The sequence below is a fragment of the Saccopteryx bilineata genome, chromosome 12 (assembly GCF_036850765.1).
Source record: "Saccopteryx bilineata isolate mSacBil1 chromosome 12, mSacBil1_pri_phased_curated, whole genome shotgun sequence".
NCBI classification, from domain to species: Eukaryota; Metazoa; Chordata; class Mammalia; order Chiroptera; family Emballonuridae; genus Saccopteryx; species Saccopteryx bilineata.
The window spans coordinates 28,522,838-28,585,987 of record NC_089501.1 but is presented as its reverse complement, the minus strand read 5'-3'; the positions used below and the strand labels follow the sequence as shown (position 1 = coordinate 28,585,987).

General features: G+C 41.0%; 2 protein-coding genes and 1 pseudogene across 17 annotated transcripts; all 3 read right to left on the bottom strand.

The window, feature by feature from the left end:
* Positions 1-2,763: 2,763 nt before the first annotated feature.
* Positions 2,764-13,346, bottom strand: LOC136316320 (vascular non-inflammatory molecule 3-like). Of its 2 annotated transcripts, XM_066248322.1 has the most exons (7): positions 13,134-13,346; positions 12,892-13,022; positions 8,525-8,717; positions 7,008-7,299; positions 5,343-5,716; positions 4,062-4,235; positions 2,764-3,381 (listed from the first exon to the last, which is right to left on the bottom strand). In XM_066248322.1, exons 1-7 carry the CDS (start codon positions 13,344-13,346, stop codon positions 3,178-3,180), a joined length of 1,581 nt encoding a protein of 526 aa, XP_066104419.1. In that variant the 3' UTR covers positions 2,764-3,177. The 2 variants fall into 2 exon arrangements, with proteins under 2 accessions (XP_066104419.1, XP_066104420.1); XM_066248323.1 differs by lacking the exons at positions 5,343-5,716; positions 7,008-7,299.
* Positions 13,347-30,535: 17,189 nt separating this feature from the next.
* LOC136316051 (dual specificity mitogen-activated protein kinase kinase 1 pseudogene) lies at positions 30,536-34,249 on the bottom strand (annotated as a pseudogene).
* On the bottom strand, positions 33,936-54,030 carry LOC136316321 (uncharacterized). 15 transcript variants are annotated; one of them, XM_066248328.1, is made up of 6 exons: positions 53,470-53,521; positions 53,313-53,385; positions 51,188-52,716; positions 36,949-37,122; positions 36,436-36,503; positions 33,948-36,117 (listed from the first exon to the last, which is right to left on the bottom strand). In XM_066248328.1, exons 5-6 carry the CDS (start codon positions 36,441-36,443, stop codon positions 35,589-35,591), a joined length of 537 nt encoding a protein of 178 aa, XP_066104425.1. In that variant the 5' UTR covers positions 36,444-36,503; positions 36,949-37,122; positions 51,188-52,716; positions 53,313-53,385; positions 53,470-53,521; the 3' UTR covers positions 33,948-35,588. The 15 variants fall into 15 exon arrangements, 13 of the variants coding, with proteins under 13 accessions (XP_066104425.1, XP_066104427.1, XP_066104428.1 ...); XR_010727684.1 differs by lacking the exons at positions 51,188-52,716; positions 53,313-53,385 and having other exon boundaries at positions 33,936-34,048; positions 34,601-36,117; positions 53,470-54,030; XR_010727685.1 differs by lacking the exons at positions 51,188-52,716; positions 53,313-53,385 and having other exon boundaries at positions 33,948-34,810; positions 34,981-36,117; positions 53,470-54,030.
* Positions 54,031-63,150: the final 9,120 nt, after the last annotated feature.

Genomic DNA, 63,150 nt, shown 5'->3' with positions numbered 1-63,150 from the left:
AGTAGCCACGGCCACCATCACAGCCGCCTGGCCCATGCAGGTTCACATCTGATTCAGACAGACGGTAATGAAACAATGGATCCAAGAACTGATGGGCCCTTAGCTTTAATCCTAGCTTGCACCTGGTAAGCAAGAAATATACACAGTGGGAAAACACTTCCCTTTCCATTCAGGGCTCCCAAAGCCACTGACTTATCCGAGTTTCCTAGAATCAAAGGTTTGTACCTCACCAGCCTTATTCACCTCTGTTCCCCATCTCCTTGCACAAACTGAACTGGCTTATCCTTCAGCACTCCTCCATCTTGACTGCATCTCCTCTCCTCCATGTGGCTTTTCTCTGTTCTGCAGCATGGGCTCCTCTGCCCCATGTTATAGTGTAGAAATCAAAACCTTTAGTCCAATATACAAACAAGGAAGTCTCTGACACAAAGTCACTTATCTGCGGCATAATGGGATTCCTCATGAGAATGCACCACCCCACATCATGCAACAGTCAAGGATGTGAGAAAAAGCTTAGTTTTGAAAAGATCTTAGTATTAAAAGGGTGGGAAAGACTTAGTATTAGAACTAAGCCTTAGGCTATAATGGCCATGCCAGCTTAGAGCCTGTTCCACATGCTCAATGCAAACTATAAGCAAGCAAACATATACATCATATTTGCAAACTTATTTGACCCACACTGCCTCAGTAACAATAGTCAGAAAAACTTTGAAAAAGGCAAGTTTTTCATTCCCATCATAAGAATATATATTTTTTGTCATAAGACTCAATAAAATTATTTTTATTTTGTTTTGTTTTTAATATAACCTCAAATCATTTTGATGCAGACTAAACTAAGTCATAAATTATTTATTTATTTATTTATTTATTTTGTATTTTTCTGAAGCTGGAAATGGGGAGAGACAGTCAGACAGACTCCCGCATGCGCCCGACCGGGATCCACCCGGCATGCCCACCAGGGGGCAACGCTCTGCCCACCAGGGGGCGATGCTCTGCCCCTCCGGGGCGTCACTTTGTCGCGACCAGAGCCATTCTAGCACCTGGGGCAGAGGCCAAGGAGCCATCCCCAGCGCCCGGGCCATCTTTGCTCCAATGGAGTCTCGCTGCAGGAGGGGAACAGAGAGACAGAGAGGAAGGAGAGGGGGAGGGGTGGAGAAGCAGATGGGCACTTCTCCTGTGTGCCCTGGCCGGGAATCGAACCTGGGACTTCTGCACACCAGGCCGACGCTCTACCACTGAGCCAACCAGCCAGGGCTATTTATTTATTTTTGCTTACCAGTACAATACACTCTGGTGCCTCAGAATTACCAGTTGAAGCTGTTAGAATCGCTTAATTTTCAAAGAAAGAACATAGATTTTTAAAAGATACAACTGTGAAGACTGAGTCTAGAAGATGTCCTGATTTATAAGTGTTAAAAGAAAGAAAGAACAGGCCCCAAATAGAGTCATTTGCCCTCAGTGCAACAACTAAAACTTAATGGCAGTGTTTACCTAACCCAACAGTATGACCTTTAAAGATTAATTGGAAATTTCCTGATTAGCATCCCCTTCATCCTGAAAGAAGTTCTGGGATAAAACAGTATAGTCTGTCTGTATTCCTTCCTTCCTTCCTTCCTTCCTTCCTTCCTTCCTTCCTTCCTTCCTTCCTTCCTTCCTTCCTTCCTTCCTTCCTTTTCTTTCTCTCTCTCTCTCTCTTTCTTTGTATCTTTCTTTGTTTCTTTCTTTCTTTCTTTTTCTAATTACCTTCTTGTCCTGCCCAATTTCTGCTTATAAATCACTTCCATTTTACATAACTCAAAGCACCCTAGTGTTACTAGATTTGTGAATAATTTAATAAAACAAATTTAATTTTCAGATTTGCTAAATGGAATTTTGTTTTTAACACAAACCATGGTAAATGAAATAAGAGTTGAGGGGAGAGGGGAGAGAGGCAAAAGAGGGCAAAGAAGTTGAAAACATGGGACATTACAAGGGAAAGGGCAAAACCACTTTCAGAAGAGCAGCCATGTCAATGAGTTATGGTGAGTAAACGCTGAGAATGCCCATTGTATTCGGTGATTCCACAGTTCCCTCTACGAAACAGAGGGGACAGAGGCTAGCTCACACCAGGTGCAGAGGATCAGGGGTGGTGAAGAAGGTAGGTCACCAGAACTAATGCTGCCTCCAGACAACTGTCTAGGAGAGAGAGAAAAGATGCCTTGAAGGAGTCAGCACGAGCCCATCAGGAGGAAGTCACGGGCACAGTGACAATCCTAAGATTCTAGTGTCACAGTCCCTGGAGAAAGACCTAACAATGATAGAAACAAAGACCAAGGGTGTTTCCTGCTGCCCAGAATTTCTCCAGCTTCCTAGAACCAGAGTGAATTAAATTAAGTGGAAATAAACACCTAGGAAAACCTAAGAAAGCAAGCAATTGTCACACCTTTTTATGAAAAAAGGGCTGTTTCCAAACTCAGAATGAGCCTGAATCAGTCCCACATATCCCAAAGAGTCCCCCTGTTCTCATGTGTGTCTCTTTCTTGAGTTCAACGGTGACCAACCAGAAAAAGGACTCAGGAATTAGGGCTTATAGACCAAGGGGGGAAATGACATGGTGACACTTTCTATGGCAGTTCTCAGTCTAGCACAGTCTGCAACAGATCCCTGAGTCTTGAGGGAACTTAATCCAATTAGATAGATTTTAGGATAGAATGATTTCAGAAGGAAACAGCTATGGTCTGAAGGAGATTATTTATTTTTTGCTTTCATTCTCAGTATCAGATTTCCATGCAAATACATCATTAGAGTAGAATAAAGAGTTAATTGAATAATTTTAGTTAGTTAAAAAGTTGTTCAAACTACTTAAAAGATGCCCTTATTTTTTACTTTCCTGTCTCTTAAATGACTGAGATCAAAACCCCTGTATATACAGTATTCACCCTATGTATTTACAAATGGCAAAAACATTTGCATACATTAGAGCAATTACCACAGAAGAATTTTTCTAGGTTACCCCTCCCATTTAAGTGTATGTTCTACTGTACATATGCATACTCACACAGACTCAGATGCATCTACATGAAAGATCAATGAAGCTCCCATACATGAGTGTGTACTAGAGCAAGTAGAAAAATGTAAAATTTGTGCACACATCTATTGACACTAAAGGTTTTTGTTTGTTTGCTTGTTTGTTTTCTCTCACTCTCCTTGCGAGGCTAAATCTGAAAGGGTGCGGATGAAAGGATCACTGTGTTTCCCTGGTCCCTGTCTTAAGCGCGGAGGGTCCCTCTCATACATTCTCCCATGCGGAGGGTCCCTCTCATACATTCTCCCATACAGGGTTGTAGCTAAGATCGGCAAAGGAGTTCCACTTCTGCTCTTCAGACGTCCATCTCTCGAAACCTGATCAAAGAAAGCAAGGGATTAACTCCTGTGAACAGCTCAGTTTCCAGCCCACAGGCCTTCTCTGTCAACATCATTGTAAAAGCAGCATAAAATAGTCAAAAACACACAGAATTTGGTGTCAGAAGACCCATGTTTCAGATCCAAAGGTCTAATAGCAAAGGGATATTGGGTGAAAATGCAGCAAATAAATCTATTGTGCAGGGGTTAAAAAAGATATGTATAAAAAAGAGTTAACTCTTGAAGCACTATAGAGAGTATTCAGTATCACTATCATTATTATAACTTCTTAAAATAACACACCCATGAAATAAGTTGTGGATGCCTTATTTAATCTGTTTAACTTAGATCTTCTATACCATACAAGTAAGGAAAACATTAGTTGCCTGCCACCACCTGCAATCAATATTTCTATTTTAATTTCCCCATAACCTTACGGTGGCTTTGGATTTCAAAATCATACTAATGTAGAAAAATGAACATCAAATTTTCCATTACAATTTACAGGCAGTCAAGAACCACACTTGTCTTCCATATCATAGCTTCCACATGTCTTTAAAGTGTTGCTAGGGTAATATGAGCCACAACATTGCAACACTGACTCATTATTTTAAATATTTTTCATTATGCCCGTCTACCTCATCTGTTCAAAGAAATTCATTATCCTGAAAACCTCCTACCTCATAATAGCTTTCAGGGGCAAGCTGACTCCCACTGAGAATGAGCTGTGGGAAAACATAACTCGTTCCAAATGTGCCACTGAGGGAGAATTCTTCAAACTTGGTAGAAGCTGACCCTATAGGCTTCCCACAAGTTCTCAGGTCAGTGGTTCGACACTTCACTAATGTGCATGTCTATGTAGGCAAAGAAAGGAAAAGTGGTTAGAAATCTTGGAATTGTTTTCTCAGCAAAAAACACAATTTCAAGGAATAGAGAAATGTGTATTAGGTTGCCTCTTAAGCAGAGTTTTTTGAATTGCAGGTCATAACCTATTAGTGAATCCTAAAATCAATTCAATGGGTTAGAATTACCCCCCCCCTTTTAACAAGAGGGAGAGACAGATAGACAAGGACAGACAGACAGGAAAGGAGAGAGATGAGAAACATCAATTCTTTGTTGCAGCTCCTTAGTCGTTCATTGATTGCTTTCTCATACGTGCCTTGACCAGGAGACTCCAGCCGAGCCAGTGACCCCTTGCTCAAGCCAGCGACCTTGGGCTCAAGCCAGTAACACTGGGCTTCAAGCCAGCAACTTTTGGGCTCAAATAAGAGACCATGGGGTCACGTCTATGATCCCACAGTTAAGCCAGCTCAAGCTGGTGAGCCCATGCTCAAGCTGGATAAATCCACACTCAAGCCAGTAACCTCGGGGTTTCAAACCAGGTTTCTCTGCATCCCAGGCTGATGCTCTATCCACTGCACCCCTGCATCGTCAGGCTATTTTTCAATTAAGCAAAATGAAATAAACTAGAATATTAAAAATAGGAGGGTACAGCACGCAATTATTATATCATGAATGTTTGTTTGATTGAATATCTCTTGTAACTCAGTCACACATCTTGACTGCACTGGGTCATGATGTAAAATGGATTTGTCACTCTGGGATCTAGTTGACAGTTTTGAAAAACACTGCTCTAAAGTAACCTGACCAAAAAAAAAAAAAAGAAACAAAGAAAGAAAAAAAAGAAAGAATGCATGGAAGTTGCACTTTTTAAAACTTGAACCCGGTTTGTTGAGAACTAATCAATCTGCTTTATGTTTTTACCTTGCAACCAAGAAAACTAATTCTGTTCTTACTAAGACTGAACAAATAAAGTGTTATCAGCGGTGGGGCTGAAATTCAGTGATAAATGTAACATTATTCCTATTAACAGAATCCGATACACTTTTTTAAAAAATGCAATGGTGGCCTAGAAGAAAAATTTATAAAGAAGCCATTCTAACAAATTAAAGCATTTCTACCTGTAAATAAAATGGACGAACTACGGTGTACAGTCCATTAAAAACTCCTAGTGCATACACCTCATCTGTTCGCTTCTCACACATCTTGTAAGTTAAGTGACAACACAGGTCTTTCTGGCAAACTGTGTAACTTCCTGCATTTCTCTTTAGCTCGATGAAGGTGAACTCGTCAAAAGTAATTATCTCTGAAAACTCTGACTGCTCAGATGAGAATGGCTTGATACTTTTGGCATAAGCACTCCAGTCAACAGGTGCAGGGTAGGTGGGTTCACTCCGAGGCCTGGCCTTCAACTCTGAGAGCATCAGCTGGCCACTCTCTGTTTCCATGTCATAGTGATACGTCTTGATTCCTTCGGGTGTGTAGATTCCACTCCCTATGAGCAAAAGAAAGAAACACAATCTTGGGTTCAAATTTTGCATAGTGACAAACTAATAAAACCTTTCCAATAAGAAATTAAATATAAAAGTTATGGAAGCAAAAAAAATTTCAAGATGGGTAAGGAGATGGCTTTTATGTTGGCATATGTTCCAGTTTGAGTCTGTTGACTCTGCTTGTACTAAAATTACTTGACTTGAATGACTTTCCTTTTTTTTTTTTTTTTTTTTACTTAAGCTACTTCCTCCCCTTTATAAATGAACTTAAAAACAAACTGGAAAATTCACCATACACGAAGAATAATTTTAGCTCCTCCCTGATCTAACTTATTTGTTTGAGATTCTTCTGGATCAATGAATAAGAAAGCTGTCAAGAGGAGCCCTGGCTGGTTGGCTCAGTGGTAGAGCATCAGCCTGGCATGTGAAAGTCCTGGGTTCGATTCCCAGTCAGGGCACACAAGAGAAACACTTATCTGCTTCTCCACACTTCCCACTCTCTTTTATCTCCCTCTCTTTCCTTCTCACAGCCAAGGCACCATTGGAGCAAAGTTGGCCTGGGCACTGAGGTTGGCTCCATGGCCTCCACCTCAGGCACTAGAATGGCTCTGGTTGCAACAGTGCCATGCCCCAAATGGGCAGAGCATCACTCCCTGGTGGGCATGCTGGGTGGATCCCAGTCAGACACATGTGGGAGTCTGCTACCCTGCTTCTCACTTCAGGAAAAATATAAAAAAAGAAAAAGAATAAAAAAGAAAGGTGTTAAGAGGGAAGTCTTCACTACCTTGAGTGAAGAAACTATAGCATGGGACAAAAGTAGGTTTACAGTTTTTAGTATGCAATACAGAGTTTATTCTTGTATTATTATTTATTGACTGTTTTCCATGTGAACAATTATAAACCTATTTTTGCTCCACACTGTATAAAGAATGCACTCTAAAAACCTGGTCAAGTCTAAAGTGATTTTGATACCTCAACAAGATTTATTTCAATATTACTAATAGATGTTGGCTGTAAAGTTCTTTAGATCTGGCTTGTTTTCCTTATGTGGCTTGACTAATTTTTACCTCCAATTTCCCCCTCAGATAAAATTTCAATGATAATGTTTACACCCTTCTTTACTCAAAGAGACAATGTTCCATTTAAAGAATATTGGTACAGAAACCTATGTAATTATTAATTTTGTGACTTTAGAGTTAATTAAATAATCATTAAAGGGAAATGTGGCTTGAAAGTCAATGTAGACTTCCTGAGACTGCCACTGCCACTTGGTTCATGACAAGTGTGAGTTACCTGTCCTATGCATGCTGGTGTTGTGGCCATTCGCTGCAAGCAGGTTGACTCTCATGGTCCTAGCCCAGGCCGAGTGGAAGGGCACAGCTGAGATGAAGGGCAGCAAGTTATACCAGGCTGTGGGGAAGAGAACACTGTCAACTTGAAACTTGTCCACCAACATCACAGCCGGCTTGTAAAATAAAATGTCAAAGCAAGTGAAAATGCCGAACTTCCCGAAAGGAGTGTTTAGAGTCACAAATTCTGGATCCTTGGGGAAATCAAAGCGAGTTTCCAGTGCAAAGAGATTGTACTGTTAACAAAAAGCAAAGAAGGAGAAAATTAGTAACAAAACTCTCAAACAGAGGTTATCAGTATTCATAAAATGTTTCTCTCATGCATACTATGTACACATTTAAAATTGTCACACACACAAATATGTTTAAATTCTACCAAGTATACCACTGTCCATGAGTTTTCTCACTGTGACATTAACAATCAAAAACCCATTTTTCTGCAACCAACCAATCAACCAATGAGATTACATCTGTAAATTATATTTATTAAGTGATTATTTCTGTCCTAAAATCATAGGTTGAATTTTGAATATGACAAATTTCAGAGTGTTTCCCATTATACTCCTTAAATACCAACAGCGCTGCTCATGCAAAGTCTGACACATGTTAACAAAATGAATGTTGTCCTGCTCCCCCTATGATACTTCTAGGTTCATGTAAGTTAGCACCCTGTGTTCCTGCACCGTCCCCGTGCAACAGCCTGTCCCTCATCCCACAGGGATCAGCTCAGGGAAGGCATGTGGCCTAATCAGAGTCAAGGCACATGAAGTTTCTGCAGGATTTCTCAATTGAAAAAATACACTCTTCCTCTGGGTTTTCCTGCTGTAAGAATGTGGGATTCATGCTGAGCAGCCATGTAGCTTCTAAAAAGATGGTTAACCCAAAGGAAAAAACAAATATGTAACAAAGACTAAGAGAGCTGGAAAGATAGATGACATTTTTTGAGCCTCTGAGGCACAGACTAAATCTGAAAAGAGACCTACCCTTTCTATGATTTCTGCTTTTTCAGGGACACAAGCAAGGAAATTCAATTTTTTTTGAGAGAGTGGTTAATCCACTTTCAGTTGGAGTTCATTATTATTGCAACAAAAAGCAAAAGGTTATAATGGCATGAATAACTAAAGCTAATACAAAATGTTATTAAATTGGCCCTAAAAACGAACTCTGGTATTAAGTCCTGGATAAAACAGAGCATTTCCGCTTTGTCAGAGAATATTAAAAACTTTGTGACACAATTATTACTGTTTTAATATTTTGCTATATCTTATTTTGTGACTGATTTAAACTCAGACTCCATATGTGAAACCAAAGTAAGTCAAATCCTTTTTCAACTGAAATGTAATCAATAAGAAAAGTGTCCATTGCAAAAGTTCTCCCACCAACATCCAACAGACAAGTACACATACATCCCACAAACGAAAGAAGTGAAGCAAGTTTAGCTAAGACACAAATGATTCTCACCTTATGGTAGCGTGCCACCAACCTACCCTCAGAATCAAACACCACGTTAGTGTTGTATTGGTAACGGCCGTCAGGAGGACACTGGGGGTCACTGGCATTGCATGGCTTCTTATCCCCCATGTTTGCCACGACGTAGATAGCGTTGTCCCTGGCCATGCAACTGAGTCTTTCTTGCACTGGAGCATAGCCAAACCTAAATCAATAAATGTTGCTTTAAATCTCCTATATTTTAGTGATTTCTGAACTTTCTAAGTGATACTTTATTTGCCTGTTACTTATTACACAACAGAAAAAATTTAAATCAACAAAGGACTTTTATAACTCCCATGCAATGGAATCTTTATCTTTATGAAAGCTAAGCTACGTTTTGTATCAGACTCCAGGTTGCAGTGAAAGACAGAAGCACAAAGACAATGGAGGAGGAAGAGAAAGATGAGAAGCACACTTTCTCTTATAAAGAATTCCCAGGAAGGCAAACGAGGGGCTTGAAGTTTAACAGACTCTTGTAGTGGAGAGGACCTTCCCTACAGCTTAAGCCATAGTCTTACTAGGAGCCAGTAAATAATTGGCCCTCTATAAATCATCTTCTATAAAGAAAACAATGTAGTAGTATCTACTAAATATATATTTTTTAAAGAAAATAAGAAAAAAAAGACAAGGAAAAAATATGCACTTTACTCTTTTGGCTCAGTTTCTTCATCGGTCAATGCAACATAATAGCTTCCTTTCTACCTGAGAGAGTCCTGGGGGGAAACTTGAACATAAATAGACTATAAAATTGCTTTTCAAAGTAGTGCCAAATTCACATTAGCTTTAAATATCTAGGATATTTACTAGAAAATAGGAAAAGATTGAGATGATGAAATAGGCCGAATGATAGCTGACTTGAAGTACGTGGAAGGCTCTAATTTGAAGATTAGCTGTGGATACTAACATAGAGTGGATATTAACATAATGTGGATATAACAAAGATGAAAGAAAGTTGTGGAGAGATTTCAGCAGAAAATAAGACACAATTTGTTTTTAACATCTAGAACACCCTGTCAGAGAAGTAGCGTCACTAGTCCCTGGAAAATGTAAATATGTTGTGGGACCTTCAGGCGCTCAGAGGATATCCGGCCAGCACGGCTCAATGGAAGAGGCTGCGCTGAATTCCAGCCGTGCTAATTTCCGGTTCTGAGCCTAAAGCCTCCTTCTATCCTTATATTTACAATGGGAATAGTTATCCCTCCTACATAAATTGAACGAGATAATGTGCATAGTGTACCAGGTCCAATTCCTGGGACCAAATAGGCGTTCAATAAATAATGGGCATTATGGATTTGGCAGTTGCAAGAGGACAGCCTGGGAAACTGATGACATCATTGCTTTAGTTCATTCAGGCTGTCCCCAGGGTCGCTCAGCCCCTCCGCGATTAACACTGAGCTAACCTTTGAATAGGAAGAACAGCTTTATAACTATTGTTTTAGATCATTTATTTTCAGAAAAAATAAGGCATGTTGTCCACATTTATGTTCATTAGGACTTTAAATAAATATTATGTAATTTGTTTAATTTTTCTTTTCTTGAGTAAATAATTAAGGTATTTTAATATTGCCTATTAGCTCCCTGTGTAATTATTATGTAATTTGTTTAATTTTTCTTTTCTTGGCTAAATAATTAGGACACTTAAATATTTCCTATTAGCTCCTCATAAGGAAAGTGCAAATAAGCATGAGACACGTCAGTATTCTAAAGCGGCAGTATTTAAACATGAGGTAAATGATCCATGGTCCTTCTATTATCTCTTTTAGGGATATATTGATATATTACTAGGGAAGATTTTTTAAAAATCAATATTACCATTATATTAAATACTGTATTTTTTCTTTTTCTTTTTTCTTTTTTATTCAGTGAGAGAAGGGGAGACAAAGAGACTCCTGCATGCACCCTGACCAGGATTTACCTAGAAAGTCTACTAGGTGCAATGCTTTGCTCCATTGCCCAGCAACCAAGCTCTTCTTAACACCTGAGACAGAACCTATTGAGGCATCCTCAGAGCCTAGTGTCAACTTGCTCCAATCAGTCCATGGCTGCAGGAGGGGAAGTGGAGAGAGGGATGGAGAAGCAGATGAGTACTTCTCCTGTGTGCCCTGACCAGAAATCAAACCCAGGACATCCACACACTGGGCTGATGCTCTACCACTGAGCCAGGCAAGCAGGGCCTATATTTCTTCTTTTCATAAATGAGAGCTGAAAACTTGTCTAAGTGCCCATCAGTAGATGAGTGGATAAAGGCTGTGATATATTTACACAATGGAAAACCACATGGCCGTAAAAGTTAAGGCAGTCTTACCTTTTGCAGAAGGACAAATACCATATAATCCCACTTATATGTGGAAATCTGATGAACAAAATAAACTGATGAACAAAATAGAAACAGAAGCATGGACAGAGGGATCAGACAGATAACTGTCAGGGGAGAGAAGCCTGGATGAAAGGTGAAGGGATTAGCCAAAAAACATATGTACAACACATAGACAGTGTGGTTACGCTTTTGGTTACAGTGTGGTTAACGTTTGGTTATAGTGTGCACTACTTTTTAATGCATTGGTAGTGTCGTTTCAATGAATTATGCATGCACTATTTTACAAAGTGTGGTTACAGACAGAGTGAAAGGAGGGGTAGGGGCCAAGTGGAGGGGGGCAGAGGGAACAAAACTAAGGACAGAAAGGGATTTTGCTTGAGGCCCTGGGCGCATCATGATGCAGTATGCAGATCCTTGAAATATGTGTGGTTTTGTGAATCAATGTCATCCCAATAAATTCAATTAATAATAAAAAAAATAATTTTAAAGTTTCATCAGTCACCTATCTTCCAAACTTAAAAATAATTTGTTAGATACTAATTAGGCTTCCAGACATTTTTCTCTTGGGAAAGTCAGTTTTATCAGCTCAGGCAGATAGGTGTATTTTGGTGTAAGGCTCCTAAATGACTGCAAATAATGAATCCTTCCTATTCTGGAAAAAGCCCCCAAGTCAAGTGAACATTGAGTCATGGTTACATGGTGCCTGTAAACACAGACTTCAAAACACTCAGAGAATATTTTTCCAAAAGTGAAGGTCTCAGGGCGAAATTTGACTCACATAGTTGAGTTCCTACATTGCAGCATTCTGCCATTCCTATCTATTTCCAATAGTCAAAATTATTTAACTTCCTCTTTTTCTGCAATAGATATAGTTCCAAACAGATGCATGTAAATTTAATATTAATGAGTTAAATTACTTTTTAATGCATTGGTAGTGTTGTGTCAATGAATTATGCATGCACTATTTTAGAAAGTAAATATGCCTAAAATAATCTATTTCATAAATCTTTCTATTTCATACAGTTTTTTAAAAGAAAGTTATACCTAACCTACAGCTATAAATAATTAGTACAATTTCACAAAGTAAAAGAAAACAAAGAAGGTTAGATCCAGTTCCTTCTGTTGAAAATGTAATAGTGGTAACTAACATTGGAGAGGGCACAAAAGTGTACAGATTCTTTTTTTTTTTTTTTTGAGATTTTAGTTATTCACTTTTAGAGAAAGAGAGAGAGAGAAGGGGGAGGAGCAGGAAGCATCAACTCCCATATGTGCCTTGACCAGTCAAGCCTAGGGTTTTTTTGAATCGTTGACCTCAGCTTTCCAGGTCGACGTTTTATCCACTGCGCCATCACAGGTCAGGAAAAGTGTACAGATTCTATGTGTGTTTCTTCACTTGACCCTCTTGTCTACTCTGTAAGGGAAATAGGAGAGGAAATCTTATCCATGTCTTACAGACAAAGAAGCAGAAGTGTCTACGTGTAGGTTCTCCACCTCACATCACTCAGCTACGAAGCGGTAGAAAGTGGTCTCAGAAAAAGTACTTAGTTTTTCAAGTCTTATAAAATTTCCACTCATTATACTAAATACATGGCTAGTGATAACAATATCAAAGCTCTTTAAAAACATAGCTCATTCATCTTTTTACCATTCTTATAAAGGAGACATGTGATCACGGGTTAACCAACTTACTTAAATTTGGAAACATAAGTCTTAGATACCACAAATTCTCACTTTGTTGAAACTCAATTAAGCATAGCTATTCTAAAAACCATGCATATACATCCTATATTACTCAATAAAGAAAACTACAATAAAAAACCAACGGATCACTATCATCTCAAGTCATTTACAGGAATCACATGCCAGATAGCACATATTATGAAGCACTAGAGGTATCTAAGCACAACGTCGTAGATTTTCTATGTGTCAAGCAAGAATACTAGTCAAGTTACTGCATTTGCTATTGGTATTTCACAATATCACAAACTTTTCTTCAAAAGTCAAAGGATAATGACATTACCTCTGAGGGTCTTTACACGGAGTCCAGTTCACTTCTGGGTCTGGAATATCTTCTAGATAAGGGTAAATGGCTTCCCTTGTGAAGATCCAGCCGTAAATTGCATCTTCTGGGGTCACAATAATATGGGCACCCTACCCAAACAAGTGGGAATAAAGAAGTTTTTCATAAATTCTCAGCACTCACACTTTATCAAGTTTCAAATTTCCTTTACAATATCCCAGCCAGTATGAAAAGGGCAATACCTGGGTGGCTGCCTGTTTAACTGCTTCCTCAAAAGCATTTATATTCTTGTTCATCTGTAGCAGAGCTTCTTCTTTTGAAACAGGTATTTTAGTTTCGTTTGGTATAATAACAGCATGCTCATACACGGCAGCAATAAAAGTGTCCAGGGCACCAACACTCAGGAAGAGGAGGGAAAAAATAGCCACATAATGTGGAAAATGTGATGTGATCATAGCTGCGATTCAGTATCCTTTGATAAACTCAGATGCTTATATTTTGTATCACTGGAGAAACTTGCGTGTTAAAGCGTTGCCAGCTGCCAGCTATGTATATTTTCTGACAAATACATTACACAACTGCACAGAATTCATTTCACATCATTGTGAAAGGATGATGTGCAAGAAAACTGACAGCCAGGATTGCATAATTGGATTGACTCAAGCATACAGTGCCGTTATTGACACTGTTCAGAGGGCCATCAAACTCTAAAGGAGGAATTAAGGAGCCTACTGGATGAGATCACCCAATCTAAAGCACACTGGCTATTGAACTCTTTCCTTTTAATAAAATATAATTCCCTGGTAGTTCAGTGTTTCCATCAATAGGACCAACATTTGGCCCTGGCTTGGTAACTCGATTAGATTGTCATCCCGATACACCAAAGTGGGAATTAGATACCTAGTCAGAGCACATACAACAACAAACCAATTAATGTGTAAGTGGGTGAAACAACAAATTGAAATTTCTCTCTCTCTCTCTCTGCTTTCCTCTCTCTCTCTCTATGAAATGAATAATATATATATTAATATATATATAGAGTCAATATTGGACCATTGTAGAAGGCTGACATCATAACAACAGTTATGTTGAAAATTTATGTACATTATTGTGACAAACAGAACAGTGTACAAAGCAAGTCTCAGTTTTAACAGAGCTCGCAAAATGGCAAGGAAGAACAGTTATATACATGCTAATGAATAGGCTCACTGGATCTTGATCAGTGGCCCTGAATTTTTGCACGATAAGAGAATGTCAGCAGAAGCCACAGTTGCCAGCCTCTCTTGGAAAGACTGCATAATAATCTGAAATAGTGGAACATTATTTGAACACAGTGTAAAATGTAGATAGATAATAACATGGTCAATGATGGTGAGTGCCCCCTGTGCTGATTCTCAGGGCTTCTCTGGACCCTAGTTGATGCTATGCAGTTCATGAGCAGAAAACTATGGAGCTGGGCTCAGGTTCATACAATTTCTTCATCTTGATAAAATCTGCTCATTTTTCAAGTGAAGCCCTCTTCCTTAAATACTTGTACTAGTACATCACAGAATAGTTAATTTTCAGGAAGGGGTGTCCGTAGGCCTCCAAAAGCTAAATATTTAAAAGATATTAGATAGAATTGTTATTCATTTAAACTGCCTTTCTGACATTTCTTCTTCCTCTGCTCCCATACCCAATTCATCATAAAATTTCTTTTAAACATTTTTTGTAGTGTTTTATATTAAAACAGATGTCTGCTTTAAAATTTTTATATACTTATTTATTTTGGGAGGATGGGAGAGGGAGAGAGAGAGATCAGTTTGTTGTTCTACTTATTTATGCATTCATTGGTTGATTCTTGTCTGTGCCCTGACCAGAGGACTAACCTGCAATCTTGGTATATGAGGATAACGCTCTAACCAACTGAAATATGCAGTTAGGGCCAGATGTTTGCTTTTTATGACCCTATTTCCCATACAGCCGAAGTTGTTCATTTTACATATAGCCACCCGATGAATTTTCTCTGAAATATAGCTGCTTTTATGTCGCTTAGATGCCAAAAAAGTCAGTAGTTCTTATTTACAGTAGTTCCCCTTATGCAGGGAGACATGTTCCAAGACCTTCAGTGAATGTCTAAAAACTGTGGTTAGTACAACTCCTAAATATGCTATGTTTTTTTTTTCTTATACATGCACACCTAAAGTGTAATTTTTAGATAAGCACAGTAGAATGTTTACAATAATAACTAATAATAAAATAGAATAATTATAATGATTATTGTACTATAATAAAAGTTACATGAATGTGGTCTCTCTTTCTCTAAATATTTTACTGTACTACACCCACCTTTGTTCTTCTAATGCTGATATGAGATGATAAAATTCCTATGTGATGAGACAAATTGAGGTGAATGAAGTAGTGTCAAGCTACTATTGGCTTTCTGACAATACATAACAAGCACAACATGGCTTCTCCATGGCATATCTGACAGCATATCTGACAGCATCACTACTTTTGCACTTTGGGGGTTATTATTAGGTAAAATAAGGGTTACTTGACCACAAGCACTGCAATACCTTGTCAGTTGATCTGATAAGTTATGTGGCTACTAAGTAACTAATGAGTGAGGAATATATATAGTATGCACATGCTGGACAAAGTGATTAATAATGTGTCCAGAAAGACAGAGAGAGAGAGACAGTGTGAGATTTTATCATGTTACTCAAAATAGCATGCAACTTAAAATTTATGAATTGTTTATTTTGGGAGTTTTTTATTTAACATTTTTGGACCATGTTAAGTTCTGTGTAAATGAAACCTTAGAAAGCAATACTGTGGATAATAATTTTTTTTATAATGAATATTTAAAACACTAATTCCCGGGGGACCTGAAGATGGCAGTAGAGTAGGCAGACTAATAGGCTCTCAGCTCACACTACCGAACTGAATTACAAACTAATTTATGAACAATCAGTGTGAAACACCAACTCTGGACTACAAAAACATCTCTCAAAAACCAAGGAGCAAAGAAGAAGCCACAACAAACCTGATATGGAGCACCTGAATCTCCCCTGCTTACAGGAACCGGGGGGGGGGGGTAAGGCTAAAGGAAAAGAGCAGAAAATACTGCTACAGCCACTTGCCTGGCAACCAGGGAATGAGGTATGTTGAAAGGGCCAGCTTCTATTCCAAAAAGAAAGGGGAGAGAGAGAGAGAGAGAGACGATGAGGGGCAGAGGAATGCAGGGGACGACCTGAGAAGCTGACTCATCCAGTGCTGGAGGCGGCCATAGCCGGGGGGGGGGGCCGTTCCTTCCACAAAACAAAAGACTAAAGTGTTTCCGGGTCACAGATTTCCAGACATCTCTCCAACTCCAATCAGCACAAGAAGAAGTGGGGAGGAGGGACAGTAACTCAAGTCTCCATGGAGGTCTGAGATACACCTCCCCCTACTAAAGCTGAGAAAAGACCCTGCCCCCAGAGAGAGTAACTGGTAGAAGAGGTGTTCAGAGTCTCAGGTTACACACATGTCATCCCCGGATACAGATTCAAATAAGCCCCCTGCTGTGATCAGTAGACAGGACTATCACCTGTTAAGAAAACAAACAAATCAAGACTTCAAAGCGGCCCAAATCCAAAAGTGGATTACCAATAATAGCTGATGCCAACCCAAGAAGACCTATATATAACACAATTGAAAACTGGAGGCAAAAAAACCCCCAAAAAACAAAACAACAACAAAAAAAAGAAAACTGGAGGCAGACAACACCAAGCCTAGACTCAACCAGCTCTACAAACAAAACACCCAAACACACAGTCATAATGAGAAGACAGAGAATTGCAATCCAAATGAAACCACAAGAAAAACCTCCAGGAAATGAACTGAGTGATATGGAAATAACCAACCTTCCAGATGCAAAGTTCAAAATAATGATTGTAAGGATGCTTAGGAATCTTAGAACAACAATGGATTGTCATTACAAACACCTAAATAAAGAAATAGCAAGTATAAAAAAGGATATTGAAATAGTAAAAAAGAATCAGTCAGAGATGACAAATACAATATCAGAAATGAAGACCACAATGGAAGGAATGAAAAACAGGGTGGATAGAGATGAGGATTGAATCAGCAAGTTGAAGAACAAGTTGAATGAAGGCATGAAAGCAGAGAAGAAAAAAGAAGAGACTCAAAAACTCTGAGGAAACTCTTAGAGAGCTCTGTGACAACATGAAGACAAATAACATCCACATCATAGGGGTTTCTGAAGAAGAAGAGAAAAACCAAGGGATAGAGACTTTGTTCAATCATATCATAGCTGAAAACTCCCCTAAATTAATGCAGGAGAAACTCTCACAAGTTCAAGAAGCACAGAGAACTCCATTAAAGAGAAACCCAAAGAAAACTACACCAAGACACATCATAATTAAAATACCAAAGCTAAGTGATAAAGAGAAAATATTAAAAGCTGCTAGAGAAAAAAAGGCTATCACCTACAAAGGAGCCCCCATAAGGATAACATTAGACTTCTCAACAGAAACACTTGAGGCCAGAAGGGAATGGCAAGAAATATTCAAAGTAATGCAGAACAAGAACCTACAACCAAGACTACTTTATACAGCATGGCTATCATTTGAAATTGAAGGAGAAATAAAAAGCTTCCCAAACAAACAAAAAAAAAAACCTCAAGGAATTCATTACAACCAAACCAATGCTGCAGGAAATGTTAAGGGGCCTATTGTAAACAGATCAAAGTGGGAAAAAAATATAGCAAGAGAGGAATACAGCTTTAAAGAATAAAATGGCAATAAACAACTACATATCAATAATAACCTTAAATGTAAATGAATTTAATGATCCAATCAAAAGACAGGGTAGCTGCATGGATAAGATACCAGGACCCATACATATGCTGTCTACAAGAGACACACCTTAAAACAAAAGATGCACATAGACTGAAGGTAAAAGGATAAAAAAAAATATTTCATGCAAATGGAAATGAAAAAAAAGCTGGGGTAGCAATACTTATATCACACAAAATGAACTTTAAAACAAAGGATATAGTAAGAGATAAATAAGGCCACTACATAATGATAAAGGGAGCAATCCAACAGGAAGATATAACTATTATAAATATCGACGCACCTAATATAGGAGCACCTAAATATATAAAGCAGACTTTGATGAATATAAAGAGCAAGATCAATAGCAATACTATAACAGTAGGGGATTTCATTACCCCACTAACATCACTAGATAGATCCTCAAGAAAGAAAATTAACAAAGAAAAGCAGACTTAAAGGACACACTAGATCAACTCAATTTAATAGATATCTTCACAACCTTTCACCCTAAAGCAGCAGAATATACATTCTTTTCAAGTGCTCATGGTACATTCTCTAGGATAGACCACATGTCAGGGCACAAAAGTGGTCTCAACAAATTTAAGAAGATTGAAATCATATCAAGCACTTTCTCTGATCACAATGGCATGAAACTAGAAATCAACCACAAAAGAAAAAATTTTCAAACACATGGAGACCAAATAGCAGGCTGTTAAATAATGAATGGATTAAGAATGAGATCAAAAAAGAAATCAAAAAAATTCCTAGAAACGAATGATATTGAGCATACAACAACTCAAAATTTATGAGACACAGCAAAAGCAGTACTGAGAGGGAAGTTGACAGCACTACAGGCACACTTTAAGAAGCTAGAAAAAGCTCAAATAAACATATTAAGCCTGTATCTAAAAGACCTAGAAAAAGAAGAACAATTAAAGCCCAAATGTAGTAGAAGGAAGGAAATAATAAAGATCAGAGCAGGGCCCTGGCCAGTTGGCTCAGCGGTGGAGCGTTGGCCTGGCGTGTGGGAGTCCCGGGTTCGATTCCCAGCCAGGGCACACAGGAGAAGCACCCATCTGCTTCTTCACCCCTCCCCCTCTCCTTCCTCTCTGTCTCTTTCTTCCCCTCCTGCAGCCCAGGATCCGTTGGAGCAGGGATGTTCCAGGAGCTAGGGATGGCTCTGTGACTTCTGCCTCAGGCGCTAGAATAGCTCAGATTGGGGCAGAGTGATGCCTCAGATGGTCAGGGCATCGCCCCCTGGTGGCCGTGCCAGGTGGATCCCAGTCAGGCGCATGCTGGAGTCTGTCTGACTGCCTCCCCATTTCCAGCTTCGAAAAAATGAAAAAAAAAAAAAAAAAGATCGGAGCGGAAATAAATGACATAGAGACTAAAGAAACAATACAGAGGATCAATAAAACTTGGAGCTGGTTCTTTGAAAAGTTAAACAAGATTGATGAACCTTTAACTAGACTCACCAAGAAAAAAAAAGAGAGAACTCAAATAAATAAAATTAGAAATGAGAGTGGAGAAATAACAACTGACACAACAGAAATACAAAATATTGTAAGAAAATACTATGAAGAACTGTATGCCAAAAAACTAGACAACCTAGATGAATGGACAAATTCCTTGAAACATACAATCTTCCAAAAATCAATCTGGAAGAATCAGAAAACCTAAACAGACCAATTACTCCAAATGAGATTGAAACAGTTATCAAAAAACTTCGAACATAGAAAAGTCCAAGGCCTGGTGGCTTCACAAGTGAATTCTACCAAATATTCAAAGAAAAACTAACTCCTAATCTTCTCAAACTATTTCAAAAAATTTAAGAGGAAGAAAGACTTTCAAGCTCCTTTTATGAGGCGAGCATAATTCTGATTCCAAAACCAGGCAAAGACAACACAAAGAAAGAAAATTATAGGCCAATATTTCTGATAAATATAGATGCTAAAATCCTCAACAAAATATTAGCAAACTGATTCAACAATATATGGAAAAAATCATACAGCATGATCAAGTGGGATTTATTCTGGGGAGGCAAGGCTGGTACAATATTCACAAATCAATCAATGTGATTCATCACATAAACAAAAGGAAGAAGAAAAACCATATGATAATTTCAATAGATGCAGAAAAAGCATTTGATAAAATCCAGCACCCATTCATATCAAAACTCTCAGCAGAGTGGGAATACAGGGAACATACCTCAACATGATAAAAACCATCTATGACAAACCCACAGCCAAAATTATACTCAATACACAAAAATTAAAAGGAATCCCCTTAAGATCAGAAACAAACCAGGGGTGCCCCCTTTCATCACTCTTATTCAACATAGTCCTGGAAGTCCTAGCCACAGCAATCAGACAAGAAGAAGAAATAAAAATGCATTCAAATTGGAAAAGAAGAAGTAAAACTATTATTATTTGCAGATGATATGATATTGTATATAGAAAACCCGAAAGTGTTAGTCAAAAAACTACTGGACCTGATAAATGAAATCAGCAGGGTGGCAGGATACAAAATTAATACTCAGAAATCAGAGGCATTTTTATACAGCAACAATGAACATTCAGAAAGAGAAATTAAGGAGGCAATCCTCTTCACTATTACAACCAAAATAATAAAGTACCTAGGAGTAAATTTAACTCAGGAGTCTAAAGATTTGTACTCAGAAAATTATAAAACATTGATAAAAGAAATCAAGGAAGATACAAACATGTGGAAACATATACTGTGCTCATGGTTAGGAAGAATAAACATAATTAAAATGTCTATATTACCCAAAGCAATTTATAAATTCAATGCAATACCAAATGACATACTTCAAAGATATAGATCATGTATTTTATTCCAAAAATTTATATGGAACCAAAAAAGAACACGAATAGCCTCAGCAATCTTAAAAAAGAAGAATAAAGTGGGACGTATCACACTTCCTGATATCAGCTTATACTACAAGGCCATTGTACTCAAAGCAGCCTGGTACTGGCATAAGAACTGGCATATAGATCAATGGAACAGAACAGAGAACCCAGAAATAAACCCACAGCTCTATGGACAACTGATATTTGACAAAGGCGGTAAGGGCATACAATGGAGTAAAGACAGCCTCTTTAATAAATGGTGTTGGAAAAATTGGACAGCTACCTGCAAAAAAATGAAACTAGACCACCAACTTACACCATTCACAAAAATAAATTCAAAATGGATAAAATACTTAAATTTAAGCCGTGAAACCATAAGCATCTTAGAAGAAAACATAAGCAGTAAACTCTCCGACATCTCTCACGGTGATATATTTGCTGATTTATTTCCACGGGCAAGTGAAATAAAAGACAGGATAGACAAATGGGACTATATCAAACTAAAAATCTTTTGCACAGCTAAAGACAATAAAAACAGAATAAAAAGACAACACAACGGGAGAATATATTTGACAATGCGTCTGATAAGGGTTAATAACCAAAATTTATATAGAACTTGGAAAACTCAACACCAGGAAGACAAACAATCCAATCAAAAAATGGGCAAAAGAAATGAATGGACACTTCTCCAAAGAGGACATACAGATGGCCAATAGGCATATGAAAAAATGCTCAACATCACTCATCATTAGAGAAATGCAAATTAAAACCACAATGAGATATCATCTCACACCAGTCAGAATGGTGCTCATTAACATAAGTGCTGGCTAGAATGTGAAGAAAAGGGTACCCTCCTGCACTGCTGGTGGGAATGCAGACTGGTGCAGCCACTGTGGAAAACAGTATGGAGATTCCTCAAAAAATTGAAATCAAACTGCCTTTTGACCCAGCTATCCCACTTTTAGGAATATACCCTAAGAACACCATAGAACTGTTCCAAAAGGGGAAATGTACCCCCATGTTTATGGCAGCATTGTTCACAATAGCGAAGATCTGAAAACAACCCAAATGTTGGTCAGCGGATGAGTAGATTAAAAGCTTTGGTAAATATATACTATGGAATACTACTCAGCCATAAGAAATGATGACATCGGATCATTTACAATAACATGGATGGACCTTGATGACATTGTACGGAGTAAAATAAGTAAATCAGAAAAAACTAAGAACTATATAAACCCATACATAGATGGGACATAAAAATGAGATTCAGAGACATGGACAAGAATGTGATGGTAACTGGTGGAGGGGTGGGGGGTGGGCAGGGGCGAGGAAGGAGAAAGAGGAGTGGGGGGAGGGGAGGGGCACAAAGAAAACCAGATAGAAGGTGACAGAAGACAATTTGACTTTGGCTGAGGGGTATGCAACATAATCAAATGTCAAAATAATCTGGACATGTTTTCTCTGAACATATGTACCCTGATTTATCAATATCACTGCATTCAAATTAATAAAAATAAGATAAAAAAATAAACCTCTAATTCCCAGATGTGGTCCATCAATGTTCCATGAGGGGTAAGCAAGTTGATTTTTCAATATATACATTCAGATAAATACTTGTTATTTTAATAGTTACAGAGATAATACTCAAGTTTACTAGAAAATATACAATTCCTCAAACCCATGGATAATAGAATTCATAAGTTCTTGATTTCTTTGTACAACTTGCTTTTTGGACATCAGGGATGTTGAATTATTCCCTGACTTTTGAACACTCCATGAACTGCTCTGCTTAGGTGATTATATGGCCATTTTCCCTGGAAATGTTCTGCTCTCCATCTGTGTAAATTTCAGCTGCTTGTAGAGCTCTCTCAATCTCCCCCAGTCCTTAGTGATATTCCTGAACTCGTATAACACTTTTATCTTGTCCTGGTGATTTTCTCTATCTGCTTGCTGTTTTTTTGACCCTTAATTTAAACCTTATAGTGATATTTAGAAGCAGATATACATTTTGTTTTCTTAAAGATATTTTAAAAATTATGGTGTATCATTCGGTAACACCCATGTCAAATAATCATCTAAGAATGATGTACCCAGGGTGTGACTTCTGAAAGATAAGGAATTGTCTTTCTCCTGAAATTCATTACCTCAACACAACTGTGACAGGTATGAGAGCCTGATACATGAATGAATATTGAATGTCAGATACTACTACCTGAAAGTCCAACCAGTTCCATGTTTGAATATTGCAACTTTTTAGAACTTTATTTCCTGCACTGACATGCTATTTACTTTGTGTATCTTCTACAGTGTAAAACTGTAATTCCAACTCTGCTTTTTGCTTCCAGACTATTAGATAATTCAAAAAGTCCTAAATTCTCTCTTAATTCTCATATATCTTTTATCCTTATAAACACCTTTGGGATGAGGGCCATATTATGATTCTCTGCTGCTCTTGTGCAATTTGTACCATGGTAATCTCTGACAATGTTTTCTGATATGTTTTACTCAGACTTCTGGCTTAGGTTTGGAATGAACCTCTTTGTTTGACTGTGAGTTAATTTTGAAACGTAAACATACCATATCCTTGACCACAGGGCTAATTTTGCAAAATTTGCAGATATATATTGAAAAAGTTGTGTAAAACCATAAATGTTCCCAGCTATATCTAGGTTTAGTAAAGCCCTCAGGATCATATTTTGCAAGATGTTACCTCAACAGACTTCATAAAAGATCAGTCAGATAACCGAGCAAACCCTTCTGCTTTTTGTAAAATGCTTCTCTGAATGGTCACTCCCTAGATTGTTCCAAAGATAACCATAGCTTACGAAAGCCTGTTTCATTTCTGTAAAACTGCTTTGGCTAGGTGCTCACTCCTGCCCCTTGCTTCTTTTTCTTGCTTTTAAAAGCAAATCCCTGAGTACATTCAGGGCCATGAATTCTTTAGGATGTGAGTCTAGACGTGGTTTCCAGCTTAAAATAAAAACTCCTTAATTTGACTTCTTGATCATGTGGCAAAGAGTTTGTTTCCTTGCTGTCCAGTTACAATATTTGGAGGCCCCAGTGAGATCTGTGTCCTCTGGACACATTTGTCTTTGTCACTCCAATGGGGCTGCTGGCCTCCTCGGTCTGACTGCCAGGAATGGAAATCCAGAAGGGTAGGCACCACCTGAGACATTCTACGGCCCTGCTAGCCTTTTCTGTCTGACCGACAGTCAGCTGTAAACAACCAGTATGCCCATTCACTTATTTGGAGTCATCAGGGAAGCCTCTGGAGGTGCATACAGAAAATTTGCAATTTGCTCAATTTGTAACCTGTCTGTGGCTAGCCAGTCTGAAACTATTGTGATTGAGGATCGGACATGACTGCACTCACACAATAGACTCTCCAGGGCCAAGATGGTGATGGAGAGTGATTTGGAGTTTATGGCATTTGCAGGAACTGAGTTAAGTCCCACTTCAGGCTTCCTAGGACACATTTGGATTTGCTCTCTCATATGTTTACCCTCTGCTTATTTTGTGGCTTTCATTTATTTTTACAAGCTGTCCTAGAGGGCATCTCCTGGTTGGTCCCTCTTCAGGATCTCCTTTCTGCATTCTTCACTAGATAGAGGAAGGACCTTTATTTTCAAGGATCTCTCTCTGATTTTTCTCCTGGAAAGATCTTGTTCTTCGCTTTTGCTTTGGTATTCTGTCTCTACATTAAAAACCCGTGAGTGAATAGTGTGTGAAAGAGGAGCTCTGGTGCCTGTACCTGAGTGTCTAGTTTGTGGCTCCTCATAGGGCATCCCCTTTCTTGTACATCAAACTTTGTCTGAAAGCTCTCTGTCCTTTATTTCTCCAGGGTACACCCAAAAGGAGGCATTATAGAAAACTGGCACAAACCTCAGTTCTTGATCCGTTTCATGATCTTAGGAAGCCCATTTGTGCTAATATTGTTTGTAACAATATGAGAAGGGCAAAGTATGGGTCAAAGTCCTCTTGACTGTATATTTAAGAATTTCAAACTTGAATTTTCTGATGATTATAGTGTAAAAGTGAATAAGGGAAAACTTTGAACCCTTTGTGAAATAAAGTGGCCCTCTTTTGGGGTAGTATGGTCCTCATAGGGATCCTTAGACCCTAGAGATGCCAGGGATGTATGGAATATAGTAACTCAGTGATGGGGTCACCCAGACCAGTTCCCCTACATAGATCAGTAGAGCACCCTGGTAGAAAATTCCCCTCCCTGGCTGAAAGGCTGCACAATCAGGTATGGTCATCATGTTTTACTAGCAACAGCCCCAAAATCAGGAAAGAAGGTCCCTGTCTTACAGACTGTTGAGGAGGAATCTTAATGACCTCCTCCATACCCTCCTCCTCCATCAGATCCACCTGCATCAGAGAGCCCAGAGCCACTGTCAAGGCATATTAGGAGGCAAGAAAAGAAAAAGGAAGCATAATCCCTCTTACCATTGAGATAAGTCCCAACAGCAGAGGGAGGGGAAAAGAAAGAGCCTTTTCTTGTGTATATCCCTTTCTCCTTTAGTGACTTGTATAATTAGAAGGCTCAGAATCCTCTTTTCTTGGAGAAGCCTCACACCCTAACAGGACTGTTAGAATCTGTATTGTACACACACCATCCCACTTGGGACGATTGTCAGCAGCTTCTACTTACCTTGTTTAGTCCGAAGGAAGGGATAGAATCAAAACTGAGGTGAGAAAAGCTGCTATGTTAGGAATGAATGGGTCTGAGGAGGATAACCGAGACCACCTAGAGAAGGTGTTTCCCGTTGCCTGACCTAAGTAGGTTCCTAACACCACAGCAGAACAGGAAGCTTTGAATACTTCTCACCAGTTTCTGTTAGCAGGGAACAGGAGAGCTACAAAGAAACTCATGAATTTTGTACTGGCGTGCCAGAACATGCTGGGGAGGACCCCTGACCGAATTTAACTTATAGCTATAGCTAACGTAGAAAATTGTCATGAGCCTCAGCAAATCTAATCCTGCTAGCAAAGGCACAATGTGTTCCTTGTGCATCAGCCCTGCAGATACTGCAAGAAGGCGGTTTATTATCTTAGAACAGTGTGTGCTTGTGTGCTTTTGCAAAGATATTGTACAAACATGCTGAAGTAACTCTAACTTTGTGGCCTTTACCTTTAAATACTCCTCTCCCCCCCACCTCCCGGAGCTCATCGTTGTTCATTGCGAGAGGCATGGCGGACAATCCACTGGCCAGTGAATAAAACCCGAGTTGATTGCATCAGTTTTGGGCTCCTGCACCACAACAAATTTGTCTAAGGTGTCAGAGTTATTCAGGGTCCTCAGGAGACCCCCACAGCTTTCTTATAGAGGTTACAGGAAGCTTACAGAGTCTATACACCTCTAGACTCAGAGGCGCCAGAAAATTCTAGGGCAGTCAACTTAGCCTCTGTATCACAGTCAGCTCCACATATTAGAAGGAAGCTACAAAAATTAGAAGGCTTCCCAGGGATGGTAATTTCCCAACTATTAGAAATAGCTCAGAAAGTTTACAATAATAGAGGCACCTTAAAGGAGAAACAAACTAACAAAATGACTAAGGTCGTTGTAGCTGTTTTAGAACACCAGAATAAAAAGGAGGAAACCCTGAGTTAAGCAGAAATCAGTGTGCTTACTGTGAAGAAGGACATTGGAGAAAAGACTGTCTAGAAATAAAAGGAAAGTCACAGCAGTCCTCAAGATTCCTTCATCTAAAGGAGGACTGATGGGGTCCAGGCTCCATACTTGTTAGCCCCCAGGAGCCCAAGGTAACTTTACAAGTAGGGGGCTACCCAGTAGACTTCCTCACTGACACCAGAACTTCTCAGTCTGTTCTCACTGCCTCCCTTGGACCGCTGTCAGGGGAGCAAGTATCCACATTAAGAGACTATTAGAAGCTGGTATTCTTGTTCCTTGTCAGTCCCAATGGAATATCCCTTTACTGCCTGTTAGGAAGCCAGTTACCAAGGCTATCACCCAGTCCAGGATTTATGGGAAGTAAATAAGCAGGTTGAAACAATTCACCCCACCCTGGCCGGTTGGCTCAGCGGTAGAGCGTCGGCCTAGCATGCGGAGGACCCAGGTTCGATTCCCGGCCAGGGCACACAGGAGAAGCGCCCATTTGCTTCTCCACCCCTCCGCCGCGCTTTCCTCTCTGTCTCTCTCTTCCCCTCCCGCAGCCAAGGCTCCATTGGAGCAAAGATGGCCCGAGCGCTGGGGATGGCTCTGTGGCCTCTGCCTCAGGCGCTAGAGTGGCTCTGGTCGCAACATGGCGACGCCCAGGATGGGCAGAGCATCGCCCCCTGGTGGGCAGAGCGTCGCCCCATGGTGGGCGTGCCGGGTGGATCCCGGTCGGGCGCATGCGGGAGTCTGTCTGACTGTCTCTCCCTGTTTCCAGCTTCAGAAAAAAAAAATGCAAAAAAAAAAAAAATGCATTACCTGAACTGCTTTAATTGGCATTATCTGGCTCTATTTCTAACAGATTGAGGAAGTGATAGACATATTAAAGCAGAGTTCTCCCAAACAATTAAAAAAAAATTAAAAAAAAAAAGAAACAATTCACCCCACTGTGCCTAACCCCTATACTCTCTTGAGCCTGTTGTCGCCAGACTTGAAATTTTACACAGTCTTAGATTTAAAGGATGCTATCTTCAGAATTCCTCTAGCCCCTTAAGTCAGCCCACCTTTGCCTTCGAGTGGAGTGACACAGAAGCAGGCATCCCGGAACAACTAACCTGGAACAGATTACCGCAGTGTTTCAAGAATTCACTGACCCTCTTTGACGAGGCACTGCATCAGGATCTGCTTGCCTTCTGCCAGGAACATCTAGACTGCACACTGCTACAGTACGTAGATGATTTGCTTCTAGCTACAGAGATGGAGGTAAGCTGCTGGACAGCCACTGAGGGTCTTTTACAAACACTGAAGACTCTAGGGTACTGCGTGTCAGCTAAAAAGGCACAACTCTGCACTTCCAGGTTAACCTATCTAGGCTACTACAATGCGGCGGGAAAGAGGACTCTCTCTTCCAGTCGTATAGAGGTAATCCTTCGGATCCCAACCCCCACCATCAAGGGACAAGTCCATGAATTTCTTGGAGCAGTTGGATACTGCAGGTTGTGGATCCCGAGGCTTGCAGAGACAGACAAGGCTTTGACTTCCTGCATGGCAGGAACCCAATAATTAATTTGGACAAATAAGAAACAAGAAGCTTTCAAAACCTTCAAAAAGGCCCTCACTATGGCCCCCACCCTGGCTTTACCAGATGTTACAAAGCCTTTTCAGCTCTTTGTTCATGAGAGCAAAAGAATCACGAAAGGGGTCTAGACCCAGATGGTACGGCCATGGCGCAGGCCTATTGCTTACCTCTCCAAGTGGCTAGACCCAGTATCAGGCTCTCCTCATCGGTCAGCCTCCATTAAATTTGTCCAGACGCAGGCCACCAACCCAGGAAGCCTGATGCCTGACGAGGATACTAGCATCCCCTTCCATGATTGCTCTGAGGTACTAGACTCTGTTCAAACTGCAAGGCTGGACCTCACTGATAAGCCCTTAGCTGGGGTAGAACAGCTAGCTATTCACAGATGGTAGAAGTTTTGTCTTGAATGGGGTTCGACATGCTGGAGCAGCTATAGTGACTCTTGATAAGGTCATCTGGGCCCAAGCCTTGCCCCTCGGGACCTCTGCTCAGCGGGCAGAACTTACCGCTCTCACCCAGGAGTTAAGGTAGGCCAAGGGAAAGAAGGTCAACATTTATACTGTCAGTAGGTATGCTTTTGCTACTACTCAGTTTTACTTGTGGTCGCTGGCTTAAAACAAAGACTCCTGAATTTGACTTCTTGATCATGTGGCAAAGAGTTTGTTTCCTCGCTGTCCAGATACAATAATTTAAAATGTAAAACTCTATTTAAAGGTTGAAGTCTCTGATTAAGTCATTATTACTGGGTCTCTCCCTCTCTCTTTCTCCCTCTCTTGGTCTCAGTCTTTTAGTCTCTCTCCTTTCTAATCTTTTAGAGAACCGTGTAGGTTTTAGAGATTAATGTGTTTTGGTTTTTTTGTGTGGTTTGGTTTAATAATTGAAAACCCTTTGATTCCAGTAACCTCTCCCCACTAACTAAATAGCTCTTCCTTCTCCCAGGCATCCCAGTAACTTTGCAAGTGTTCTTACATTCTGAAATTATACACATCAGAAGCCAATTCACTTCAGAAAAAATATCTTAGGCCAAGATTGAAACTGTGTAAGACAGATGGGTTGCTTTTCATACTTCAGGTTGAAATTGACTCTTGTCTTAAATCTTCTGACTTTTTGAATGGAATCAAAAAGAAACACACAGGAATTCCTCATTACTCCCCCAGTTCCTAATTCTAGGAAATGTACCAACTTTTTGTTATGTTGAAAGCAGTAGAATCTTGGATTAAGTATTTTATTACCAATGCAGTTACTAATGCTTTTGCCTCATATGTGTGTAAGGAATAGGGATATTAGATGTAAATTATTCAAATAAGGTTTTTGTACATGAACGGTTGTTTAAAATTATGGTGAGAGTGGGAAATTCAGAATCTAAAGTTTTGTATTAAAATAAACACAATTCTGCTTTAAAACATGTAAGGGACACATTTTAAAGGGAAGAAGGACCACAAGAATAATCCTTTGTAAAACTCCTTCCTTCCCATCCTTAAGGTCCTGATCCAGGCTCTCCATCGGCCTCTCGATCCTGCTGCTCCCATGCTAACCCTCAATCCATACTGTAAAGCATTAAGCTCCCTTAACCATTGATCTTATTATATAAAATGTTTCCCATGTATATATCAAATCAAATCAGAGGATCAGAGCTTTCTTCCACTTGGTCCCATTTTATCTTTCCTGTTATTAGCTCTTCTTTTTAAAATATGCTTACTGCTCCTCTGATCCTATAATGACTCCTCACCAATTCCTGCCCATCCAAATCAAGTCCCCCCTTACCTTTCTAATGCTTATTGCTATTCTCTTCTCTGATTTCTTTCTCTCTTTTAAAAAAATATTTTATTAATTGATTTTACAGAGAGAGTGTGGGGGGGTGAGAACTATCAACTCATAGTTGCTTCAATTTATTCATTGATTGCTTGTCATATGTGCCTCGATGAAGCAAACCTAGGGTTTCAAACCAGAGACCTTCGCATTCTCATTCAATGCCCTACTCACTGTGCCACCACAGGCCAGGCTCTTCTCTGATTTTTTTTTTAACTTGAGAGTATATTTATTAGAATAAGAGATTAGATTTGTTAAACATTAGATTAAAATGGTTAAAAGGATTTTTATATAATTTTTAGGCACTATACACACTGCTGTTTACAATAGCATCAGTACTTGGATTTGGGGAAAGATAAATCTCATACATTTTAATGCCTTGATACACTTGTAACATTGAAAATAATTCCACCACTTAGAAATACTAATCCAAACTTAAAGAGAGATATACCACTAAATACCCCACACAGTATATTTAAAAATAAATATAGAAATACAACCAGAAGTCTACAAATCATTGGAATAGACAGACTGGCTCCTTCCTTGGGTAAAGAAGGTATGCCTGGCAAGAATGAAGTACCAAGTGTCAAAGTATACTCAAAATATAGGCAGCCAGCCAATCACGGCGAAGGGAAAGCAGTGCAATTTTCAGTAAGATGACTACTCACAGTCACCAAAGGTTCACTGTAATATAGTTGCACATGTTTTGATCATTGACACACAGAAATAGCCCCAAGCACAAAGCCGATCCACTTAGGGGAATAATGATAGAAAGAATAAAGATGGTAATATTAAAAATGACACGGATAGAATTTTGGCACATGCTGTATTCATCTTTTTACATAGGTGAAAAGTATGTCTGCACAGAGGCATGGGAAAGAGACCTGAGAGCAATGTGACATGCCCCCGGGCGGAGACTCGCTCTTTGCTGCTTGCCATACGTTTAGACACCAGCCGCATGGGTCCGTGTGCTGGGCTGGTTAAGGCTGATGGTGGAGCAGAGCCAACCTGCAAAATCCACTTCCTCAGCATCGGATCTCTTGATAAAAGCATGAACCATGAGTTGCTTCAAATTTGTTCTCTCTGCAGGGTTGTTTATTAAGCATTTATTCACAAAATCCTGAAATTCCATCCTGAATACTCCGCTGAGCAGTTTAGGAGGAGACTCATTGACTATGTAATCCAACAACTCAAAAATTGCCATGGGAGGTCGGCTGTCCATTCCATAAGAGCTGAGGGGCCTTCCAGGGGTCCTTGGCCTGGGTGGTGTCTCAGCCATATCTCCCTCCACCTGGCACCCAAACATCAGCTCCAGCTCCTTGGCATCTGGAGGAGGGATGAGATACCTCCCAACTGCCATCTCAACCAGAGAGAGCCCCATGCTCCAGATGTCCGACTGCACTGAGTAATGAGAACCCTGGAGTCTTTCTGGTGACATGTAGGACCTTATGCCCATGACGGAGTTGACCATGGAGTCGATGAGCTGTCTGCTGACCCCAAAGTCACAGAGTTTGATCTCCCCATGGGCGTTCACTAGGATGTTGGAAGGTTTGACATCTCTATGCATGATATTGTGCTTCTCTCTTAGATATGTCAGGCCTTTTATTACAGCAATGCTAACTTTTCCTAAAATTTGTTCATGAATTCTTCCAGCTTTCTTCAGAACTTGATCAGAGGACCCTCTGTCCATGTGCTCCATGTAGATGCTGATCTCGCCATCACTGTAGAATGCACCATAGAAACCCACAATGTATAGGGAGTTACGCTCATGTAGAACCTGCAGCTCCCTTATGATCTGGTTCCGGATTGCAGGTTTGATCTCCAAGTGAATTAGCTTTCTGGCCATAACCAGGCTGGACGGCTTGTAGACCTTGAACACCACTCCACCATTGCCAGCACCCAGCTCACTGATTTTCTCAAAGTCATCATCCTTCAGTTCTCCCACCTTCTGCTTCTGGGTAAGGAAGGCCTCAAGGCGCTTCCTCTGCTGCTTGTCCAGCTCCAACTCCTCCAGCTTCTTCTGCAAAGCCTCCAGCTTGGTCCCTGGGTTCCACACCAGCTCTCAGGAATTCCTCTGATTTCTTAAATGTGGTCAATAGCCACATTGTTTGTATTGGTTTTTGTTCCTTAATCTACTGTCTCTCCCCAGACCCCTCTTAGTGGATCTTCCACTTAATACCTTCAACTACCTTCTATGAACTGGTAATTACTATGTCTCCATCTTTAACTCAAACATCTCTCTTGAACTCCAGCTCTATTTGTTCAACGAAATAGAAACTCCAACAGTTTCTGCCAAGCATCAGCCCACCTGCTAGTGTCTGTATGTATCAACTCTGCCTCCCCTCCTTTCCCTATAATGACTGCTCATGCACCTCTAAGGCCAACCTCTGTCCTTGCACACTAGACCCCAAAGACATTATTCTAGAAATTCTTCTCTCCCAATCCTTATCATCAATTATTTTTGTCCTTTGGGTTATTACCATCAGCATACAAATATCTCGTTGTATTTCCTACCTTAAAAATAATCTCTTTAGGTCTGACATACTCTTCCATTTTCTGCTCCATTTGTCTGCTCCGTATTTTAGCAAAACTCTTCCACAGGGTTGTGTATACTCTTTGTCTTAATTGCTTTCTTCCAATCAGGGTTTTGAACCCATGATTTCACCACCTTGTAAAAGTCACCAATGGTCTCCACATGACTATATTCATTGGTCAATTTTCAGTCTCACCTTACTTAACATGACAGCATTTTACATATCTCATTCTTGGGGTGTTTTCTTCCCTCACAATATCTTAGTTTTCATCTTTCCTGCTTAGTGGTTGTATTTGCTTTGGGGTGTGTGTGTGTGTGTGTGTGTGTGTGCTTTCATTTTCCTTGTTCCTTCTTATCATCCCTAAACTCTTAACATTGGTAGATCCTGAAGCCCAACTACGGTAAACCTTTTCCTATCTGTGCTCACTCCATCGGTGATTTCATCCATTTCATGGCTTTAAATATCATCTACATATTTGTGACTCATAGATTGTTGGGGACTGAAATATAAACAGGGTGTTTTTACAATCTGGATATCCAGGGGACAGAGGTGCTGGGCCTAACCACCCATATTATCTGCCCAGTTAACAAAGAGCTATACCTGATTTTTGCTTGTCCCACCCATGTTCTGCGGAAGAGACTAGAAGCTAGTTTCTTACTGGTGTAAAGTTAGATCTAAATGGTATGGTGGGGGTTGTCTTTGAGTTGTCTTGGAAACAACTGAATTGATAATGGCCCATGTTTATTCCCTGAATAAAGACTGATGAGCTTCTGGGGGCCGCCATTGCATCGGCTTAGGAACAGTAGTGACTGTTTGCCGTGTCATCCTCCAGAACCCATCTGTACATATATATATCTTTAATTCTCTATCATTTATTTAATTCCATACCTTTTCCCATTTGAGGACCCCATAATAGACTTTTCATGGCTGGATCGCATCAATAGATTAATAGCACTAGCTTAGACTTCTCTCCTGAAATCTGGACTCCTGGATCCAACAACAGTCTACTCAAAATCCACACTTGGGTATATAAAGGCACATCAAATCAGTATAAGCAAAAGTGAACTTTAGACCTTCCTGTCTCAACACTCCTATAATCTTTCAGATCTGTTAATGGCTTTACTAATCTTCCAGTTTTTTTTGTTTGTTTGCTTATATTTTAATGCTAAAGCCCTGGCTTATTTTTAGTTTCATTTTTGTCTTTCACTCTACACATGTTCAATCAAGTGACCTTTTGCCTTCAACTCTGGTCTAAGCCAGCATCATCCCTAGCCTGGATTATTGTAATACCCTCCTACTTGGTTTTGTATCACTACTACTTTTGCACAATGGCATTTAGAGGGACCCTATTAAAAGGTAAAATTAATTGTGTTACATTACCACTCAAAATCTTTCCATGGCACTTCCTTCATGCAGAATAAAAAGACAAGTTCTTGTAATGCCCCCAAGACCCACTATAATCCAGCCTCCTGTTACTTCTAACATGAACCCCTAAGAGGAAGTATAGGACTGGCCATAAAGCCTGTGTTCTCATAGAGGTGCACCCAAAATTCATGGTTTCAGCTGCGGTCATAGAATGAAGAGCATGGCAGGTTGGAGAAAGCTAGACAATGGGTCTGCTGTTTTCTTCCTGATGGCAGGGTGAAAGGTCATCACTACGTGCCTGGGACCATCACTGCACCAGGCCCCCAAGGATTTCCCTGCAGCAGGCTGGACCATGTTCGCCACATTCATCAGTAAAAGAAAGGACAAATAAATATTGTTTTATCCATCGCATTAGGCAACCAGAAAAACAGAATCCATGCTGGTTATTTTAAGAGACTTTAATAACAGAATTTGTTTAAACAGGTGTTTGATGAACGAAGGACAGATAAAAGAACACTGAGATGATACACAGCAACTACAGAAAGCAGCGACCACTCCTGGTAAACAAAGGGAAGAGGAGAGTGTTAGGAGTGGGAAACTTTCCAGGAGACTCTGTGGAGCTGTGGCTCAGCCTCTGAGGGGGACACAGCTAGTGACAATGAACCAAATCCTCAGAATAGGGCACCCATGTAGCTACGTGCCTGGGACCATCACTGCACCAGGCTTCCCCAACATTTCTGTGCAGCAGGCTGGGCCATGTTCGCAATATTCATCAGTAAAAGAAAGGACAAGTAAATATTGTTTTATCCATCGTATCAGGCACAAAAAGGCAGTATTATTATTCTAAGTTATTTCTAAGCGCTAGGAAGGCTCTCTTTGAGCCCAGTGTGGCTTTCCTTCTTCCATTTCCCTCCACAGAACACTGTTTTCTATGGCGCTACCACTGCCCACTGTTTTCTAGGTCCAGTGTGTGACTGGCAGGGCCGGGCAATCTATCACACACCCTGAAGCTAAGAGGAATGATCTCCAAACACAACTACATGTAAGGAATTCCCTTTAATAAAGAGGAGAGAGGAAAAGTCTGGCAGAGACAAATAAAAGACATTCACCTCAGGAAACTATAAATATAAAATCTTCTGAGAATAATCCTGATTCTCTTGATCATTTAGGCCTTTTCTTCCTGAGAGAATGAAGGTGTAAATTTGCAATGAAGGCAGAACAACTTGTATTTCTGAAGATCTTTGAGCCCCATGACACTTATTCTTCCTTTTTTATTTTGTCTTAAACTTTTTATTCTCTTGTTAATGGTCGGCAGGCAGCTAGATGTTGATAGGAAAAGGAAATAAAGGTACTGGGAACATTAAAGTTTAATAGAACTGGAAATCCTGCTTCAGTAGGAAACTATAGCATTCCATTTACTAGGAAGCTATAGCATTTACAATCCCAGACCCCCACTCCCAGGAGATTGCCCCACTAAAGAGATGAATACCTCCTCTTTCCTGGAGGGATGAAGAACAGGTTTCTCCATATCCCCAGGGTACAACCAGTCCATACCCAGACTATGAGGAGAAGTGCTTCTGTGCTTGTCTTTAAGACATGAGCAGTGGAAGCCAAGATGGTGGCCACAGAGGCCTGTCAGTCTAACCTAGAAGAATCTGATTGGCTAGTGAGAGAACCCAATGCAAGCCTAGAATATTTTTAAAAAACTGGTTGGTTGGATTAAAAAAATGTTAATTTTTCCCGACCCAAAAATATAAACTCAAGCCTAACAGAGATCCGGCCCTTCTCTCTCAGCCTTCTCTCACTTGGGAATGCACGTTCACCTTGTTTGCTCTCAGGTGATGGGCTGGCAGCTGCTGTGGCCAGGGAGCTGTGCAGTCTCCTAAGTACAGGTTTTGAGCAGTGCTTAGACTAGACTGAACTTTGATATGGGCTAAATAAACCATGGCACAGAATATTTAGACTTTGGTCTTTATACTGGGCTTAATGAAGACAAGACTAGACTTTTTCCTTGGCCAGATAGACAGAGACGAGACACTGGAAACCAGTGGGCAGCCAGCCTCCTATTTGAACCTGAATAAATTTCACTGTGAAAACTTAATCTTCTCCAGATGTGTGTTCTGTAAAATGCTTTTTCTGTGACTCCATAAAAGAAGGCAGCTGAGCGCTGGTACCGGGGCCCAGTGGGTGAGAACTGGTCCTGTGGCCAGACAGTGGAGTGCTGGTCCAGGGGCTGGACGGTGGAGTGCTGGTCCAGGGGCTGGACGGTGGAGCGCCGGTGCAGGGGCTGGTTGGTGGAGCGCTGGTGCAGGGGCTGGACGGTGGAGCGCTGGTCCAGGGGCTGGACGATGGAGCGCTGGTCCAGGGGCTGGACGGTGGAACGCCGGTGCAGGGGCTGGACGGTGGAGCGCCGGTGCAGGGGCTGGACGGTGGAGCGCCGGTCCAGGGGCTGGACGGTGGAGCGCCGGTGCAGGGGCTGGACGGTGGAGCGTCGGTCCAGGGGCTGGACGGTGGAGTGCCGGTCCAGGGGCTGGACGGTGGAGCGCCGGTCCAGGGGCTGGATGGTGGAGCGCCGGTCCAGGGGCTGGACGGTGGAGTGCTGGTCCAGGGGCTGGACGGTGGAGTGCTGGTGCAGGGGCTGGATGGTTGAGTGCTGTCCCGGGATGCTGGGCCGAAGGGTAGAGACCCAGCCCCAGACACTGGGCCGGATAGGGGAGACCCGGCCCTGGACACTGGGCCGGGCCGTGGAGCTCTGGACTGGGATACGAGTGGACACCCCCCCTCCTAGAGGGCTGGCAGAGTGCACCTCCCTCCTCCACCCCCACCCCCCATAACTGAGCTGAGGGAAGGATGATGGGAAGACAGCAAGCGCAGGTCCCTTTGGGGGCAGGGCAGTCCTTCCTCTTCCGCTCCTGGATTCTAGCAGGAGATATGTCTGCATTACCTGATCATAGGGCTAATCACTCAGCGCCTTCTGTATCTCACCGCGATGGAAGCCAATGCAGTTCATCTCTGGAAGCCAATACGGTTCATCTCCTGTACAAGTTGGGGATCCAGGCCACCCCCCCCCCAGGGGCACGTCACCATATGTCTTTATGTAGTCTTTTTGAGTATTTACCCACGGATCGTTTTTAAGCTCGTGGAGGGCTGCTGACCTATCTTTGGGGTTGAGAGCCATTGAATTTTTAACAAGGCTTTACATTCCTCTGATAGGAAACTCGGTATTCCTAACTCTCCGGTTATAATTTTCTTCCTTCATTTTGTTTAAATCTTCACCTATAAATGGCAGCTGTTCCCTCGCCATCTGGTACAATATAACACCAAGGATCCAGACGTCCAGTTTCCGGCCCTCAGCACTTCGGCCAAACAACGTCTCGGGCGCCATGTAGCACACAGTCCCACATTAAGCTGTCAGTTCTTCCCCTTTCACCTCCCTCACTAACCCAGAGTCTGTTACCTTCACGTTCCCACCTTCATCCACCAGGACGTTCTCTGGTTTTGGGTCCCTGTGGGTCACACCGTCCCAGCGACAGTACTGGAGCGCTGAAATGAGCTGCCCAAAGATGCGCCGCGCTCCCGTCTCCGTTCTCTGGCCTCTGTCGTCCAGCACATCCCGCCGCTGACATGCCTCCTAATGATGAACAATTCAGAGTCGGAGACAGTCACTTCTAGTAGCTTCATTACATGGATAGTTTAAAACCTTGAGGAAGTCAACCTCCCTGAATGCGTGAGGGCAGTACCTTGTACCTAAAATTTTCACTGCAACATACATGCCTGTAGGGACATGCCGGGCCAGCTATACAGTGGCGAAGCCCCTGTGGTCAGGGTAATTTCCCACGCTGCACCTCTTCCACCTAGGGGTGACTATACTAAAGAGTCAACAGACATAGTGACTTGGTCTAAACAATGGATACAACTTAACTAAACAAATAAAAACACAAAGGGGTAAGTTCTAAAACAATCCATATGTCGAATCCAAGTTGTCCAAGTCAAGTCAGAGTCCAAAGAGAATAGTCCTAGTACAGAAGACAAGTCAAAAATCCAGTTTAACCAAGTCAAAGTCTAAAAACCAAAGTCCAAAGAGAATAGTCTGAGTCACAGTAGAAATCCAAAGTTAAATACAACCATGTCTAAAACCTCAGGTCACTGTAATGCTTCCTGGGCCATAACAGACAATATCCTCAGTCGAGCCTGGGTCTTACACAGGTTAGTTTGTAATTCCATCACAAGGATGTCTCATGAAGTCAGGGACAATCATAGACCAGCGTGGCTCAGGATAAACCATACTGGTTTTCTCCCTTTTGTACCTCATGACCCTTTAAATGAAGAAAATAAATAAAAGGATGCCAAAAGAGCATTCTGTTTATGTGGGATAGTAAAGATTGATACTGACTTTATCAGAAATAAAATCTAAGATGCAAAAAGTTAAATAAAAATGAGTAAAAGTGAAAGTCTGGCCCTCACCTGTGGGGCAGTGAGGACAGTTGTTCCAGCCCAAGGTCATCATTCAGTTCCAATGAGGGGTTGGTTGCCAATTCAAGCTTGGAATCGTCCGTCCCGAGGTTGCCAGCTCTCACTTTGTGGCACTGGTTCAGGCCCAGTCAGGGCACGTATGAGAAGCAATCAATGGCACAACGCAGCGGAACAATGAGTTCATGACATCGTGTTCCCATTGTCTGGCACAGTGAGTGGCAACACAGTAAGTACCGAATAAATATTTGTTCTTGGGATTAATAGAAGAGTTTGGAAGAAGAAGAGAAAATACAGCCACCTATTTCTTTAATTAAAGTGATTCAGAAGAAATCTTAACACACATCCCCGTTCTGTCCTCACTCAGCTTTTGGGGCAGATACGCTAGGAAAGAGCAGGGCTGAAGCCTGGGTTTGCAGGCCTGTGCACACTTGCAGAGGCTGAGGGACAGCCAGCTGATTAGAGCCTCTCTGTGAGCATTGAAGATGACCGTTCCCTCCAGCACTTGCCAAAGGATGCAGTGAATTCGGACCTGCAGTGAGGCTACAAGGTATTTTTACACTTTGAATATCCATTTCCAGATTACACAAAGGACTTCTCAGGTGACCTTGAATAGGCTGTGTAGGTCAACTTCCATGTCACTTAAAGAACCATGTCTGTGGAGAAAAGTGATGATGAGGCTGGTTCATGTACATTTGTGCAAACACTCCAAAACTTCTGGATAAAAAGATATTTATTCCTGTCTTCCTGCTTGGTTTTGATATGCATCCCAGCGGATGTGTTTCCGAAGTGCCTGACGCTCCTTACTCATCTGTTCATACCTTCAGAGTGAGGACATGGAGTCAATAAGAGTTTAATGACTATGTCGGGCAGAGGATGGATACTGGACATATTAGAGGATCATTTTGTAAAATATCTGATTGTCTAACCACTATGCTGTACATTGGGAACTAACACAAAATAATATTGACTGTAAACAGTAATTGAAAGGAGTTTTTAATTGTGTTTTAAAGAAGGAGGCACTGGAAAACTGATCGGGAGCTCTGTGCCAGTTTGTGTGCATGTTTGTGACAGAGACACAGGCTGCTGACTGATGGTCTTCACTGTAGGATTCTTTGACCTGGCTCTTGGAGGGATGCCATTCTGGTGATTATTGTAGGTCATTTCTCCAAATACAATGGTGCCAATCACTTGCTTCAGAGACAACACTTTAATCTCTTGTCTGGAAGATACGCAGTGTTGGCTAATGTTGTTAGAGACCAATGGGAGAAGGGCCCCAGGCATCTTCTTGTTCAGTGGAGAGACATTCACTTAATCCTTCAGTTGCTCAATTTGCCTGGGGTCCTATAGAGTTTCTTTGATTTAATCTCTAAATCCTCTGTTGGGCCGGAGAACAGAATCTGTGATTTTTTTAACAGCTACTTAAACAAAGTTAATGATCCTTCTGTATCAAACCCAATTGCACCCCCGTGATGCCTCTTCATTTGCGAGAGTGTCTTGGGTTCTGAGGTCCAAGCCAGCTAGCTGCTCTTTTCCTCTTCAAGGACCTTGTCTTGTGCTCTGATCTTCCCTCCAGCTGCCAGAACTGGTCACTGTCATTCCTTCTGTGGTTCACTTTATTCTTATGAACCTCTCTAAATTGTTTCACTATCATTGTATAGAATTTCAGAAGAGAACAGTGGAAATGAAATGTACTCAATCCTTCATGTGTAGCTGAAATTCAAATATAGATACAGGCCAATCCCAATGCTAGTTACTCCACAGGAAAAACTTTAAGAAATTGCTACAACACAGGGAAGCTAGACTTTAGTGGTCTTGCTTGTAGATCTTGGGTAAATTAGAACAATTTATTGATACTAAAGGATTTCTAGGCCCTGGCCAGCCTACTCATGCATAGAGCATCAGCCTGGCGTGTGGATGTCCTCAGTTCAATTCCGGTTAGGGCACACAAGAGAAACAACCATTTGCTTCTCTCCCCTTCCCTGGCCAAATATATATGTATATATTTGAATAATACAATTGTGTCAGTTTTTAACAAATACATTTTGTGTGCTGTAGTGCTCAGCCTCTAAATCTCAAAGTTAGACCCTTGTTTACTGAGGTACATGGCATGGGGACTGATGAGTCAATAAAATTAGATAGTCCTTCTACCAATTTTCTGGCAATGTTGGCAGTTAACTAGTAACTTACATGTCCATGGCAACACTGAGGGCAACTTGTACTCTGTCATGGATACACCTACGTGTCACATAACAATTGTTGGCAAATGAATTATTCAAAAGTCAGCGAGCTCTTGAGTGGGACACTTGTAACCAGCCAACTCAATAAATTAAAATTTTTAATAAAAAAATATATATAGGAATGATTAGAATTGAAATCATTAACAAATCCAGAGCAGTCCTTTGTAAAAATGATTTATATGTTATATGAAATAAAATAATTAAATTAATAAAAAAAAGTCAGCTCTTGAAAGTGTATTTTACTTAAAGACTAAAAAAGACAGTTTGTTTTCATAGTGTTTGAGAGATTCATTCTACAGTGTTTTCTTACTTTAACAGAATTTCATTAAAAAAAAATGATTTCTAAGAATTTTCCTGAAACTCCACCACAGCACAGTAATTTTGGGTTGTTAACTTATTATTCCACACTCTTGTGAATGTGTATTTTCTGATTAAGTGGAGATACTTTTCATATTGAGCCAATATGTAAAGATTTGTCCTAAAATTACTTTTTTAAGTTCAAGACAGTGCATAGTTCTAATACTTTGGGATAAATTGGAGAAATACATGTTTATTTCATCAGTGTTTTTAAGGATATTTATCTTCATGGTTGCTTTGTCCTAATCTTTTCATAAAGAAGATCCTAAATTATTTATCTGCATTCAGTGATATATTTTATCTTTTCAATGTTGTGTCTTTGTGCCTTCTCCAGCTTTGTTCTGTTTGTTTTGAGGTTCATTATGTGACAAGGTGGCCAGAAATTGTAAAAACTGTTAGCAGAAGTAAATGCCATTTCTTGTATTCTGTATGACTTTCTGGAACCCTCCTGACTTTCTGTAACCCCACTGGAAATATTTAGGTTTCCATGTATACTTGTAGACTGAGTTGAAAACCACAGAATGTACTAAGCCCAGACATGTAACCTGTTAAGTTAATCGCAAGTTCTTTCTTCTATGTGATAGCTTCTGAAAGGCTATGGTTTTTGCTTACAAAAACTCGAGATTCTTGCTCCTCACGGCAGCTGATTTGGTATTTGTTTTGCCCCAGCAGCTTGCTTTGAATAAACTCCTCTCAAATTCTGGTATTCTGGTGTCTCCTTGGAACTTGCGGGTCACTTTACAACATTAACCAGAGAGTTACATGGTACTTCTGCTGTGAATTCTCTATGAAGTTTGTTTGTTTGTTTAAGTGAGAGGAGTGAAGATGGAGAAACAGACTGCCACATGCACCCTGACAGGGATCCACATGGCAACCACTATTTGGGGCCAATGCTTGAATAAACTAAGCTATCTTTATTGCCTGAGGCCAATGCTCAAACCAATCAAGCCACTTGGCTGCAGGAGGGGAAGAGGGAGAGAAGGGGGAAAGAGAGGGAGAGAGAACCAGATTGTCACTTCTCCTGTGTGCTGCCTTGTCAATTATTTCTTCTCTTTCACTAATTTTAGTGAATAATTGATCATTTCTTCTTCCTTCCGATACCTTATCCTCCCACTGAAAGAATGACTGTTTTCTCTACCCTGAACTTTCCTGTGTTAAGTAAATACCATATGACTTGGGCACTCCCCAGATTCAGTTATATACCAGATATAACCAGTGTTTGTTTCCTCATGGTTCTCAAGCTTCGTACATTATGAGTTATTTGAAGCATTCAATTTCTCCAACCCATTTATATAATAATTTTGTATCTGTATCATTGTTATACAGTGTGTCCGTAAAGTCATGGTGCACTTTTGACTGGTCACAGGAAAGCAACAAAAGACGATAGAAATGTGAAATCTGCACCAAATAAAAGGAAAACTCTCCCAGTTTCATACCTATTTAGTGCAGTTTGATGTGGGCTCATGCACAGATTTTTTAGAGCTCCTTAGGTAGCTATCCTGTATAGCCTCTACAGACTCGTCACTGACTGATGGCCTACCAGAACGGGGTTTCTCCACCAAACTGCCAGTTTTCTTCAACTGTTTATCCCACCGAGTAATGTTATTCCTATGTGGTGGTGCTTCATTATAAACGCACCGATATTCATGTTGCACTTTGGTCATGGATTCAAATTTAGCAAGCCACAGAACACACAGACCTTTCCTCTGTACCGTCCACATCTCAACTGGCATGGCCGTGCCTGGGTTGCTCCGCTGTATACACGGTGTTACGTCATCATCTGCGCATGTGCACATGCTGCCACATCATCCTACAGACACTGGGAGGGTTTTCCTTTTATTTGGTGCAGATTTCACATTTCTATTGTCTTTTGTTGCTTTCCTGTGACCAGTCAAAGTGCACCATGACTTTACGGACACAGTGTATTTTCAGTTCTCTTTTATACATGTAGACTCTTTTCTTTATAAGATACAATACCTCAATGGCATTGGAAGAGATAGAATATAAAATATTTTGCCAAATGTTAAAAAAAGAAGGTGGTGGGGGTGAGTGTAGGAAATTCATTTTAGATTTTAAAAAATCCAAACCTACAACCACCCTCCTGGTTGTCAAATTTCTGTTGACAGAAATTTTTACCCTCTTATTACAGATACTTTTAGAAAGCTAAGGAAAATAAAAGAGCTCAACAAAATCATGTTATAAATGAGAGCATAGGGATATGTAAAGCCAGAAGCCACGGCCACTATTACAGCAGCCTGGCCCATGCAGGTTCACATTGGATTCGGACAGTCGGTAAAGAAACAGCGGAGCCAAAAGCTGGTGGGCCATAGTCTTTAATCCTAGCTTGCACCCGGTGGGCAAGCAAAAAACACACACTGGGCTCCTAAACCCACTCACATTCAGTGCTCACAAAGCTACTGACTTATCCGAGTTTCCTAGAATCAAAGGTTTCTAGCTCACCAGACTTATTCACCTCTGTTCCCCATCTCCTTCCTTCTCCAGCATCAAACTGCACAAACTGGCCTCTCACTCAATACTCCGCCATCTTGGCTGCTTCTCCTGGCCACATGGCCTTTTTCTGCTCTCTGCTCTGCTCCCTCTGTTCTCTCATGCTAATCATCCCAGGAACCAAGAGGGCAAGCTCTCATTCTGCCCCCATTTTATAGTGTAGATTCCAAACCTTTAATCCAATATACAAAATAGGGAAGTCTCCAATACAAAGACACTTCTCCGAGGCATGATTGGATTGTACCGCCCCACATCAAAACGGGTGGGAAAGGCTTAATCCCAAAACCAAGCACCAGGCTACAAGGATTCTACCTGCCCAGAGAGACACACATTAATATCACCTGGGCGATGGCCTCCTCGTGGGCAGCGCCGTCTTTAACAAAGTGAGCATAATATATTTTATCTGCCCAACAGAATATAAAAGAAAAATTTCCAAATTATTATTCCCATTGCCTTTACTCTAGACTGCATCATCTTTTGTTTATGAATGAAAATATTCCACATCTCCTGGTTGCTGGTTCTTTCTAGCACAAAGTAGCTCAATTACATACACTTAGTTCAAAGGTCATCTAACAGGCTGAAGTTTGATTGTTTTTGATGTAGTATTTGAGTTCATCTAACAGGCTGAAGTTTGATTGTGTTTGAGGTAGTATTTGAGTTCATCTAACAGGCTGAAGTTTGATTGTTTTTGAGGTAGTATTTGAGTTCGTCTAACAGGCTGAAGTTTGATTGTTTTTGAGGTAGTATTTGAGTTCATCTAACAGGCTGAAGTTTGATTGTTTTTGAGGTAGTAGTACTCAGAGGGCAAGCGATGGGATGGCAAGGTATCAGACAGTTATCATGTTCTGACCTGCTCTACAACTCTGAATTCTGGAACAATTCTAAAAGAATCCTTATGTCCCATAAAGGATAAAGTTGGAAAGAATGCCCTTTATATGTCTGATTTTAAGTGAGAATGGCATCAGAAGTTCAGGGGATTCAATGCCTAAGATAACTGAGAAGAAATATACTATGTTTTAGTCTTTAAGAAACTATAAAAAAAATGTCAGGAGACAGAACAATGTGACCAAAATCCTTTTGCCACCAAGCCCGGCTTAGCACAAATAATCATGAGAAACCCCGTAATTGACTTCTAATATCAAAATTCCAAAATATTAACACATTTTACTGCATTAAAAGAAAAACATTTGCATGAAAAAAATGTCAAAACACAAATGACAAACTGAAAATTTTCATTTCATATAAACACAAAGAACAAAATTCTTAATATGAAAATAGCTCAAAAGGACAATAACATAGACAGTTTACAGAAATAATGAATAAATAAAGTGCTTAAAATATAGAAGAAATTTCAACTTCAATAGTATGAAAACAGATACAAATTAGAACTACACTGATCTTCTGGTTGGGGGGTTTAAGAATTTTAAATGTGAAAGAGAGTAAGCTGTGGGTTAACATGAGTCTATTGGGTTTGGGAACTTGGTGGTTCCTGCTGATTCCAGTTATAGCATTTTCTGAACTGTGATGAAATGGAAAGTTAAAAGATAAGTGAAAAACGAAGATGAGGGCAGATAGCTGGAGCCTCCCCTAAGGGATCTGCCCATAAAGAGAAGCTATGCAGTAGAGCAGCTTTAAAGAAGGCACAGAGAAAGGGGAATGGTGTTCTCTTTTACATTTTAGTGTTCAAGAGATAGGAATGTGATATAAGAGAAGTTCAACTTGTGGTAATAGAGGTTCAGAAATTTGGACCAACTGCACTATGAGGATTAGAGGAGTTGAACACAAAATAATTTATTAAAGAGCTAATAAAGCAAGGAATAATTATGCAGCCAAGATCAGATAGAAGCTGGAAAGCTTGAAAGGTGCTCATGGTGTTTGCATCGGGAAATCCTGTGATTCCAGGTGATTGGGAGGCTGCGAAGCTGGAGAGAATATTCCTACCCTCTCACAACTAGAGTGATACAAAAAAGCTCAGGTACTACTGAAGTTCAGAGCACCTGGTAACTCCTGGGGCATTGTGTAGGAAACTAGAAGAACATTATCTTAGTAGTAAGAGATGTTGAATAAAATTGACCCTACAGGAATTGAAGCCTTTACTGGAAGAAGCCTTTTGGACTCACTAACACTGAAAGCCATCTGCCAGCAATAAACTTCCATTTTCTTTGGATGAAAGCAGCACAAATCTAGGTCTCAAATTACTTTTATTAATTTTTAAATAAAGTATCAAGCATTTAGTCAAAATAAGTAGATGCTCAAGGAGACAGAACAATGTGACCAAATCCTTAAAAAAAAACAGAGAAGGAAAAAATTTAAATCAGAAATACACTTTTAAAACTATTCTTTACAAGATATAGTGGCCTTAAACGAAATACTAGAACACCTGGATATGATAGACATCTACAGGACACTTCATCCCAAAACGACAGAGTATACATTTTTCTCTAGTGTACATGGAACATTCTCAAGAATTGACCATATGTTGGGCCACAAAGACAATATCAGCAAATTTAGAAAAATTGAAATTGTACCAAGCATATTTTCTGATCATAAAGCCTTGAAACTAGAATTCAACTGCAAAAAAGAGGGGGAAAAACCCACAAAAATGTGGAAACTAAACAACATACTTCTAAAAAATGAATGGGTCAAAGAAGAAATAAGTGCAGAAATCAAAAGATATATACAGACAAATGAAAATGAAAATACGACATATCAGAATCTCTGGGACGCAGCAAAAGCAGTAATAAGAGGAAAGTTCATATCACTTCAGGCCTATATGAACAAACAAGAGAGAGCCGAAGTAAACCACTTAACTTCACACCTTAAGGAACTAGAAAAAGAAGAACAAAGACAACCCAAAACCAGCCGAAGAAAGGAGATAATAAAAATCAGAGCAGAAATAAATGAAATAGAGAACAGAAAAACTATAGAAAAAATCAATAAAACAAGGAGCTGGTTCTTTGAAAAGATCAACAAAATTGACAAACCCTTAGCAAGACTCACCAAGGAAAAAAGACACAGGACTCAAATAAATAAAATCCAAAATGAAAGAGGAGAGATCACCACAGACATCATAGAAATACAAAGAATTATTGTAGAATACTATGAAAAATTATATGCCACCAAATACAACAATCTAGAAGAAATGGATAAATTCCTAGAACAATACAACCTTCCTAGACTGAGTCATGAAGAAGCAGAAAGCCTAAACAGACCAATCAGTAGGGAGGAAATAGAAAAAACTATTAAAAACCTCCCCAAAAATAAAAGTCCAGGCCCAGACGGTTATACTAGTGAATTCTATCAAACATTCAAAGAAGACTTGGTTCCTATTCTACTCAAAGTCTTCCAAAAAATTGAGGAAGAAGCAATACTTCCAAACACATTTTATGAAGCCAACATAACCCTCATACCAAAACCTGGCAAGGATGGCACAAAGAAAGAAAACTACAGACCAATATCTCTAATGAATACAGATGCTAAAATATTAAACAAAATACTGGCAAACCGAATACAACAACATATTAAAAAAATAATACATCATGATCAAGTGGGATTCATCCCAGAATCTCAAGGATGGTTCAACATACGCAAAACGGTTAATGTAATACACCATATCAACAAAACAAAGAACAAAAACCACATGATCTTATCAATAGATGCAGAAAAGGCTTTTGATAAAATACAACACAATTTTATGTTTAAGACTCTCAACAAAATGGGTATAGAAGGAAAATATCTCAACATGATAAAGGCCATATATGATAAACCATCAGCCAACATCCTATTAAACGGCATAAAACTGAGGACTTTCTATCTTAAATCAGGAACAAGACAGGGTTGTCCACTCTCTCCACTCTTATTCAACGTGGTGCTAGAAGTTCTGGCCAGAGCAATCAGACAAGACAAAGAAATAAAAGGCATCCATATCGGAAAAGAAGAAGTAAAGCTATCACTTTTTGCTGATGATATGATCCTATACATCGAAAACCCGAAGGACTCCACAAAAAGATTATTAGAAACAATAAACCAATACAGTAAGGTCGCAGGATACAAAATTAACATACAAAAGTCCATAGCCTTTCTATATGCCAACAATGAAATATTAGAAAACGAACTCAAAAAAATAATCCCCTTCACGATTGCAACAAAAAAAAATAAAATACCTAGGAATAAACATAACAAAGAACGTAAAGGACCTATATAATGAAAATTACAAAGCATTGTTAAGGGAAATCGAAAAAGATACAATGAGATGGAAAAATATTCCTTGTTCCTGGATAGGAAGAATAAATATAATCAAAATGGCCATATTACCCAAAGCAATATACAAATTTAATGCAATTCCCATCAAAATTCCAATGACATTTTTTAAAGAAATGGAACAAAAAATCATCAGATTTATATGGAACTATAAAAAACCCCGAATAGCCAAAACAATCCTAAGGAAAAAGAATGAAGCTGGGGGCATTACAATACCTGACTTTAAACTATATTATAGGGCCACAATAATCAAAACAGCATGGTATTGGCAAAAAAATAGACACTCAGACCAATGGAACAGAATAGAAAGCCCAGAAATAAAACCACATATATATGGTCAAATAATCTTTGATAAAGGGGCCAACAACACACAATGGAGAAAAGAAAGCCTCTTCAACAAATGGTGTTGGGAAAACTGGAAAGCCACATGCAAAAGAATGAAACTCGACTACAGCCTGTCCCCGTGTACTAAAATTAATTCAAAATGGATCAAAGACCTAAATATAAGACCTGAAACAATAAAGTACATAGAAAAAGACATAGGTACTAAAATCATGGACCTGGGTTTTAAAGAACATTTTATGAACTTGACTCCAATGGCAAGAGAAGTGAAGGCAAAGATAAATGAATGGGACTACATCAGAATTAAAAGTTTTTGCTCAGCAAGAGAAACTGATATCAAAATAAACACACAGCCAACTATATGGGAACTGACATTTTCAAACGACAGCTCAGATAAGAGCCTAATATCCAAAATTTACAAAGAACTCATAAAACTCAACAACAAACAAACAAACAATCCAATAAAAAAATGGGAAGAGGACATGAACAGACACTTCTCCCAGGAAGAGATACAAATGGCCAACAGATATATGAAAAGATGCTCAGCTTCATTAGTTATTAGAGAAATGCAAATCAAAACTACAATGAGATACCACCTCACTCCTGTTAGATTAGCTATTATCAACAAGACGGGTAATAGCAAATGTTGGAGAGGCTGTGGAGAAAAAGGAACCCTCATTCACTGTTGGTGGGACTGTAAAGTAGTACAACCATTATGGAGGAAAGTATGGTGGTTCCTCAAAAAACTGCAAATAGAACTACCTTATGACCCAGCAATCCCTCTACTGGGTATATACCCCAAAACCTCAGAAACATTGATACGTGAAGACACATGTAGCCCCATGTTCATTGCAGCACTGTTCACAGTGGCCAAGACATGGAAACAACCAAAAAGCCCTTCAATAGAAGACTGGATAAAGAAGATGTGGCACATATACACTATGGAATACTACTCAGCCATAAGAAATGATGACATCAGATCATTTACAGCAAAATGGTGGGATCTTGATAACATTATAAGGAGTGAAATAAGCAAATCAGAAAAAAACAAGAAATACATGATTCCATACATTGGTGGAACATAAAAATGAGACTAAGAAACATGGACAAGAGTGTGGTGGTTACCAAGGGTGGGGGGGGAGGGAGGACATGGGAGGGAGGGAGGGAGAGAGTTAGGGGGAGGGGGAGGGGCACAGAGAACTAGATAGAGGGTGACGGAGGACAATGTGACTTTGGGCGAGGGGTGTGCAACATAATTTGATGACAAAATAACCTAGACATGTTTTCTTTGAATATATGTACCCTGATTTATTAATGTCATCCCATTACCATTAATAAAAATTTATTAAAAAAAAATAAAAAAATAAAAAAATAAAACTATTCTTTACAAAGGAGAATTAGGATTGAGAATCATGGCACAGAATAGGAAATTAAAAATAGAAATTTTAGACCTGTAAAATATAATAATCACAATTAAGTTCTCAGTGAATGAATTTAACAGAATTTTGGACACAACTGAAGAGAGAATGAGTGAATCAGGAGAGCAGTATAAGAAAATATCCAAAAGGAAGCATGGAGAGACAAAGGAATAAAAAAATACATGGAAGAGGCAAGAGATAGTTAAGATACAGGTAAGAAAATCTAATATAAATTCACTGGAGTTCCAGTGAATTTGAGAATTTTCCAGAATTAAGATAAGGCCTCAAGAGATAATGTTATGAATTCTCACTACTCTCAAGTAGGATAAATACAAACTGAACAAAACACAAACATATCAGAGTAAAACTAAAGACAAAAAATAAAATTAAAAAGCAGTTGGCTGGGGGGAAAAATTAATATCTCATAAGAAACAATTTTTTTTTGACAAGACAGTGAGCGAGTCAGAGTGATGGACAGACAGACAGGAAGGGAGAAGCATCAACTATTTGTTGCAGCTCTTTAGTTGTTCAGTGATTGCTTTCTCATATGTGCCTTGACAAGGGTGGGAGGGCTACAGCAGAGCGAGTGACCGCTTGCTCAAGCCAGCGACCTTAGCTCAAGCTGGTGAGCCTTGCTCAAACCAGATAAGTCCGCGCTCAATATGGCGACGTTGGGTTTTGAACCTGGGTCCCTTGCGTCCCAGTCCAACACTGTATCTACTGTGATACCGACAGCTCAGGCAATAAAAATAAAATTTTATAATCCAATGCCACATAAAAAATGAAATTAATTTGCAAGGAGAAAAGGAAAGCATATTCCAGCCAAACACCATTTCTTATTAGTAGGTCCTGATCCTGAGCTTTGTTTACTTTTCGTTTTAGAAGGAAGACCAGCAGAAGGGTGAGGCAGTTAAACATAACTTAGCACCAAATTGAGTTTCTCTTCGTAATAATTAAAAAATGGTAAAATAGAATTTAAAAAGGGAATTACACTATGAAAGCGTGAGTCTATATTAATCTTGATGACCCTGCTAGTTTCAAACATTTCCTATGCTATTATGTCTCCAATGCATTGGGAACTATTGGTCTAAATCTACTCAGGCAAATGGAATACCAGTGCATTCTAAAAGGTCTCCAGAATTAGCGAGCCCACAATTTTGTTCATAAGGCTTGACAATGATCACTAAGATGACCATACAGATCAGTAAAATCCCAGTCCAACTTTACACTGTTGTCTCGGCATAGTCATTACTCATATCCCCTTATATACTCCAATGTGTCTTGATTTGGGACAATCCACTGTATTGTCACCAGGCTGACTGTTCACCTGTCCATCATTTTCTGAGCACCTTCCCGGATCTGACTCTGGGATAATGACTAGGGATACTCAAATGTGAATAAGAAACCTCCCGGCCCCCAAATTGCTCAGGAATGGAAGATCTGAGCAAGAAAGGGAAGAGAACCATGTAATGACAATACAAAGTGAAGAGAGTCACACAGAGGTCTGTGCCATATGTTGTTGGCATCTCAGGGAAGGGGGACAGATGAAAGAAGGAACACCTCAGGATCCTCAGTGAGAAGGGCAAGAGACCAGCTCATCAGTGATGTAAGTACCAATGAACCAGCCCCACAGAGACAGATAGGTCTTCCCTTTAAAAACAATGTATTAATTTGTTTTTCTTCATGCTCAGGGAACTGGTGTGGTAAGGATTCAAGTAGGAAAAACACATACAGTTCTTAACGCACATGAAGTGATGAGAAGCAACCCGCCCTGCCTGCTGCATCTTATAATATGTAGAGGTGGAAAAGAAGGACCGTCCTCACCCTGGCACACACAGCATGCATTTCTAGCCCGGCTCTCACCCGCAGTCAGCAGCTGGTGGCATCTGGCCTCCGGCTCTCCTCCCGCAGAATGGATGGTCCCCCCCCCACCCCCCAGAGTACAGCACCTCCCACTCCAGCATTTAAAATACTGACCTCACCGCATCTTGCCTTGCCCTCAACAAGTTTGTCATGCAGGCTTGACTTGCTTCCTTTTGACTGATGACTATATCGGTTGGGACGTAGCAAAAACATTTTAAAAAATGCTCTAAACACTCACCTCATAACTCTCTGCCAGACCTGGTGGTGGCCAGGAGAGGCTGGGGTCCCACCATCAGGCATCTCAGAGGCCCTTCCTGGGGTTTTACTCAGGCTTCTGTGGGTGGGGTCAGGCTGGAGGGCTGGGCTGCAGGTGGTGTCCATGGGTTCTGGGCTGGGCGGCTGAGCAATGGTCCTGGGGCCGGATGGTGGAGCGCTGGCCCAGGAGGCCAGGACGGATGCTGAAGGCCGGCCTGGGACCTTAGGCTGGATGCTGAAGCTCTGCCTCGGAAGGCGGATGCTGAAGCACCGGTCCGGGGGCTGGGCGGCTGAGGACTGATCCTGGGGCCGGATGGTGGAACACTGGCCCGGGAGGTGGGGCTGGATGGCGGAGCGCTGGCCCTGGCCCCGTGGTCAGATGGTGGAACGCTGGCCCTAGACGTTGGGCCGGATGCTGGGTCGCCGGTTAGGACCGTTGGGCCGGATGCTGGAGTTCTGGACCGGGATCCAGAGTCAGACCCACCTCCTCCCGGAGTGCTGGCAGAGTCCACCTCCCTCCGCCCCATGACTGAGCTGAGGGAAGGATGATGGGAAGACAGCAAGCGCAGGTGCTTTTGGGGGCAAGGCAGTCCTTCCCCTTCCGCTCCTGGTCTCTAACAGGAGATGTGTCTCCATTACGTGATCGTAGGGCTCGCTCAGCGCCTTCTGTATCTCACTGTGTTGGAAGCTAATGCCGAAGGGGTTCGTCTCCCCTGGAAGCCGGTGCGGTTCGTCTCCCCTGGAAGCCGAAGGGGTTCGTCTCCCCTGGAAGCCGGTGCGGTTCGTCTCCCCTAGAAGCCGAAGGGGTTAGTCTCCCCTGGAAGCCGATGTGGTTCGTCTCCTCTGGAAGCCGGTGCGGTTCGTCTCCCCTGGAAGCCGGAGCGGTTCGTCTCCCCTGGAAGCCGAAGGGATTCGTCTCCCCTGGAAGCCCGTGCGGTTCATCTCTCCTGGAAGCTGAAGCGGTTCGTCTCCCCTGGAAGTCGGTGCGGTTCGTCTCCCCTGGAAGCCGGTGCGGTTCGTCTCCCCTGGAAGCAGAAGCAGTTCGTCTCCCCTGGAAGCCCGTGCGGTTCATCTCTCCTGGAAGCTGAAGCGGTTCGTCTCCCCTGGAAGCCCGTGCGGTTCATCTCTCCTGGAAGCTGAAGCGGTTCGTCTCTCCTGGAAGCTGAAGCGGTTCGTCTCCCCTGGAAGCCGGTGCGGTTCGTCTCCCCTGGAAGCCGAAGGGGTTCGTCTCCCCTGGAAGCCCCTGCGGTTCGTCTCCTCTACAAGTCGGGGATCCAGCCCCCCCCCCCCCATCACCAGGACGTTCTCTGGTTTGGGTCCCTGTGGATCACGCTATGCCAGTGAAGGTACTGGAGCGCTGAAACTAGCTGCCCAAAGATGCGCCGCGCTTCCTCCTCGCCTCAGTCCTCTGTCGTCCAGCACATCCCACCGTTGACATGACTCGTAATGATGAACAATTCAAAGTCGGCGACAATCACTTCTAGTAGCTTCATTACATGGATGGTTTAAAACCTTGAGGAAGGCAACCTCCCTGAATGCGTGAGGGCAGTACCTTGTACCTAAAATTTTCACTGTGACATACATGCCTATAGGAACATGCCGGCCAGCTATACTTTGGCGAACCCCCCCCCCACACACACACACACACACAGTGCCCAGGGTGTTAATGAACAGGTAATTTCCCACACCGAACCTAGGGGTGACTATAACTAAAGAGGCATCAGAAATGGTGACTTATGGAAACAACTTAACCAAACAAACAAAAACACAAAGGAATAAGTTATAAAACAATCCGTATGTAAAACCCAAACAATCTAACTAAATCCAAGTCGTTCAAGCCAAATAGAAGTCCAAAGAGAAGAGTACAGAAGCCAAGTCACGCAGTGATAAGAAGAAACCCCACCCTGCCTGCTGCATCTTACAATATGTAGAGGTAGAATAGAAGAACTAGTCCTTTTCCTGGCACACACGGCATGCATTTCTGGCCCAGCTCTCACCTGCAGGCAGCAGCTGGTGGCATCTGGCCTCTGGCTCTCCTCCCGCAGAATGGATGGTCCCCGTCCCCCTCGGAATACAGCACCTCCCACTCCAACATTTAAAATACTGACCTCACCCGCATCTTGCCTTGGCCTCAACAAGTTTGTCATGCGGGCTTGACTTGCTTCCTTTTCACTGATGACTCTGTATTGGTTGGTACACAGCAAAAGCATTTTTTTAGGGGCCTCCCACTAACAAAAACATTTTAAAAATGCTCTTAACACTCACCTTGTTACCCTCTGCCAGCCCTGGCAATGGCCAGGAGAGGCTGGGGTCCCACCATCAGGCATCTCAGAGGTCCTTCCTGGGGTTTTACTCCGGCTGCTGTGGGTGGGGTCAGGCTGGAACTAGGGCTAGGTGGCTGAACACTGATACTAAGTCCAGGTGGCTGAGCACTGATCCTGGGGTCGGAGGGTGGAGCATTGGCCCTGGGATTGGATGGTGAAATGTTTGCCCTGGGGCTGGGTGGCTGAGCACTGGTCCCAGGGCCGGATGGTGCAGCATTGGCCCTGGGGCTGGATGGTGAAATGTTTGCCCTGGGGCTGGGTGGCTGAGCACTGATCCTGGGGTCGGAGGGTGGAGCATTGGCCCTGGGATTGGATGGTGAAATGTTTGCCCTGGGGCTGGGTGGCTGAGCACTGATCCCGGGGTCGGATGGTGCAGCATTGGCCCTGGGGCTGGATGGTGAAGTGTTTTCCCTGGGGCTGGGTGGCTGAGCACTGGTCCCAGGGCCGGATGGTGCAGCATTGGCCCTGGGGCTGGATGGTGAAGTGTTTGCCCTGGGGCTGGGTGGCTGAGCACTGGTCCCAGGGCCGGATGGTGCAGCATTGGCCCTGGGGAATGGCCCTCCATTTCTACCAGTAACACATTCTATAGAATATGCAGGGGAGATGAACAGAATGGAGTTAGAATGGGAATAGAACTTAAGGAAGATGTCAAAACAGAAAGAATAGCTTTGGGAATCACTATATAGAGGAATGATCAGAGTCAGGAGGATAGGTCAGAATGCAGATAAGAAAAAGTAGAAAATAGAGGCAGTAATACTTGCAGAGTAAGCTTCTGCATATAGCACAGAGATTACTGGAATAGGTCATATCACAAGGGCAAATGTTGTCACAGAGTGGCAAATATAGCAAAAAAACCCACATAGACCAATGTCCAAGTACCTAGTGCAGAACAGAATATGAAATCAATAAATGCTATCTCAGTGAAAAACAGTGGATAGTGAGACTGAGAGAAAGCTAAGCTGAGGGTGTGGTTTTACAATATAGGGAACTGTAACTGGGGAAATTGGAAGAGAACATTTCAGAAAAAAAGACAAGTGAAAGCCAAATAAGTAAAAACCAGAGCCTATTGACTCCCTCCAGAACCACAAAGAAATTTTAAGGTGAAGTGGATAGTTTTTAAAGAAACAAAACTCTGACATTAAATTCTTTAGAAACTAAAGATCTACTTACTCAAGTGCATTACCCTAAACCAAAGCCAAATCAAACTATGACAGGCAGTTAGACAGGCACGGGCAGAGCAAGGACAATGGCCAGGTACAGAAGGTCACCAGGGCAAAACGTCCTAGATGCCTAGCGCCCTGGTTTTCTCAGGCAATACTGGAAAATTAAGGCCTTGCCCCAGGGTGACATTTCCTCCCCTAGCATACCACTGGTCATGCAGTTTAAACCCCCCTGACCTTTTATATCCCCGGTTGTGTGGTTTAGAGCCACCCACCCCAAAATTTTAATTGCTAGTCATGCAGTAGACTCCCTTGGAGGAGGAATAAGAAGCCAGACTGGTAGCATGAAACTCCCATTCAAGCCCTTCCACGACCACTTCCTTTAGCATTAATCACTCAGGACGTGAGGTTCTGACCTGCATCAAATAATCTTAGAAGGAAAACCTTGGATCAAACTAGAGATAACTTCTAGACCTCAGTCCTGGTTTCAGCTCTAGGTCCAGAAAAGCAGCAAGGCTAGGCAGGGCGAGGCCATGGCTGAGATCAAGAGTAGCTGCAGTCACTAATGACCCCCTGCACTGGCACTGACCAATCGGTGAAGACCATAACCCTGAAATGACCCACCTGGACCAGCTGATGAATACTCTATTGAGATTCTCCCTTGGCCCTTCCCCTAAGATCCCTGCCTTTAGAGAGGGGATGAAAACTCTCAAGGTGGGGGGCCCAGCATGGCTGGTCTGTGCCTTTCCCCACCCAATGGTGCCTCTCTCTTTGCCCTAAGCTTCTAAGGTTCTTCTTTTGTCCCTGTAACCTATTTCCTGAACCCGTTCCTTCTATAACTCACTTCTACCTCTGCGACTTTCTAAATAAATTTTCTATTATTGTGTGAGTGTTGGCTCTGAATTCAAGTACTGAGATCACAGAACTGAGGTCCAGGCTGACACCTGCCGCTGTTTTGCTACCAATAAAACTGTGCTTGAATTATTTGGTTAAATTAAATGTGTGTGTGAAAAAACCACTGAGGAAATAAAATGTGATGCAAGCAATTTTGCAATTGAGTTAAGTACTCTGTTTTTCTTGAGACTTGATGCTATTTCGTTTTTGTTTTTCTGTAATGAATTGAAGTACAGGTAACAGCTCTAAGTGTGAATCACTGGGAGTGCTGTCCCTTACGATCTGTGAAGAGTTCCTTATTTATATCTTTCTTAAAACAGTGGGTTTAGGGTCAGCTGTTGACTTTGAGTCAAGGGTCTAACTTTTTTAAGTTAAATAGCATTGCCCAAGGGTCACAATACACACAGCAGTACCACTGCATAACATCTAAATAATGTATTTCAAATAGCATAAGATATATATATCCCATGTATTATGACTACTCAATGTTGAAAATAGTATTACTATTAACAGCATGACATTTGTTTTATGGGATTTAGATCTATTAAACTATACCTCAGCCTCATATCAACCTTGCACTGCACAAGACACGACTTTCTGCAAAAGAGATCAAGGCACTTGCAGCAATGATCCAAATGAGGCCAGCCACGTCTCATTTGAAATAAACACTTTCGTGGCTAAAACTTTTCCTAAAAAATACTTTTTCATGCACTAAAAACTTACATAAAATTTGTCTTAGGCGTTTGGGTGACATTGACTGATGTTTTCCAAAAAACTATTAGAAAATAAAAAAGTTATTTATATATTCAGGAACAGGAATCATCAATGGCAAGCCTCAATATCATCATACAACTGCTAATGTATTAGTTACAGATGTAAAGCATACAACTGCTAATGTATTAGTTACAGACGTAAAATATTAAATGCTTCAAGCAACACAGAATGCTTCTTTCGGTTCAATATTGACAAATGTGACATAACAAATTACTCCCAAATTTAACAGCTTAAAACCACAAACACTACATTACCCAGTTTCTGAAAGACAGCCCCTGATAGTTGAGCTGGGTTTTCTGGCTTAAGGTTTTTCTTCAAGCTGTAAGTCACCTGACACCAGGACTATAGTCATCTCAAGGCTCCAGGCCTGGAGACTCTGATTCTAAGCTCTCTCAGTGTTGTTGGCAGGCTCAGTGCCTTGCTGCCAGCTGGTTGAAGGCTTCTGTTCCTTACAACTTGATCCTCTCCATAGCCTTCCTGAAAGGTTTTGCAAAAAAGCAGCTGTCTTCTAGAGGAAGTGATGAGATAGAGCTGGAGATGGTCATAGCATTAGATATAAAGATGATAGATGATGATAGTGTTATAAAGTACTGCAATCTGCAGGTCACATAGAGACACCAGACAGGTTACAGAAGAAGTTTGAGGAGTTATTAGCCAGCTAGCTAGCTACCTGGGGCACGGTCCCAAATCATGTAGGCCCTCTTACAGTTCTGAACCTTCTTTTATACAAAATCAAGTACTGGTTGGGGTGGGTAAGGAAGGGGAGCATGATACAACAGTCAATTATACTACTAACAAGCTTACAACATTTAGCTATAGGATCATGAAAGGGAAAAAGGATTCCCACATATCAAGACCACAAGATAACACAGTAGTGCTAAATGTTTTACATACCCAGCAAAGACATTCCCAAATCTTCTAGTGTCTACCCCCATCCCTGTCGCTACAACGAAATGTAAGCTTAGGATAGGGAGAGAAGCTAAATGAAATTACCTTTGCTAAAAGTGTTGGGGCCAGTTTATTAGGAAACCTAATAATTTAGTTCCCGCTTGCTTTAGTTTACAAGTTTTATACATACAAAGAATTTCAAAAGGGATGAGTATTAGAAAGCGTATAAAATGTTACAGAATGCAGGTTTTTCAAGCAAGGGGAGTGGGCTCGTGGTCCCTTTGTCTAGAGGTATAGTCACTCTCAGGACTCCAGGAGGGGAGGAAGAGTTAGAATCAGTGTAGGAATTTTAAGTTAAGATATGTAAACATTGTCCCCTAAAGGCTCTTAAGGATGGGGAAGAGGAAGTTTTCAAATAAGTTTTACCTTCTTTGCTGTCTAGCAAGTAGTGGCCTCAGTCCTTTCAGAGAACTATGATTAGTTACTGACTAACTTTTGCCTCTTTAATCTCTTTCTCTGGGAGGTTTTTTTTCAGAGAAGAGGGGTAAGGGGGCCTGACTCTTCCTTTTAAAATACTAATGTTAACAATTTTTGCAATTCTTCAGCACCTTATCACAATAGATAGATAGATATAGAGAGAGGTAGCTTAAGATGGAAGCTGCAGCCTCCTATAACCTAATCTTGGAAGTGACATCACTTGTGCTATATGTTGTTAGCCAAACAGACCAACATATCATTGTAAATATATATACATAATATACATATATATATTTATGTATATATTGTCTATATAATTATACAATATAGGATTGTTTTTTTTTTCTTTTTCTACATATAGTATGTATTTCAAAACAGGTCTCTAATATCTATATCTAAAAAGTATTGTGCCAAAAAAATTTTTATAATTTTTCAAATGGATTTCCTATTTCCTGCTCTCTCTCTTCTCTTTCCTGTAGGGTCCCTGGGCACAACTTCCCTGCTCACTGGAGCTGGGCACTCCAGGTGCACCCCTAACTTGCCCCTGATTCCTCCCGTGACCCTTCACTCTCCATGTGGGCTGTGTACACCTCCCTGTTGTAGTTGGGCCTTCATTGCTGTTGGAACATCAATGGGAGTGATTTATTTCCAGGCAAGTCAGTTGCAAAGACTGAGTGCAATCATCATGGAGAATCAGCTGTGTAAGGACCCACCCCTTGGCTCAGGACTTACTTCAGCGGGGCTCTGCTGCTCACTGATTCCACCCCTTCAGTGAGTCACTCGAGAACATGTTTGGATGGTGCTTGGTCATAGTCTGAAGTTGTCAAACTGGTGTGCTAGCACTGGGGTCTCCAAAAGGTGCACGCCAAGATCAGACACTGCCTGTGTTCTGCCTGAGGCTTCACAGCATGAGCTGCAAGGTGATCTGCAGGTGGCTGCTACCTGTGCTGGGCAGGGAGGTGCGCAGGAGAGGTCAAGCTGCACACCAAGGGCGCTTGCTGCTAGTATTGGGCCTGGAGCCACTTAGCAAGATGCACCTGGCTGGCCAAGGCCAGATACTGTTTGAAAGATTTTAAGAGTCTGAAACATGAGCCAAGACAGGCCATTCATAAGGAAAAGCCACTGGAAAGAGTTTGGATGGGCCTGCAAGTTGGGTGGGGCAGGGTCTCAGTGAATCACCAGGGTTGGTGAGCAGTGACAGTGAGGTGGATGGAGACTCGGGTATGGTGCCTGCCTGCTGGCCACGTGGAGGAAGGGTTCAGCAAGGGAGCAATGGCCTCGGCTAGCACTGCTGTCTAGGAAAATGCTGCCCCTCCAGCTCTCATCCTGATCCCGACAGTTTCATTCCCATTCGCGTGTCCCTGGTACCTTTTGAGCTGCTGCCCCAGTGCTAGAGCTCACAGGGAGTGAGTCCCTTGGTGTTATTAAAGCCAGAAATTGATTGCATCCTTACCTTTTGCGTATTAAAACACTAATATGCCACAATCCTCCTAGTCAATCTTGTAGCTTTAATAGCCACAGACTTGAGTGGAATGAAGGCTAAGGTAATACTTGATTAATATGAATACATCCTTGGAACAAAGATTGAAAATCCTATCTGTTGACTTGGCATGGAGAATAAAAATTTTCTCTGAGACATTGGGAGAAGCTTGTCACCATAAAAAGTGGGAAATTTTTAGACTTAAGAGATAAATTTCGAAGGATCAATAAAAATGTGTCAACAGAAGAATAAACTTTTACTTAATCTTTCCATTTTGAAATCAGTTCCATATGGTGGTCCAGCCAGTGAAATATAACAAAAGTGCTTATCAGGGTAAATAGCTATTTAGCCACCAAACCTTCTAGAAACTTTGAACTCCTGCCAAAGCAAGTAAGGCCCACCTGTTGCTATGGTGGTAGATTATCTGATAAGTAGTTAATGTTTGGGCAATGTGCTTTGTAGACATGTTGATTAAACTTTGAATTTAGTTATGAAAATATGAATATCACAAAATACTGTTTTAATAGATTATAATGTTGATTTAAATAAAATTGTGAACCAGCTAATTTTTTATAATAAAATTCATCTGTTCTAACAAAGACAATTAACTGAAAGTATATTTGCTATCACAATATGGTAAAAATTAATTGAAAAGCTTATCATTGTATGTATTCAGTTCTAGCTGTAAAGATGGATTATAAAAGCATTGTAGCAAGAAATAAAACCTGATAGCCTGAAAAATTTCTCTAAATACATACATAATTTGATTTTAATTGAAATAAATATGTAAAGGTTATTTTCAGAGATTTTTAATAAAAATATAATAATTTTAGTGATTAAGACAATTATAAATACTAATTTTAAAATATTTTTAAATTACTATTAATATGTTATCTCATTTGCTTAGCTTGTAATTAATAATATTTCCTGGCCACCTATACATAAATGGATATTAAATCAAATTCTCTTTACATAGTTATCTCATTTTTTTCTATCCAGCAGTTTGGAAGGTCTGTGGGGGAAATCAGTTATAAAGAAGGGAAACACTTCATTTTAACTTCTTTCCTCAAATTCTTGGTAGTCGTTAAGAGCTTGGGACTTTAAAGTAAGACAAATCTAGAATCAATCTCCCTTGCTACCCCTCAGTAGAAACTTAATAGCTAATTCTCAGTTTCTTTCTTTGTAAAAGAATAATAAAAACAGTATTTATTACTTATGAGTCCTTATGTGCATAAACTAGAGATTTTATGGAATGCCTTCAACCCAGTGACTGGTTATACTTTCAATAAAAGTTGTTTTTCCCCCCTATTCTCTGTTCCCCTCTTTCTCTTCTCCTCTTCCTTGTCTTCCTTCTTCATCTCTCTTTTTCCTCCTCCTCTTCCTCGTTATTATTTCTCTTTATTGTTATTGAAAGTAACTTAGCTTGAGCTGTGGTCACAGGAGAAGTCTATTCAGGTTCTGTTTTCAAGAGTCCTGAGAGGCAAGACAGAGTTCTGAGCAGCATGCCTGGGAGATCCTCTGTTACAAATCACTGCCCCAGTTGATCCCTGCCATCCCATCTCATGGGGGGAGGGGAGTGGTGAGAGGGATAAAGTTACTTCTTAACTGGGCCTCTCCGTTCTAAGACACTGAGGAAGTGGGATCCAGTATAACCACCCGCATCCTACAAAAGTTTGTGGAACGCTGCCCTCTGTAGGTTCTTGTGAATAGAATACCTGGGTCAGAGTTCCAAGTACAATTAGACATTCACACTCAAAGTGTAGTGTCTTAAGATAAATTCAGAAAGAGAGAATATCCTTTCTAAAATATATAAGCTGAATATATCACTTCGTTCTAGTCTTCTTTTTCTGGTAGCCAGAGAATAGTTATACAAAAGTTGTCTAAAGCTCTTCCCTGTAATATTCATGAAAATATCCAGAGCTGGTGGCGTCGGTATGATCTCATTTACCTGTCAACCTAGTCTCTGAAAGCAGTTATAGGAGATTTAGGAGGACCTGCTAACATTTGGTCTGTCCCCAGAGCTCTGAACTAAACACAATTTTGAATTTACTTCATAGCCTCCATACTATTATTAGCTTCCATAACTATTATTGATTGAGTTTTTGAGTTCTAGGGATACGTTAGGCCCTTTAGATATAAATACTCCAGATAGTAGTAAGTACTCCAGATAGAATGTTCAGGTCTGACCTAAGCATCTTCATGGAGTGTTGTATATAGTCAGTCGACTCAGCATCTGTTGGATCCCAGGCCCATGGACAGCTTCTTGTCTTTTGCAATGTTAATAGTAAAAGGCATCATTGTCATGTTCTGCGCTGATCTACACTTTGCTAATCACAATGGTTATGTGTGCTGAACCATATTGTAGATTAAGCTTTTAAGGAAGAATATAATTTACTATTCTTTCTCATCAGGAAATGGATAGGCCCTGGCCAGTTGGCTCAGTGGTAGAGCATTGGCCCAGCATTTGGAAGTCCTGGGTTTGATTCCTGGTCAGGGCCCCCAGGAGAGATGACCATCTCTTTCTCCATTCCCCCTCCCCCTTCTCTCTCTCTCTTTCTTCCCCTCTTGCAGTCATGGTTTGAGCAAGTTGGTCCCAGATATTGAGGATAGCTCCATTACCTCACTTCAGGCACTGAAATAGCTTAGTTGCTGAGCAACAGAGCAGCAGCCCCCAGATGAGAAGAGCATCACCCTATAGGGGGCTTGCCAGGTGGATCCTGGTCAGGGTGTATGCAGGAGTTAGTTTGTCTCTCTGCCTCCCTGCCTCTCACTTAAAAAAAGAAGGGAAGGGAAGGGAAGGGAAGGGAAGGGAAGGGAAGGGAAGGGAAGGAAGGAAGGAAGGAAGGAAGGAAGGAAGGAAGGAAGGAAGGAAGGAAGGAAGGAAGACTGGGGAACAAAATTTTGTTGCATCCACAAAAACACTTGTTCTTACCTAATGTGAGTATGCTGATCTCAAATCTGACATTAGTTTTTCTCTATCTGCTACAAGTTTTTTGCAATTCAAGATTTTAGGTTTTTATCTTATTGTAAAACTTTCAACATTTAGTTTAACATAATGAAGTAGAATCTCTTCTTGGTAATCATCTTTGTAAAAATATAATAATTTATATTTATATAATGCAGTAAATACACTAATACACTAAAAGATATGATTGCATCAGAATTTGTCTACAATTTTGAAATAGAACATATTAAAATACTTATTTTAATTATAAAATTTGCGCAAAACTTATTTAAATTCTATTCAGGCAAAAATTTGCATTTGTAGCTCCTGCGTTTGTGTACTTGTTGAGGACAATCTCGTTTGATGCTACAGCAGAAGTCTACTCATCACTAACAGCTCCAAGATTTTCAGGAAACTTATCAAGGTGACTGTTTAGGAAGTGAATCTTTTTTTTTTTTTTTTTTTTTTAATGTGTGTGTGTGTGTGTGTGTGTATTTTATTACAGGGACAGAGAGAGAGAGAGTCAGAGAGAGGGATAGACAGGGACAGACAGACAGAAATGGAGAGAGATGAGAAGCATCAATCATCAGTTTTTTCGTTGCGAGACCTTAGTTGTTCATTGATTGCTTTCTCATATGTGCCTTGACCGCGGGCCTTCAGCAGACCGAGTGACCCTTTGCTCGAGCCAGCAACCTTGGGTCCAAGCTGGTGAGCTTTTTTGCTCAAACCAGATGAGCCCCCGCTTAAGCCGGTGACCTCGGGGTCTTGAACCTGGGTCCTTTACATCCCAGTCTGATGCTCTATCCACTGTGCCACCGCCTGGTCAGGCGGAAGTGAATCTTAATGCTCATGTTATATCCAATGTCATGGAAAGCCAACAGCATCCTTTGAACCAGAGGTTCATAGTTTTCTGCTTTGCTGTTTCCAAGGAAGTTCTTTGTAACTGCTACAAAAGACTGCCACGCTGCTTCCTCCTCCTTATTCATCTTCCTGGCAAGTTCTTCG

Bases quoted from the DNA above. Each gene is read 5' to 3' on its own strand.
- LOC136316320 (XM_066248322.1), bottom strand. From the start codon at position 13,346: ATGATCACATCACATTTTCCACATTATGTGGCTATTTTTTCCCTCCTC. The intron at 13,023-13,133 runs GTATTGCCCTTT...TTGTTTGGGTAG, and splicing joins TTAAACAGGCAGCCACCCAG to GGTGCCCATATTATTGTGAC. The intron at 7,300-8,524 runs GTGAGAATCATT...TTTTGTTAACAG, and splicing joins TGGTGGCACGCTACCATAAG to TACAATCTCTTTGCACTGGA.